Raw genomic sequence first — 72,089 nt, 5'->3', positions numbered from 1 at the left:
AATGGCTCATCTAAGGACAGCAAGGCCCTGGGACCACTCTCAGGGGGCAGTACTGAAGTTATAGATGGCCCCAGCAGCTTAAACTACATAGGACTTTACCATAATGGCAGACCTTGGCTCATAAATACTCCAGCACTGAACTAACAGCATGGACACCAGATATTTGTTATATTGTGTCTAGTGGAAGAGAAAAAAATGCACCATTGAAATTACATTGAATTCATATTTCTGTTTATAGCATTTAAACAAAACGTAGTGGATAGCTATTTTTTTAACAAATCAGCTTGGAATCCCCTATTAGATGGACCCAAAAGAACATTTTGTGATGTTATCTTTATTATGTAAATTAATGTTGTCTTTATTATGTAAATTAGGTGAATTTTTATTTCGTCACACAGAAACGACGCACGACAGGTCAGTGATTCATATATTCTACAGTTTGCATTGGCGAACCCATTCATTTCAGATGGAAAAATAATTTTTGTGTAATCCTCTCAGAGTGAAAAAAGTAAAAATGTGTACGTCATCCACGGTAAATTGTATCAATATGAAATTTGCATCATTTAGTTTGCGTCTGAGAGGGATATATGGTGAATCTATTGGTAACATGATTTCATGAATGGGGGAGAAAGTTACTATTGTTTAATCCTGAAATCTCCAAGATGACATCACATTAAATCGCATCAAATGGGGCGAAAACTATGTTTATAAGTTACTCCCATTAGACTACCCACTTCTTTAATATTTCCAATGACCACTGGTGGGTAGGCTTAATGTGATGTCACTTTTGGAACACAGTCCAATCACATACATTGACCAATTAGATTAGAGAATCTGTTCGCTGTGTCCAAGACCACCAGTCTGGCTTCAGAGCTGCCAGAGGCACGGAAACTGCTCTCTTGAGGTCTAGCACAGAGCACAGAAGAATTATTTTGGGAGTCAAATGGCAGGTTGGTGCCCCAATACCCAGAAAAATATTAAAGTCCTTCCTGGCTACACCATCAAGCAGAATACTTTTATTAATGCTGAGTTGCTCAAGACTAAAGGGAAATAATAATTATTTGCTACCCATTTCCCACTTTTAAGTGGCCCATTGAAAGTGAGAAATGTAAGTTTTTTCACAATTATGGAATAGAAACACTACTGAAGGGAATTTAGCCAACGTATATGTTGAACATACAATTTCCTTTCTAAAAGAAATTTAAAGGCAGGAAGGTCCAGTAGCTTGGGGAATTGAGTTTCCTTGAATGCTCCTAACATTCTCCCACGTCTATTGAGTAAGCGGCGAGGTATCTATTTTCAATAATGGGGAAGTAGAGAGTGTGGCCGGCAGCCTGCAAAATGGCTGCTTAGCCCTGGAGCTCCCGCTGCTAATGCCCTCTTCCCTCAACATATCCCAGCCTGAGACGTCTAACTCAAACAACAATAAGAATGTATGCAATCTGAACCTCGAGATACCTGCCCAGTGCCCCTCTTTGCAACAATAATTTCCCTGTTACAAGGTACAACGTGAGGCCGCATACATCGACTCTTGGAACAGGATTGCGGCCAGTGTTCCGTGGTGCTTATCAAGTGCATAGTCTAGTGACCTGCGACAGAGGAGTGCTCCCAAAGACCTACCGGCAAGTGATGGGAGACGGCTTGGCCAAGCAGTGAGATCTTCTGAAGAACGGGGATGTAACGCTCACCTGGCTCCCACGGAGGCGCTGGTCTGGTCTGGGTTGCTGTGGCCTCTTCAAGCGTGATGCGCAGAATTCGTACCACCGATTGAACAGGACCCCCAAATCTTGCTTGTCTGGCCCGTAGGAATATCCTTCTGCAGATGAGAAAGGGGATTAACTGTCTGCTGAATAATGTGCTTGCTCCCCCCTTTCCCCCTTCGTTCTTCTCTGACTTCCTCCAAAACCCCCGGTTTAAGTTCACCTTATGGTTTGGAAGGATGAACTCTCCATCCTGCTTCTGGTGCAGGGGCGCGCGTTCGTCCAGTTACTTCACTGGTTTTCAGAATGGCGCTGGCAAATCCACTTGACTTTACTGAACGATACGCCGTAAGTATGAAGATGCAAAAGTTCAAGTGTGAGCCTCCTTTTATGTTGTCTTTTTCTGTCCTTTATTTCAGGCGCAGAACAAAGGCGATGCGTTGAGGGGTTAAATTGCCGGGGTAAAATCAGGTGAGTAAGTGATGAGGGCGACCCCTCTAAATGTCTTTATAATTCCCCAGTAATGTCTTTTGTCCTTTCCCCATAGGGGCCGGGGTGCCGTACCTGCCAGAGATGTGGCGCCGACCCGAGATGTGGAATGGTTCACCAAGAATAGCCGGTAAGTAATATGGCTGAAAATTCGGCTTTCCTCTTGTGTTCCCTTGCTCACCTTTTGTCTCTTCTTCTCTCCCTTAGGTGCAGTGCAGAGATGTGGCGACCGGCACTGAGAGCCGCGATGGAGCCGGGCGGCGTCTCGGGAACAGGTGAGTGAAGTGCGGCACTGCAGCGGGCAACGCAGTGCTTTTAAATGGAAGTCTTCCTTCAGGAATGCTGGCGTGAAGATTCCGGATGCAGGTAAGAAGGTTGAAATAGTTCTTGGTTTTCACCTTTCTCTTCTCTTATTCCCTTACAGGTGTTCCAGGTTCGAGGCAGGCGTGGCTGGAGTCCAGGTGCAGGAGCAGACACTGTGAGTTCAGCTGCTGGGATGCAGAACAACGCGAAGCACGTGTGGCTGTCCGGGCGTGGCTTAAATAGCCTTGGAAGAAGTTCCAGGTGAGTATTCTTCCACAGCCCCACCCAAGTAACAAAATAGTTCCTTCAGAAAAATAGTCCCTCCTAAGCCTCATTTGGCTTGGTTCTTCATGCAGCATGGTCTGCATCAGGTGAGAGCACCAAACACTTCCCCTTATGAGCCTGGCGCCTATGGCGCCAGGACTGATGTCCAACATGAGCCTGGCGCCAACGGACAGAGTCCAAAGAGCCTCTATAATGGTCCACTGGGCTTTTACCCGGGGGCGTGATGCCTGCTCCCGGGGGTGCTGGGCCTGGCCTGGTGCTCCGGGGGTAGGCATCATGACAGCACTCCCCCCCAACGCCCCTCCCAAGGCCGTTTCCCCAGGAGGTTTCGGTTTGTTCGGGAAATTCCGATGGAACCTTTTTACTAGCCGAGGTGCATGTACGTGGTCGCTGGGTTTCCAAGATCTTTCCTGAGGCCCGTACCCCTTCCAATCAATTAGATAGAAAAGTTTTGATTTTGAGATCTTAGAGTCCAAAATGTTTTTCATCTCGAATTCAGGCTCCCCATCTATCTGGATTGGTTCTGGTGGCTTTATTAATCTGGTTCCTGGTTGCACTGGTTTCAAAAGCGACACATGAAAGACAGGATGAATCCGCATGTTAGCTGGTAGATCAAGCTTGACTGCCACTGGGTTAATTATAGCTTTGATCGAGTAAGGGCCTAAATACCTTGGATTAAAAGTCCGAGGTCCCTTGAGCGATAAGTGTTTGGTAGCCAACCATACTTGATCCCCTACTTTGTATGGAGGCGCCTCCTTGCGATGCAGATCCGCATTCTTTTTGTATTTCCCTTTCGCATGTTGTAAGTGTGCAGTAGCATCCTTGAAGACTTGAGTAATCATAGAATGCAAATGGTCCACTGCGGGCATTTCGAGGCTCAAAGGTGAGTCCAGGTCTGAAGTACGAGGGTGATGTCCATATAGGGTATAAAAGGGGCTCTGACCAGTTCCAGAGTGTATCGAGTTATTGTATGCATATTCAGCCACCCATAAAATATCCTTCCAATTACCCTCCGATTGGTGCAACATACATCGTAGATATTGTTCAAGGGTCTGGTTCGTTCTCTCCGTCTGACCATCGGTCTGTGGGTGGTGGCTGGTTGAGAGTCTTACGTCGATTTGTGCCAGTTGACAACACTTTTTCCAAAAATGAGAAATGAACTGGCTTCCCCGATCGGAGATTAGTATGGACGGGAATCCATGTAGACGGATGACATTTTCGAGGAATTCCTTGGCAAGAACAAAAGCTGAAGGTAATCCTTTCAACGGAATAAAATGGGCCATCTTGGAAAATAAATCCACCACAACCAGAATAGTATTGTATCCATTACAAGAGGGCAGGTCCGTGATAAAATCTAGTGACAAGGTGTGCCAAGGTGCTGGTGGAATGTCTAAGGGTTGAAGAAGACCGGCGGGTTTTGTTTTTGACCTTTGTTTTGGGCGCAAACTCCACAGGACATCACGAAAGATTTAATATCCTTTCACCAGGACGGCCACCAGAATTGTCGTTTAATTTTTTCCTCTGTTTTGGCAATGCCAGGATGTCCTTCCATCAGAGTATCGTGATGACGGGAAATAACCAGTTCTTGCAATTCCTTTTCTGGCAAAAATAAACGTCCTTGGAAGTAAGGTAAGCCACCGTTGATTGAAAAGGCAGACCCCCTTTTGATCCAATCCTGCAAGGCTGAAGAGTCCAGGAATAGTTTTACCCGTGCTTGAATGTCTTCAAGGGTTTGTAAAGTGGTTATCCCCAAGATTCTTTGTTTGGGAATTATCGGCACAGGTTCTGAGTTTGTGTCCATTTCTCCCATTCGAATTAAAGATAGCGCGTCCGCTTTGCCATTCTTACAGCCAGGACGGTAGGTGATTACAATAAAGCCCATCTGAGCTGTCGTGAAGACTGAGCCTTGGCAGTTTTTAAATATTGTAAATTTCGGTGATCAGTGATCACAGTGATGGTATGCCTGGCGCCAAGAAGATAATGCCGCCAAGCCTTAAAGGCGGACTTAATGGCTAATAATTCCTTATCGGTGATTGCATAATTTATCTCCGGCGGCGAGAACTTTCTGGACCAAAATGCTACGGGGTGCAGTTGGTTGGTTTCGGGGTCTCTCTGAGACAGGACAGCTCCCATGGCTAAGCTGAATGCATCGGTTTCGACTATATATGGGAGATCAGGACGCGGATGTTTCAAAATAGGTGCGGACGTAAATTTAGCTTTTAATTCCTGAAAGGCCTGTTCAGCTTCCTCGGTCCATTCAAAACGTTTATTCTTCCGTAGGAGAGCAATGATGGGTTGCACCGCCCGTGAAAATTCTGGGATAAACCTGCGATAAAAATTGGCAAAACCAAGCATGCTTTGGACACCTTTCACCGAACTAGGTGATGGCCATTTGAGGATGGCATCCACTTTCTGTGAGTCCATTCGGACCCCTTTAGGTGTCAGGATGAATCCAAGAAACTCAACATCGGTTGTATGGAAAACGCATTTTTCCAGCTTTGCAAACAGTTTGTGCTGGCGCAATTTCTCAAGGACGGCCCTGACATGTTTTCTGTGATCAGATTCCGAAGAGGAGTACACCAGAATGTCATCGATATACACGACAACACAGACATCGATGAGTTCCCGAAGGACATCGTTCATGAAGAATTGGAAGGCAGCAGGCACGTTGCACAACCCGAAAGGCATCACCTGTTATTCGAATAGTCCATATTTTGTACGGAAGGCCGTTTTCCATTCGTCGCCTTCTTTTACTCGTACCAGATGATAAGCCCCCCGGAGATCTAACTTGGTGGATATGCAAGCGTCCTTCACCTGGTCAAGGAGTTCCGGGATCAAAGGCAGAGGGTAACGATTTTTAACAGTTATCTGGTTCAATGCGCGGTAATCGATACAAGTTCTAAGGTCGCCTTCTTTTTTTGGCACGAAGAACAAAGCTGAGGATGCCGGAGACTTTGACGGGCGAATGAAACCATTGGCTAGGTATTGATCTAAATATTGTCTCAAATGCAGATTCTCCGGCTCAGTAAGGGCATAAATCCTGCTACAAGGGGGTTGTGCACCGGGCACCAGATCGATTTGGCAATCGTACGATCTGTGACGAGGTAACGTGTTGGCCTGTTCCTTTTGGAAGACGTCCTGAAAGTCTTGGTATTCCGGAGGTAGTTGCATGGAGACAGAGGTTACTGATGCTAGACTGACCTTCAGATTTTCTGGGTAGCAGGTTCGTGCACACTCTGGAAAGGTTATTCTCTTCGCTCGCCAATCAATTTGAGGATTATGTGTCTCTAACCAAGGGATTCCGAGTATAACCTGAAACTGTGGAGCCTTGATTACATCAAACACAACTGCCTCCCGATGGCCGTCCGGACCTACAAGTGTTACCTCAGCTGTGGAATGTGTTACCGGTCCCGAGGCAATTTCGGTTCCATCGACTGTGGTGATGACATCTTTGCTGGTTTTAGGACGCAGGGGGAGGTTAATCCTGGAGACCAATTCATGATCCACGTAGTTTCCTATAGCCCCACTATCGATGTATGCCTTTATTGCATGCAACCGCTTAGGCTGTTCCGGATCTACGAGGACCATTGGCACAGTGAAATGCGAGGTCTGAGAGTTCATTTTCAAGCTCGGCAAGCGGACCCCTACGCTTGTCGGGCGGGGTCGTTTCTCGATACAGAGGTTTCATGGATTTTTTCAGCAGCTCCTCCCACCTTCCTGGGCGGCCTTGCCGGGCAATCTCATAGAAAGTGTCCAGAGGATCCACAATAAAGACATAAGTGCATCTGCCGTCTTCTTTCAAGTTCATTTTGCGTTAAAGGTCCTTTAACTCCTCCGATTTGCATTGGCTCAGAGGCTTCAGCCCCCTTGAGGTTAGCGTGGGTCTTGACTAACACCCGGGTCTCAAATTTGGACCGATCTGCTTTTCTGTTTTGCAGTCTGTGATCCAATTGGACCACTAAGTCTATATATTCTGAGCACTCTTGGGGCGGATTTACAACTTGGGCCAGGACATCTTTAAGTTCTCCGCGTAGACCTCGATAAAATAACGTGATTCTTTTATCCTCTGGCCACCCAGTTTCCACAATTAGTCTATTAAAGGTTGCAATGTAAGAAAGGAGGTCTTGATTGCCCTGTCGCAGAGATAGAAGTTCGTCTCCTAGAGCCTGCCCCTGGGAGTGACGAGCAAATAACCTTTCCATGCTTGCTTGAAATCTTTGAAAATCACGAAGAATCGGGTCATCTTGAGTTACCAGTGGAACTGACCAATCGGCAGCATTGCCGCTGAGATATGACAATACAAAGGCTACCTTGGTCTGGTCATTAGGGAAGGCCCCAGGTCTGCACAGGAAATGCAAACGACACTGATTCATGAATACGGCAAATCGTTTGGGGTCCCCAGCAAAGCGTTCGGGTGGGGCCAGCGGCATGTTTCCAGGTAGATTAATCTGCACCAGGTTACTGGAAAGCACAGAAGCGGGGTTCCCTCCGGAACCGGGTAAAGGAGTTTGTCCAGCTTAACCTTGCAAAAGCTGTCTAGCCAGGTCATCAGCTCTTTCCTTTGTTACAATCACTTCCCTCCTGAGAGCATTAGTCTCTTGACGAGTGGCGTGTACTTCGGCCCGTAATTCCCCCAGTAGTTGGGCCAACTGGTCAGTCTCGGAAGTTTCCATAGCGCCTGGGTGGGAATTTGTAGGAAGGCTTTGCGTTCTGTAATGCTCACCTGGCTCCCACGGAGGCGCTGGTCTGGTCTGGGTTGCTGTGGCCTCTTCAAGCGTGATGCGCAGAATTCGGACCACCGATTGAACAGGACCCCCAAATCTTGCTTGTCTGGCCCATAGGAATATCCTTCTGCAGATGAGAAAGGGGATTAACTGTCTGCTGAATAATGTGCTTGCTCCCCCCTTTCTCCCTTCGTTCTTCTCTGACTTCCTCCAAAACCCCCGGTTTAAGCTCACCTTATGGTTTGGAAGGATGAACTCTCCATCCTGCTTCTGGTGCAGGGGCGCGCGTTCGTCCAGTTACTTCACTGGTTTTCAGAATGGCGCTGGCAAATCCACTTGACTTTACTGAGCGATACGCCGTAAGTATGAAGATGCAAAAGTTCAAGTGTGAGCCTCCTTTTATGTTGTCTTTTTCTGTCCTTTATTTCAGGTGCAGAACAAAGGCGATGCGTTGAGGGGTTAAATTGCCGGGGTAAAATCAGGTGAGTTAGTGATGAGGGCGACCCCTCTAAATGTCTTTATAATTCCCCAGTAATGTCTTTTGTCCTTTCCCCATAGGGGCCGGGGTGCGGTACCTGCCAGAGATATGGCGCTGACCCGAGATGTGGAATGGTTCACCAAGAATAGCCGGTAAGTAATATGGCTGAAAATTCGGCTTTCCTCTTGTGTTCCCTTGCTCACCTTTTGTCTCTTCTTCTCTCCCTTAGGTGCAGTGCAGAGATGTGGCGACCGGCACTGAGAGCCGCGATGGAGCCGGGCGGCGTCTCTGGAACAGGTGAGTGAAGCGCGGCGCTGCAGCGGGCAACGCGGTGCTTTTAAATGGAAGTCTTCCTTCAGGAATGCTGGCGTGAAGATTCCGGATGCAGGTAAGAAGGTTGAAATAGTTCTTGGTTTTCACCTTTCTCTTCTCTTATTCCCTTACAGGTGTTCCAGGTTTGAGGCAGGCGTGGCTGGAGTCCAGGTGCAGGAGCAGACACGGTGAGCGTTCAGCTGCTGGGATGCAGAACAACGCGAAGCACGTGTGGCTGTCCGGGCGTGGCTTAAATAACCTTGGAAGAAGTTCCAGGTGAGTATTCTTCCACAGCCCCACCCAAGTAACAAAATAGTTCCTTCAGAAAAATAGTCCCTCCTAAGCCTCATTTGGCTTGGTTCTTCATGCAGCATGGCCTGCATCAGGTGAGAGCACCAAACACTTCCCCTTATGAGCCTGGCGCCTATGGCGTCAGGGCTGATGTCCAACATGAGCCTAGCGCCAACGGCGCCAGGACAGAGTCCAAAGAGCCCCTATAAAGGGCCGCTGGGCTTTTACCCGGGGGCGTGATGCCTGCTCCCGGGGCTTCTGGACCTGGCCTGGTGCTCCGGGGGTAGGCATCATGACAGGGGATACCAGGTGGTGAAGGAGGTGCCACCAGATAGGAGAGGCGAGGCCGTGGGCCAGAACTACAGTTCAGCAGGCTTGTCATGCTGCAGATCTGAATCTGAGCAACCTCACACTTGTGTCACCCATGATGAAGAGCAGAACTGCATGGTGGAGGAAGCCTCAGGAGGAGGCCATCATGGGTGCCAGAAGGGAGACTAAATCCACCTAGACCGCTGCAGAAGAACTAATAAAACTGGTGGTCCTCTTGGAGGGACGCCTTCCAGGTATAAAGCAAACAGACCTCATACAACCAAAGAGAGGGGAGTAGAACAAGGCAGCAAAAAGCAAGTGCACGTTTTGTTTGAGGAAGGACATCTGAAGATGGAAACATAGGTGCAATAGATGTGAGGAAGGGACCAGTCTAAACCCTTGCATTCACCTGAACTCTGAGAGGCAGTTGCGGCCACGAGAGACAACTGCGGGTAAACCCATGTTGGGGAGGCCTACCACACTAAGTAGTGTCACACAAGAACCAACACACAGGGAGGGTATTTCCCCCTTGTAGGGCAGACTTGGTATGTAGAGTTCATAAACCACAAAACGCTATCATATTGGACAATAGAAGCATGGAGGAATTTAAGCAAACTACAGCTGTATCGACGCTGGACCACCTTCTACTGCAATTCTCTAAAGTCAGTGAAGCGATTTTGTGCATTGAGCACAGGTGAAGGATACACACACAGAGGTGCTTGCTGCGAAGTCGGACCTTTTCAGGTATTATGACAGGCTATTAGAGGTGGAGGAAAGAGTCAGCCAGGTGGACGAAACAGCGGATACAATGTTCTCCCTCCAGATACAGCTGGATAATTTGAAAGCAGCAAAGAACAACCTCAAAGACTGTAGTAGGAGATGAAATGTGTGCTTCTTTGGCTTCCCGAAGAAGGTGGAGGATGGAGACCCTATAGCTTTTCTTGAAAGATGAATTCCATCTACATTAAAGCTAGACTCTCATGGCTGCTGGAAATTCAGAGGGCTCACAGAATCAGAAGTGAAAGATGTCTTCAATGTTAAATCACTCCAGCCTCCCATAGCATGCTTTTTAAGATTTCAGCCCATGCAACAAATCATCAGCCAAGAAGAGAAATTTGATCTGGGAAGGCCACAACATCTATATAGCAGCCAACTTCTCTAGGGAGATGATGAAGCTAAGAATGAGATGTCCTGCTTTGAGGCCACAATTTAAAAAGCTAGAGATAAGGTATGGTTGTTAGACTCTGCTAAGATGCTGATCATGAAGGACCAGAAAACAAAGAAATTCACAGACCCCAAAGCACCTTGGGGATTCCTGCAACAACATGAAGAACAACCAATGGGCACCTCCCAACTCAGACAAGATAGTGCAGAGACAAGAGAGAGGACCCTGCACACCTTAAGAGGAGAATGGAGATGATCAAACCTGCCGGACAGATACCAAGACTGTTGGTGGAAGCTGATTACCGAAAAGACTGCTACAAAGGAGGAGACAGGCAAAGACAGGGTAAAATAAAAGTCTAGATCCCCAATAAAGTCACATGTCTGAGAAGGGTGGACAAGATATTGTGATGAAGAGGCTCTGAGAAGAAAATTCCTCACTACAAGGGTCAGAACGGTGCATGCTAATTAAGGATTTGGGTTGTTTGACCAAAGTGAAAAGATTTGCGGCTAAATTGACAAATCCCCACACCCTTCCCGTACTTACTTATCTTTTTGCTCCCCATCCCGGCAGTTTCTCCTGCACCCCTGCAGCGTCAGAACCGTCCCTCTAACGTGGGTCAGATCTGACGCTGCAGGGCCCCTTTTTCTTTTGTTTTTCCTTTTTAAATCTTTAAGCGGTCGGGTGCGGGTGACACCCCCGCAACCTCTGCTGACATTATAGTGAACAAGGGTGTGGGGGATACCAGCGCTTCCCCGATCCACTTATTCACTATGATGCCGTTCTAATGGGATATTTGATCTTACTGTCCATATTCGATCAAATCTTCGATTCAAATCTCCCATTTGAACAGTTTTATGCAGTCAAATTGGGTATTACCCTACTTAAGACACCACCCAAGACAAATGGAACTGCTGAAGAAGGATACTGCAAAGGTTATATACCAGACCCGGGGAAGGCACTATTGTGAGAATAGGGGAAACCAAATGGCTGATCTCTATTAATTGGTGGGGGTTGAGGGGGTTGGGAGACTGGGGGCTGGGAGCCAGCCGGGCAGGGGACACTCCAAGGCCCTCATTACAACCCCAGCGCTAAACCATGGCGCTATTAGCACCATGGTTGGTGCCGTGTTGTAACGAGTCCGCCATGGTGGAATGGGGAAATACCGCCCCATTCCAAGATTGGCGGGGCGGTATTTCCCCATTTCACCATGGCCCTTCCCCATTCCTATTTTCGCCCCATAGGGCTCAATGGGACTGGGGAAGGCGCTAAGAACGGTACCGCAAATTGCGGTACCGTAATTAGCACTGAGGTCCCTTTGTGGCACCCTACTTTAACGGCTGGTAAAACCAGCCGTTAAGGTCGGGTCCCGCAAAGGAACCTTGTAATCAGGCGTTAAGGGTTTAAAGGCGCTGACACCTTTTACGGCGCCGTTAAACCCTTAACGCCAGGGTCGTAATGACCCCCCAAGTCTCCCACAGAAAGTCACAGAGATGCAGGGGGGAATAGCTACCAGACTGGCTTACCATCCTTCCACATAAGGGGCCAAGTGATTATATGCATGGCAAGGAAGAGGTGGTGGAGGGAGAGGGCTGGTTTGGAGAGATGTTTGGATTGTTGTTTGCAATCATATACTGTTGTTTAAACTGATGGTATTTAGGACGCACAAGCTTGCCATAAGGGTGACCACACACTAGAGAGTGAAAGCTGGAGGAGCATTCTAGCATTCACAGAACAGAAGCCATGGGCAGACACACACAACTAGGCGCAACACAACCAGATAAACTATACTAACAGGGAGATAGATGGTGAATAAGGACCTCAAGATTATATCTCTACATTTCAATGGCATTACCAACTAGGTTAAGCATACAGTTTTTTTTACAATACTTAAATTCTCAAAAGACAAATATTGCACAGATACAAGAAACACACCTAAACAAATCTGAGGTAGATAAGCTTCGCAGGAGCTGGGTAGGTAGAGTGCACCACAATAGCCAAGTGGGAGGGAAGAGTGGTGGGATGCTCATTTGCAGTGAAGGACCCTGATTTCTACAGTTACCAAAATCTGGTCAGACGGTGAAGGAAGGTTTGTGGCGATTGCGGTTCACATAAGGGGTGAAACTTTGGTTGAAGACTCAATTTATCCCTCCACCGATGACATGCAAGCCTTTTTCTTGTTCTGACACAGCACCTTGTCTGAAATGAGCAGACAGCAGGTGGTGTTGGGAGGGTACTGGAACCTGGCAGTGGACCCTTTCATTAACAAGACGGACAGTGGGAGTAAAAGGGACAGATAACTACTAAAGAAAGTGCTGGTAGATCAGGGGTTAGATTACTTAACCCAACAGCTAAGGATTACACATTTACCTCCTGTGTTCATGGCACACAATCAAGAATTGATTACTTTATGTTACCTCGGCGATTACTATATAAAATCCCCCAGTGCAACATATTGCCGGGGGAAATATCTAATCATTGTGCAATATCCATAAGTAAAGATACTTTTTTAAAGAGCCAGAGCTCCAACAGATGGAGAACGAATACTGGTCTGATAAAAAAACCCAAGGACAAAGCAGTGCTCTCAGATATCATCACAGAGTACTTCACTGCACTGTACGTTCCCATAAATAGCAGGTGTTTATGTTTGGGGGTTTGTATTACGTGTGGGGAGTAGTGTGGCAATGGGTTTTCACGGATGTGGTGGCAGGCCAGCAGGGAGTATAGTTCCACTACTTCTTTTCATACACTTTGACCACTACATGCACCACCATCTTCACCCCCTCACTGTCTACAGCATGGAAATTGATGCGCGCCAACATCTGCTCAGCTATCATCGATGAAGCAGACATCGCCAGCCTCATCACTACACACAGCCCTGGCGCCATCTTCATCACCAAGACCTGGATGAGACCCGCCTCCACCCACTTCCTAGACATCCTTGTCCCCGACGGCTACAGCATCCAACACAACACCCGGCTGAACAAGAGTGCCAGAGGCCTTGCAGTCATCCACAAGACTTTAAGGCCTTGCACAAGACTTGATGTCAACAACATTGGCTCCTTGGAAGTCTTCTCCTGCCACTTCCTGCTATCCCCAATGGACACAGTCACCTCCCATCTCATCTACAGACCACCCAAGCCCAACAACAGCTTTTTCAGAGACTTCACTGACCTGGTCACCACCATGTCCCTCACGCACGCCAACATCTTCCTGGGTTACTTCAACATCCCAGGCAACAAAGCCACCAAACTAATGAAGGAAGCTCTCCTCAGCCTTCTTGACACCATCAGCCTCAAACTCCACTAAAGTTCTCCTCTCCCGCTTGACTAGTCTGACCACCTATCCGTGCCTTTCAACATCCTCAGCACCACCACAGTCAAGCGCTCCCAGCAGAAGCCCATTAGACAAACCTTCAGGTCCTTCAAGAACTTCCAGGTGGAAGCCCTCATGGAAGACCTCGCCAACCTCCACTGTACGACTCGCTACTGAAAGCACTCAACACCACCCTCTCTGCCTCCATCGACTGACACGCGCCTCTGTAAAAACACACATGCAAAGGGAAACCGTCAGCAGCCTGGTACATCCAAGAACTCAACCTCAGTAAAAGAGTCATCAGGGAACAAGAGAAAACCTGGTGCCACTCCAGGACCTCATCCGACCTTGCGCTCTTCAAGGAACTCTGAACAACCCGCTGACAACTAATCAACAGAGCCATGGCCTCCTACTATCAAAATACCATAGCAGAAGCTGACAGCAAAAGCAGGGCCCTCTTCAAAAGGGTCAAGCACTGCATCAAACTGTTACCTGACCCTGCCATACCAAACTCTATCAAAAAATCCACTATCATCAACATCTTCTTCATCAACAAAATCAGCAAGATTCGCCAGGACGTAGAAACCAACTCTGCATCCACAGACCCACCTCACGGCCCTACTCACGAAATCTCCACACCCTGGAAAAATTCAAGACACTCTCGACAGAGGACCTGGTAGAAACACTGGCGGCCCTCAAAGCCACATTGTATACAGACGACTGTTAAGACGGATTTCTGAACTCTGTCCTGGCGGCGGAGAAGTTCATAAGGCCAACCTAATTACTTGGAACTGGGTAATCTCTGGACAAGGCAGACCAATCAGGGTAGCGATCGCGGTGGTCAAGACTAGGTCTCAAGAGGAGTGAGGGTGACTGAAAGCCCGCAATGTGCACACAAAGCAAGAACACTTACAAACTACTCCAAACAGGTGTTATATTAAAAATATATACACATTTATTCCAAGGCCTTTGCAACAATGACCGTAGCGAGAAATCACAATAAAACTCTAGTAAACCAACACATACCAAACCAATACAATATATATACAAATACAAAACGAGTCTAAAGCTTTAGATGCACGAAATGTGTAGTCCACCTAGAAGGGGAGGAAAACAGGCAGTGCGAAATAATGATTAGACCCAGTCCGCCTTCAGAGGCACCTAACTAAAAGGAAGTCCAAGCCCTACGAAGAGTGGAGCCTTGTGCTCAAAAGTACCTGCACACGCTGGTGCCAACGGGCAAAAAGGGGAGTCTCTTCGAGGGAATCAGGCAGTTCAGTTCGGTGCACAAATGAAGAAGAACAGAGTTCTGCGACTCAAGCGCAGCCTCCACTGTGGGCAGAAGCAGAGCGCGAGTACGGAAAGGCGTGCAGTTTTGACAAAGCGGGGAAAAGTTATGGGCTCCTGCGGGAGGGCGACCAGTTCCTAGCTATGCTACTCACCGGTCCCCGATGCAAGCAGACCCAGGCTTCTCCGCGTCAGTTTCAGTGCTGGCAGGTTCAGGGGAGCAGGGGACGCCTCGTCGTCGTGTAGATTCTGCAGCAGCATAGTTGAGTTAAAGATGTCCCAAACGAAGTGAACCCGCACAGTTTGTTACCACAGCAGAGCAACGGAGCAGCCGTGTGTATCTCAGCCAAATGTACACTACTCACTTCAGACCTGGGAAGGCCAAGTGTACGAATCGTGTGAGAGTGACAAGGACTCGAAATACAAGACAACCTGGCGGCGGTTACAGAGCAAAACTCCTGGGTAGGCTGGTCAGTCTGCTGAATGGCCCAGAGACACTTCCGAAGGCTTACGTGCAGGAGATGGTGAAGATGCCGAGAATAGCTGTCCCCGCTATTCCAAGGGTCGAAGTACCAGTACAGGCCTTCTGGTTCGATCAGAGGTAGAAAGGGTTTCACAAAGCGACAGCAGTGCAGAGGAGCAGTCCTTCAGCGGGTCACCAGCGATTCCTCAGTTCAGCCTCATGGTTGCAGGATACTTGGCTCCTGTATTCCTTTGTTCGTGAGAACTCAGGAGATCGACATGGTAGTGGCGTTTCCAGCCCCCTCGTATCCACGGTTCCCTTCGCGCCAAAACGGAGGGGACCCAATGGGAGATCCACTCATCAAACACTCACACCATCCGTGGACCTATCACGGACCACGGTGGTCCCAGGCATTCATACCACACTAGTGTCTCTGGCACCCAGGATGTGTATGGGGACCAGACATCCCAGCCCACATCCTGGAGGCACAAACAAGGCCTGTAGAAGTCCGCGAAAGCATCTGTGTTTCGCGGGAAAGTACATGCCCAAATAAGGAAGGCCCCGGGTCGGCTCGACCTGGGGAAGGTGAAGGGGGCAAGACAGTCAGCGGACAGGACAAAGGAGCCTCGTGGTCTGGCCATTTTGGGAGCCAGGCCACCATTTTGGGCTAAGCGCTAGAAATGCGCTTAAAACGCCAAAAGGAGCTCAAAAACACAAGAAGCGATCGCTGCCACCATTCCCGTCCGTGATTCACTTGCACCAATCAGATCCAATCCAAACAGAGTATCTAGGGCCTGTAGAAGGCTAGAAACCCAAGAGAGCAGTAACTTAGCTTACAGTGCCCTCTTGTGTCATGTTGCACGAAAGCCGCAACATGATAAAGAAACTACGGAAAACAGCATTTCCCGGTAATGACTGTCTTAAGGGCATGTCAGTTTCCCCGTAAGAATGGAGCGAAAGCCCAGAGGAGTGCGGCAGAAGGCTGCACTTCTCTGGCAAAGTCTAGATCATGGTGAAAACAACAGCAAAAAGTTTAGGGGTTGCCACATGGAAGTAAAATGACCCACAATTAAGAAATATTTCCTAACACTCGCCCTTCCCAGACTATGGACAGGGGGAACTAATCCACCCCTGGATGAGTCTCTTGTTCAGGTCGGTTAAACATTTTGGACAACCCATCAGCATTGCTATGTTGGACACCTGGCCTATGCTCAATAGTGAAGTCGAAACCTTGTAGACTTATGGACCACCTAAGCAACTTTGGATTCTCTCCCTTCATGTTCATTAGCCACTTTAAGGGCTTATGGTCAGTTTGCACAGTGAAGTGGGTCCCATAGAGGTAGGGCCTCAGCTTCTGTAGGGCCCACACAACAGAGAAACATTCTTTCTCCACTGTGGACCATCTGAGCTCTCTGTCCCTAAACTGGCGACTAATAAAACCAATAGGGTGCTCCTTACCCTTCTCATCTACTTGCGATAGTACAGCTCCTATCCCAGTGTCAGAGACGTCCGTCTGCACAATAAAAGGTCTTTGATAATCAGGGGCCCTGAGGACGGAGGCCTGGCACAAGGAGTCTTTTAAGCCATTGAAGGCCTTCTCACACTCGTTGGTCCAAGTTACCTTCTTGGGTTTCTTCGGAGTGGTGAGGGCAGTCAGAGGGGCAGCTATGGTGCCACAGTCTTCCACGAAGTTGCTGTAATACCCCGTGAGTCCTAAGAAGGCTCTCACTGGGGTCTGTGTAGTGGGGGTAGGCCAGTATTGTACTGCTTGTACTTTACTGGGAAGAGGCTGTATCCTCCCTCCACCTACTTCATGTCCAAGGTAAACCACTGAGCCTTGTCCAATCTGGCATTTACTAGCCTTTATGGTCAAGTGTGCTTTCTGAAGAGCCTGGAGCACAATCCCGAGGTGTTTCACATGGTCTTCCCAGGTGGCACTGAAAACTGCTATATCGTCCAGATATGCAAGACAGAATTCGTCCAACCCATTCAACACATGATTCACAAGCCTCTGGAAAGTGGCAGGTGCATTTTTCAACCCGAACGGCATTACCCTGAATTGGTAAAGGCCATCTGGAGTAGAAAACGCTGTCTTCTCCTTGGCATGTTCTGCTAAAGCTATTTGCCAATAGCCAGCAGTGAGGTCAAACGTGCTGAGGTACTTGGAGGCACCCAAAGTATCCACCAGCTCATCTGTTCCAGGCTTCGGGTGTGCATCTGTCTTGGTGACAGCATTCAGAGCCCTGTAATCCATGCAGAACCTCAATTCAGAAGTGCCTGCCTTTGGAACCAAAACCACAGGGCTGGACCAAGGATTACTAGAGGGTTCAATCACCCCAAGGTCTAACATCTTGTTGACCTCGGTCTTAATATAAGACCATACTTTGTCTGACATCCTGCATCCCCTACTTTTGGTAGGTACACTGTCTCCTGTGTCTATGTTATGTTTGCACCAAGGTGTCAAACCAGGCGACTGTGAAAACAGGGGGGAAAACTGCCTAAGCAAACTTTTCACCTCAGCCTGCTGATCAGAAGTCAGGTGAGGGGCCACTCGGACACCCTCAAAGGAGCTATCTGAAGGACCGCTTTGGAACAGGTCAGGGAGAGGTTCAGACTCCTCTTCCTCAACATCTGAAGCCAGTAGCAGTGCTGCGATTTCGACTCTTGGGACGAAAGCCTTCAGCCTATTTACGTGAAACACTTTTGGGGCCTGTGCAGGCCTTCCAAGGTCCACTAAATAGTTAACCTCACCCAGGGGCTCCACCACTGTGTAAGGGCCTGACCATTTGTCCTGTAAAGCTCGAGGCCTTATGGGATTCATGATCAGGACTTGCTGACCAGGTGTAAAGTTGATGAGGGAAGCTTTCTGGTCGTACCAATGTTTCACCAGCGCTTGCCCTGCCTTCAATTTATCACTAGCCAAGCCCATCAGAAGTACCATCCGTTTTCTGAGCCCCAGCACATAATCTACTACGTTGGTAGTAACAGGGGGAGTGGGCATCTCCCATCCCTCTTTGACTATGGCTAAGGGTCCCCGTACAGGACGACCGAACAGAAGTTCGAAGGGGCTGAAGCCAACACCCTCCTGTGTTACCTCTCGGTAGGCAAACAGTAAGCATGGTAAAAGAAGATCCCATTTTCTTCTCTGAGGGTCTTCCAGAGCCCCAATCATGCTCTTTAACGTTCTGTTGAAACGTTCCACCAGACCATTGGTCTGGGGGTGGTATGCAGAAGAGAACTTGTGGGTGACCCCACATTCTTTCCACATAGCCTGCATATACTTCGACATAAAGTTGCTGCCACAATCCGACACAACTTCTTTAGGGAAGCCAACCCTAGTAAATATGCCAAGTAACGCTTTTGCAACTGACTTGGCAGTTACAGTTTTCAATGGGATGGCCTCAGGATATCTGGTTGCATGGTCGACCAGCATCAGGATAAACCTATTGCCTGAGGATGTTTGCGGGTCAAGGGGACCAACGATGTCGATCCCTACCCTTTTGAATGGTATTCCTACAACTGGGAGTGGTACCAATGGAGCTTGGATTGTCGAGCCAACCTTACCAGATAACTGTCAGGAGGCACAACTCCTGCAGTGACTTTCTACTTGCACCCCCGTCTTGGTCCAGTAGAAGTGCATGGATAACCTTTGCTTGGTCCTCTTAATACCAAGGTGACCAGCAAGGGGCACTTCATGCGCCAACTGCAGGAGGAAGGGTCTTACAGCAAGGGTAACCACCAACCTCCTATGGTCTCCTTCTGTAGACTCTGTGGGCTCACTATACAGGAGTCCACCTTCCCAATAAATCCGATGCGTCCCAGGAGGTTCACCCTCAAGCTGGGAGCAGGCCTGTCTCCTTAGGCCTTCCAGAGATGGGCACTCACGTTGGCCTTTGCTGAATTCTTCCCTATCAGGACCACCTTCTACTAACAAGTCTTTTAGTTCAGGATGGTCGTTGGGGTCAAATACTTCAGGCATCGCCACCTCCTCGTCAAGTCCGGGCTATTGACCAACTTCCTCCACCGCAGTGGTAGGCGAGCTCGGGGGAATATTCTCTTTCCCTCGTCTTGACTTGTTTACTCTTTTCGCCTTGGGTTTCCCCTTCGGCTGGGGCGGCGTATTGGTCTTGGCCAATGCTGCCCGTGCTAAAGACCGTGTGTAGGGTCTGTCGGCAGTGTCTCCTACGAGCCCTAAAGCTCTGAGATCATTGCCTAACAAGATCTTTCCTGGGACGTTTCTCTGAATGCTCACTGGAATCCTGACTGCTGTACCATTTAAAGTAAGATTTACAGGTATTACTGGGAACATGCGGAGGGGGCCATCAGCCAACTTAGTGGGCATCAGAGTAGCTCTGGCAACTTCCTCTGAGTCTACCATGGTAGAATCCACTACAGTTCGACTGCACCCACTATCTCTAAGAGCTGGAGTATCTACTCCATTGATCAGCACACTATCTTTAAAGTAGTGCTTGGTATTATCTGGAATCCTAGCATAAGCCTCTGCGACTTTAGGCTCCCAGTAACCCAGGGAAACTAAAACTACCTCAGCTTCTATCCCACTGGGGAAGGAGTCTGAGGAGAAGGATGCTCCTGTAATCTCTTCTTCCTCGTAGTAGGAGAAGGCCAGATTAGCGGAGTGGACCCCCAAAGGTTTAACCTTACACCGGGGATCCCCCTTCACGTGGTCAGTTGCTCCACAAGCAAAACAAGATCCATTGGGTCTGTTTACATAGGGAGGCTTATTGTAACCAGAGTTCTGTTTCGGAGGCTGACCTCCACTACCCTGTGAGTTCTCTTGTGTCTTACCCTTATTTTTCTTTTTGTGGCCCTTTTGAGAAGATTTATCAGATTCTCCACCCTCCTTATCTTTGGACTTTTTCCCTTCCTCCTGCTTACCAGGATGAGTGTTGTCCTTATGGGACACTCGATGTGACACCCATAAGTATGCTGCAATGGCCAGCTTCTTAGGATCTATCTCCTTCGAATCGGCCAAATGCTGCTTAAGCTCCGGGGAAGAAGATGCAAAAATGTGTTCCAGCATGACAAGATTTATCATGCCTTCAAAGGTAGAAACCTTATAACCTTCGACCCAGCCAGTCAAGTTTTTTAAGGATTCGGTTACATAAGATACCCAAGTACCACCTTCTTTTTTCTTGTACTCTCTGAATCGTTTTAAATATTGGGGCGGAGTCTTTCCAAACTTTAAAATGAGAGTTTGCTTTAACATTGTGAAATCAGCTCGCTCAGCCTTCGACATTTCCATAGTGGCACTACAGCCGGAATGGGGCAGTCTGCTGAGTAACCAGGCAATTGTCAACTTCTTGAACTTCACATGCATACTCAAACGTATTCAGCCAGTCCATAATGTCATTCCTTTCCTCATACACACTGAGCAGATCTTTCGGAAACCGTGGATGAGAGGAGGCCCCAGACCCATGTCAGGACCCTTGGACCCATTTGCAACCTGAAGCTTGGCCAGTTCCAACTGGTGATCCCTGTCTTTCTGTTTTTCTGCCTGTTCGATTTTTAGCTTGACCCTATTGAACTCAAGCTCTTCCTGTAGTTTGGCCATATTGAACTTCTGCCTAAACAGCAGCTCTTGCTTCTTGAATTCAAGCATGGCCTCCCCATCGACACTGGCAGAGGAAACATTAGATATTACATAAGCCCTGTCCTCGTGGTCGCGGTGGATCAGTGCAGCGGCAGAACCGTCGGTTCTACCAGTGAGAGCAGCCCCACCTCCTTCCGCACTGTCCTCAGAAGTTATAGCGTCAAGCTGCGCTTCTTGCCACGCCACGATTCTTCGGATCATATCCAATTTGGTGCCTTGAGAGGAAACACCTCTCTCCGCACACATCTTTTTCAATGTTTCGGATTTGGAAGCATTTAAAGTTAACAAGTTATTTGTTTCCATACTGTTAGATAGGACAATGGCCTTTTTAAAGTTATACTATAACAATTCACTACGTGTCCTGGTAGGAATAACTTGAAATGCCCTAGTTCGTGCGCAACACTGGATACCTTCAGTCGTATCCCACCGCTGTACACCAATTTGTTAAGACAGATTTCTGAACTCTGTCCTGGCGGCGCAGAAGTTCAGAAGGCCAACCTAATTACTTGGAACATGGTAACCTCTGGACAAGCCAGACCAATCAGGGTAGCGATCGCGGCGGTCAAGTCTAGGGGCCTCATTACACGGAAGACGGTAATGGTTAACGGCAACCGTTAATGGTAACGGTGACCGTTAACCATTACCGCCTTACTACGAGGTCCCTTAGCGGGTTGGTGCTTTAACGCCTGCTTTTTGCAGGCGTTAAAAACCAACCCGCTAAGGGACCTTGATGCTAATTACGGCACCGCAAAATTGCGGTGCCGTAATTAGCTCCTTCCCCATTCCCATTATGCCCGATGGGGCAAAAATGGGAATGGGGAAGGGCAAAGGTGGAAGGGGGAATTACCGCCCCGCCAACCTTGGAATAGGGCGGTAATTCCCCTTTCCACCAAGGCGGTGCCGGTAATTTACCAGCATGGTCCAGGGTGCTAATAGCACCCTGGATTACCGCCTTCCGTGTAATGAGGCCCTAGGTCTCAAGAGGGGTGAGGGTGACTGAAAGCCCGCAATGAGCGCACAAAGCAAGAACACTTACAAACTACTCCAAACAGGTGTTATATTAAAAATATATACACATTTATTCCAAGGCCTTTGCAACAATGACCGTAGCGAGAAATCACAATAAAACTCTAGTAAACCAACACATACCAAACCAATACAATATATATATACAAATACAAAATGAGTCTAAAGCGTTAGATGCACGAAATGTGTAGTCCACCTAGAAGGGGAGGAAAACAGGCAGTGCGAAATAATGATTAGACCCAGTCCGCCTTCAGAGGCACCTAACTAAAAGGAAGTCCAAGCCCTACGAAGAGTGGAGCCGTGTGCTCAAAAGTACCTGCACACGCTGGTGCCAAGGGGCAAAAAGGGGAGTCTCTTCGAGGGAATCAGGCAGTTCAGTTCGGTGCACAAATGAAGAAGAACAGAGTTCTGCGACTCAAGCGCAGCCTCCACTGTGGGCAGAAGCAGAGCGCGAGTACGGAAAGGCGTGCTGTTTTGACACAGTGGGGAAACGCTATGGGCTCCTGCAGGAGGGCGACCAGTTCCTAGCTATGCTACGCACCGGTCCCCGATGCAAGCAGACCCAGGCTTCTCCGCGTCAGTTTCAGTGCTGGCAGGTTCAGGGGAGCAGGGGACGTCTCGTCGTCGTGTAGATTCTGCAGCAGCAGAGTTGAGTTAAAGATGTCCCAAACAAAGTGAACCCGCACAGTTTGTTACCACAGCAGGGCAACGGAGCAGCCGTGTGTATCTCAGCCAAATGTACACTACTCACTTCAGACCTGGGAATGCCAAGTGTATGAATCGTGTGAGAGTGACAAGGACTCGAAATACAAGACAACCTGGCGGCGGTTACAGAGCAAGACTCCTGGGTAGGCTGGTCAGTCTGCTGTATGGCCCAGAGACACTTCCGAAGGCTTACGTGCAGGAGATGGTGAAGATGCCGAGAATAGCTGTCCCCGCTATTCCAAGGGTCGAAGTACCAGTACAGGCCTTCTGGTTCGATCAGAGGTAGAAAGGGTTTCACAAAGCGACAGCAGTGCAGAGGAGCAGTCCTTCAGCGTGTCACCAGCGATTCCTCGGTTCAGCCTCGTGGTTGCAGGATACTTGGCTCCTGTATTCCTTTGTTCGTGAGAACTCAGGAGATATACATGGTAGTGGCGTTTCCAGCCCCCTCTTATCCACGGTTCCCTTCGCGCCAAAACGGAGGGGACCCAATGGGAGATCCGCTCATCAAACACTCACACCATACGTGGACCTATCACGGACCACGGTGGTCCCAGGCATTCATACCACACTAGACTCTCTGGCACCCAGGATGTGTATTGGGACCAGACCTCCCAGCCCACATCCTGGAGGCACACACAAGGCCTGTAGAAGCCCGCGAAAGCATCTGTGTTTCGCGGGAAAGTACATGCCCAAATAAGGAAGGCCCCGGGTCGGCTCGACCTGGGGAAGGTGAAGGGGGCAAGACGGTCAGCGGACAGGACAAAGGAGCCTCGTGGTCTGGCTATTTTGGGAGCCAGGCCACTATTTTGGGCTAAGTGCGAGAAACGCGCTTAAAACGCCAAAAGAAGCTCAAAAACAGAAGAAACGATCGCTGCCACCATTCCCGTCCGTGATTCACTTGCACCGATCAGTTACAATCCAAACAGAGTATCTAGGGCCTGTAGAAGGCTAGAGACCCAAGAGAGCAGTAACTTAGCTTACTGTGCCCTCTTGTGTCATGTTGCACGAAAGCCGCAACATGATAAAGAAACTACGGAAAACAGCGTTTCCCGGTACTGACTGTCTTAAGGGCATGTCAGTTTCCCCGTAAGAATGGAGCGAAAGCCCAGAGGAGTGCGGCAGACAGCTGCACTTCTCTGGCAAAGTCTAGATCATGGTGAAAACAACAGCAAAATGTTTAGGGGTTGCCACATGGAAGGAAAATTACCCACAATTAAGAAATCTTTCCTAACAACAACATCCTCCCAGCCTCCATCCTCAAGACCCTCCTCGCAGAAACTCTCCTTCCCTACCTGCAGATCATCAACAGCTCACTAGCTCAAGGCACTTCCCATCAACCAAAAGACAGAACAAATCCTTTTTCTGCTAAAGAAACCCACTCTGGATCCTGACAATCTTGGTAACTATTGCCCCATCACCTATCTTCCCTTCCTCTGTAAGATCCTCAAGAAAGTGGTAGCCGCACAAGTGCAGCAACACATCGCCACAAACATTCTCCTCCAAACCTACCAATCCGGGTTCAAACCCAGATGCAGCACAGAGACAGCAACCATAGAGTTGGTCGATGATGCCCTCAACATCCTTGACGATGGCCACCCCTGCCTCCAGGCTCTGCTCGAACTGTCTCACACTTTAGCACAGTAGACCAACAGTCACTTACGGACATCCTACATCGCGCATGGGAATCAACAACCTTGTCCTATGCTGGTTCAAGTCCTACCTCACCAGGCACCAGCAGTTTGTTCAGATGGACTCCTACAGATCGCCAATGCTACCTGTCACCTGTGGTGTCCCTCAGGGTTTTATCCTCTCCCCAATGATCCCAAATCTATACATGGAGCCACTGGGAGCCACACAAAACTACCACATCCACCAATACACAGATGACACACAGCTATACCTCAGGATCGACTCCATCAAGGACATCCATAGGCTCAAAACCTGCCTCTCGCTGATTCAGTCTTGGATGTCCAGTGCATACTTGAAGCTCAACCCCTCCAAGACCGAATTCCTACACCTAAGCCGCACCAAAAACACAAACTCCCAGACATACAGACTTGGCTATCAACCATGAATTCCGAGGGCTTCACATCCGAGCTCACCTCCTGTGCCAAGTCCCTCGGGTTCCACATCGACAAACACCTCTCCTTCAAGACACAGATAGCTAAGAAAACTCAGACAGCTTGGTATCAGCTCTACCACCTGCAGAAAGTCAAGCGCTTCCTCCCTTCGGACAGCTTTAGATCTACCATTCAAGCACTGTCCTATCCAACCTGGATGGGGCAAGGCACTCCTCAAAGGTCTCCCGTCGCCCTCCCTTGTTCACTTGAGAAGTGACCTACATGTGACTGCACGCCCCATCAAGGGTATACGCAAATATGACTCTCACTGACCTTCACTGGGTCCCACTGCACGCACAAATCACCTTCAAGTCTTGCTGCATCATCTATAAAGCAGTAACACTCAAGACAGACAGCTACCTTGTGGAGAAACTCAGCATCTCCAGTAGACAGCGCACCACCAGAACCAGGACATGTGCAGACTTGAAATCTGCCACTGCAAAAAGGAAAGGACCAGAAAACAAGCCATCTCTGCCTATGCCCGTGCCCCAAGAATATGGAGCCTCCTCCCTATAAGCATCAGACTCGTCCCCACGCTCCTACAATTCAGAAAAGAACTCAAGACCCACCTCTTCAAGGAGTCTCTTTTCCTCAACAACTAGGCCATCGCGTCACCCCTCGTGCCACCAGACTCGCTTTGACGCCGCCCACCCCTCTCCTCCCTGCCCTCCCGTACAGCTGTACCCCTCCTCTGTGCCCCTCTGTGTCCTATCCCCGTTGTATATCTGTTGTGTTGTTACTTCTGAAAAGCGCTTCGTTATGTTATGCATCTGTACTGTTTTATACCTCTGTAAATTACTCCATTAAGTATCTGTATTGTTGTATACCTCTGTAAAGTGCTTTGTTGCTTCTCAAAGCTAGGTCTGCGCTCAATAAATACCATAATAATAATAATAATAATAATAATAATAATAATAATAATAATAATAATAGCCATGCGTGGCTTTGATGATCTCACGGAACCCCCATTGAGACAGTAATGATTCCAATAAGCATGGTTCCATACCTTCGGAGCAGATTTTCATCAGACAGAAATTATAAATATAATTTTGGGTTTATGGTCATTTCATCTAAAACCATTGCATCTAATGCCATTCCATCAAAATGTTTCCATCTAAAAAATGTCCATCTAATGCATTTTGTTTTTCTTTTTTTTCGAGGAACCCCCCAATCCCCAAACCTCTGTTTTTTACCCTTTCAAATACACCTGAACAAAAATTAACCCTTTACCCCCCAAAAACATGTATTAGATGAAAAATCTTTAGATGGAAACAATTCAATGGAATGGTATTAGAGGGAATGGGTTTAGATGAACTGACTAGATACCATAATTTTGATGGCCGATGGCATGGACTGTTTGGTTTTTATCCGTTATAGAGATTCTACAGTGGGTCTGTGCAATAGCAAGTAGACTTCAGAGCAAGGGTCCCAGTAGACTCTGCATGCACTGACCTGGAAACAAGTCCTTGGTTGTTTTATTCAGAAGACAGTAAGGGTTCAAAAGGTGCCTTTGCTAAATGATCCTATGAAAAAGCATCTATGTAGTTTCAGTCAGACTCAAAACAGGACCCCAGGAGTTCTGGTATAGAATGGGGACTGCCCTCCAAATCTCCAACAACGTCTACCAATCAAAACCGTTTAGTAGTAAAGAATGTATGCAGATATACTGCAATTCTCATTGGGGTGCTAGTAGTAAAAGAAGGGTTGGCTACCCAAACCTGAGATAAGACCTACCAAAATGATGTCCGGGCTTGGACTGCCCGGAGCACTACCAGCACTCACTCAATTCATGTGAACCTAAGGTTCTACAACTCTCAAGTAATTTTCTGAACAAAGATTCTTTTAAACAAACAAACGTTTATGTAGAGAACGTCTTCTTATTTCAGTATAAAGTAAACACATCACATATTATGTATGTCCTTATTTGACATAGAATCATTCAAAAGCATGATTAACCAAATGTTCTGTCTTTTCTATCCAAATATACAGAAAGTAAACATTTGAATCTGTGCCCTTGTCATATAACACACAGGGTATACACAAATACAACCTTTTGTCTTTGATAACACTCCAAGTTTTGCGCCACATTAATCTGTCAAAATCTAAGTAAAAATATTTACAAACAGCAATTAGGGTTTCAAGCTGTTACAGAACGTCCTACACGTTTCGGCACCTTGCGCCCCTTCATCGGGGAAATACCCTCATATACCTAAAACAATCATAGAAAACTTCCAGTTAGTGTCCTATATAAACATCCATCATTATAGCCTTACTTATAAGACATCACCAAGGATAACTAAAACTCAGGTATATCTCCCTCAAAGACCTCTGCTTTTTTCTACCTGATTTGTGGGATGTATTCCCCTCATAGTTTCTCTCTGTGTCCTGAATATCAGAAGATAACTGTTTGATTTCTTGGCGATGATGTGAATTCTAACTGGTGATTGAAGTAAGGTCCTTGAGGTAGTTATACCTGAGTTTTAACTTTCCTTGCTTGGTGATGTCTTATAAGTGTGATATTTGTTGGGAGTGTGAAAGCGAGTTTAGTTTAAGGCAGAGAGAGAGAGAGAGAGAGAGAGAGAGAGAGAGAGAGTGTGTGTGTGTGTGTGTGTGTGTGTGTGTGTGTGTGTGTGTGTGTGTGTGTGTGTGTGTGTGTGTGTGTGTGTGTGTGTGTGTGTGTGTGTGTGTGTGTGTGTGTGTGTGTGTGTGTGTGTGTGTGTGTGTGTGTGTGTGTGTGTGTGTGTGTGTGTGTGTGTGTGTGTGTGTGTGTGTGTGTGTGTGTGTGTGTGTGTGTGTGTGTGTGTGTGTGTGTGTGTGTGCGCGCACGTAATCCATAACTAAGATCAGAGCCACTACTTCACCTGAGCAAAGTTCTCCAAATGACAAGTTCTGAAATTAGAGGTAAGAGATTTTCCACAAAACGGCAATGTTGTTGTGCAAAGCTGCAAGAATTCCCCCCCGAATTCATTTAGCCAAAGCACGCCAAATTGTCTTTATTCCAAAAAATGAATGCATCAGATGTATCCCAAAAGGCTTGTGAGCAAAACTCACATGCCAGAATGTCCCCACAGTGGTATTTACGTATGAACATAAGTATCTGTGTGATTTATAAAGCGCAAACCAAGCTGGGAGGCAACGGAGCGCAGTACACAGGGGAAACCCCCAGAGAATTACAGGGCAGGTGAGTGGTTAGCTGAGGTTTATGGGATGGATAGGGGCAGCTCAGGAAAGGGAGGCATGGTGGCAGAGAAGTAGGGATGAGTGAAGCTATCAGCATGTGGCAAGTCACGTTAGTTTTCAAACAAATTCACATATGTAAACTGGAAGACCTTCGATCATTTCTCCTTATCCGTGATTATCCATTGGAAACATTGGCTTTTGGTGGTGGTGATGCTCTGCTGGTGGGAACAGCATATTTTGGAGTGTGGGTATTTGGCCAGTGGCTTTTCCTGGGGCTTCTACAGCGGCATATCTCTGAGGTGGACTGCAGAAGGCCACCTCACTTCTTCTCCCACCTTAAGCTCAGACTGTAGACAATGGATGGAGATGTGATTGAAGGTTCAATGCAGTGTTAAGTGTCAATGCGTCTCCTGTGTTTCCTAACAGGTAGTGCCAAAACGCACGATTAAAAGAGAGTGACCTATGTTTTGGAAGTTACACTCATAGAACGATTTGCTATTTACTTGGTTTTAATGAGGGCTCATGCTTTTGTGATGGCAGTTCCTGTGATGCAATTGGGCCCAAGAACCTTGAAATGCCCGTTCATGCGTCGTCACCCGGGGTCAAAGAGAGCATGATGCTGTCACTTCTATCTACTCCTCTGACCAGAGGTCAGATCGTGGTTTACAATGGCTGACTCAGTCAGTCACCCCTTGTTAGATCTAACTTCCAGGCACTATGTGGCTTGTCAAGTCCTTTAAGAAATCTGCTTTAGACCATCACATGCACAAACACTGCACAATCATGGCAGTTTCACTCCCCTGCAATCAAAAACTCCAAAATGACTCTTAGAGGGAAGGGGTGGGATCAGGCTAAGACCAAAAAATGACATTTAATCACACCAAAAATGCATTCTTTATTGGGGATGTTGTTACCATATTGTTTTTTTCCCCCAATGTATCGTGTTGATCTGCGCATGCTCGCGGAGCTCGCGAGGGTGGATGGGCGGCATGATTGACTCAACATTTACCATTGTTTCCTGTATATCTCTTCCGAGTTTTCGCAAGGGACACATTTCTGTACCTATATGGAAGATGAAAATGTTCTTCAGTCACGAGGTTTGCTGCTAGAGCTGAGCTTTCAGGTGGCCTCACCCTGAGACATGATGGTTGGTAATCACGCTCTGAGGGAGTCTAGTTAGGGGCGAACGCCGCATGGAGGGGATTATCGGATTCGCTGGCGGCTTAATTCTTCACACGCAATCAGTCCTGTCACTCGCAATGCCTACCGTTGGTCAGCATCCAACCCCAGCATTTGACTTTCCACCCAACATGGAAAATTACCTCCAGCGAAGAAAGCGTTTGAAATACCCAGAACGGACATGTCTAGTTTTCAGAGAATTGCTCCAGAGCCTTAGGCTCGTTGATTAAGTTTTGCAGGAGCAGAAAACGCACATAGGGCCCGATTCCCAGAGATTTTCAGTCGAGCAAATCAGGAGAGTCCCAGAGCATCTGAGATTTGCTTCTGCTCCCTCAGGCCTGATTCACAAAGCCTAACATTGGAGTAAATCCGCAGCTGTCGCAGGGACATCATTTCACCAAAATGCCAGGGGTAGCGGAAGTGACATCACACGACCTTGACCTCTAACGACATCACAGGAAGTGATGTCATTCGACCCCACCCCGAAGTGACATCATGGGAAGCAATGAACACAACCTTTTACCTATGGCATCACATAGCATTGTTTGTAAGTACACTACGAAATATATGTTTACAATATCACTGTGATATACATTTCATACAAGAATGGACCACCATATGTATCATTAATATCACTGTGTATAGGCCCATATTACCAAATTACTGTGAATGCAAGCAGACATCCAAGGCCAAATGATAATGTGTTATTATATAGCACTTAATCTTAAGCGCTTTATATAGAACAGATATACATACAATGTCACCCAGCCTTCGTTCGTACTCATTTATCGACCTAAGATGGATGAAAGGCTGAGTTGGCCTTGTTGGGATTCAAATCTTCAACCTGCAACTCTCACACACACACACACACACACACACACACACACATTGCAGCAGTGAGCGCTCAACCCACGCAGCTATCTTACCGGCTATAGTAAAATGAGTAATTACATGTCTGAATGTTCTCAAAGTCAGAAGCAAATTACACTCTGTAGTGGGTACCATTAAACTGGTAACTGAGATTTAACAGCAGACCAGTTCATCTGCAGGTCTGGTGCAGAGTTGGCTGCATGTCAAGCCTGCGTGGATCTACTTTTCAGGCTTCAGAGTTTGGCAAAATAGGGAAAGCAGCACACTCACACGGCATCCCATACTCTGGGCACTCAGTACCTCATACATGCAAACACACATCCTGATCATCATGCCAGGGAGATAGGAAAGAGACACATTACAACAAAGCATTAATTGTGGCTCTCTTCTGCTGTGTTTTTTTACCTGCCTTGAGGCCAGCGAGATTTATTAGTTCGGTGAGAGAGCGAGAGAGACAGATAGAGAAAGAGAGAGCGAGAAAAAGAGGCGGGAGAGAGAGATGGAGAGGAGAGACAGAGAGAGTGCGAGAGGATGTTGAGAAAGTAATACAGCTCAGAGGAATGTTCTGAGGGCTTTAACTGCGCAATGAGAATGCCTGGTTTACATCGTCATCCGTCATTGCAAGGTACAGTTGCTATACTCATGCTAACCCATGCTCCAGTCCAGAAGTCACAGGAGGTTGGCAGAGGTCGCAACTGTGACCACAGAGGTCGCCCTTGAGACCTCTGGTGACGCACAAATGATGTCCCTGAGCTTTCGGGAGCATCCCTGAGATGGACGTGATGAAATCCTTCTGAATCGAATTTGCGCATGAACATCTCAAAGATGCTTCAGGCCGCTACAGATTTGCTCCAGTTTTAGGCTTGCTGAATAAGGCATAAATTACCGGGAGCAAATCTGAGATTCTCAGGGCATCTCTTGATTTGTTCCAGTGCAAATCTTTCTAATTCGGGCCCTAAGGGTTGCAGTGTTAGTGACCCAACGGATGCAAATGAGATGAAGATGATACTGAAAAAAACAACTGAACCACAGGAATGAGTCATTGGAAAGGACCCTGTGTCAGATTGACCAACCTCCAGGTGCAGGAAGGGTCGCCATACAATGTACTCATGTGTTTCGCAGAGATTATGGGCCTCATCACGAGTTTGGCGGTAACCCTTAAATGCAGCGGTAGCGCTATTACCACTGAATTTAAGGGTCTGCCAGTTCATGACCATGGCGGATTTCCCCCCAGCAGTAAGATGGGGGGAAATCTGCAGCAAATTTGCCGATTTTCGGCGTGTTTACCGCCGACGGTAATAGCGTGAATTTTCCCCATTGGGCCCAATGGGGAATGAGGAATTCCCAAATGGGCCCAATGGGGAATGGGCAATAACCGTTCCGCCAAACCTGTGATCCGGCACTAATAGCGCCAGGGGTTTGGCGGTAGGGCTATTAGCGCCGCCGCTAATAGCGTCAGCGTTACCGCCCAACTCGTGATGAGGCCCTATATGTGAAGGCACCTATGAAACAGCGTTCAATCCTTAGCGATCTGGGGCAGGGTGTACCCACATGACAATACAAGGTCAAAAGATATGCTGGGGGGCACGTAAGGGTGTGGTGCAGCTCCTTTCAACGCCTCCAACACAGTGTGAACCACCAATGGTGGACTTGAAGGTGCAGATGTGGTAGCCTTACTCAGGGAAAGAGGCACATAGCAGTAATGGGCAGACATTCTGGGTGGAAGAAATGCCACGGTCACTTCTGAGAACTGAATAACGCCACACTGAGGCACCCTATGCGAAAGGCATCGGGAATTGTTTTTTGGCATTTGGTTCCCTACTCAGACAGGAAAAGGAACTTCTTAAGAGAAAAAGTAATAATGATGCAAAAGGCAAGCAGAAGTAAGGACCTGGCTGTTGTCATAGGCAACAAAAATGAAGAAGAAAATAATGAGAAAAGGATGGGAAGGAAGGTAACCAGGAGGAACACGGACATTTAACCAGAACAAGAAGTGGAGGAAGGAGAGCGGCATCAATGGCACATGTCATGGAAGGTTTAGGATGCAGTGCGGCCCGATCCCACTGCAAGGGAGGAGAGGCATGGCAAGGCTAAGCCGCACATCCCTCTGGAGCACACAGTTATACAAGAGAGCATGGACCATGATGCTGACCATGGTTCTGACATCCAGGACACAGGCAGAAGAACACGCCCATCAGAATGAAAATTCTTATGGTCGGCGGTGCTGATTTAACACAGAGGGCTCCCCAGCTGGCAAAAGAGCACTAGAAGGCTTAACGCTGTGTTCAAGAGATCCTGGTCAAGGTCACTGTAACGTTGGCCCTGCTAGATCCCGGGAACACCATAGAATCCTCAATACCCCCTGTACCCTGCTAGATTACTAAAGTGGTAAAACTCAGCCCACCGGGCCGGGGTAGGGGAAAGTCTAGAGGGAATGCTAACGATGATCATAGTAATGATGTTCGACCATCCTTAGTCTGGACATGAGATGGTGATAGCGTTGTTCCACGAATTGTGATGTCTGTGAAGAGAGAGGCTGTTAAGTTTGCCAGAAATTGCAGTTCGGCTCACCTGTGAGTTCTTCTGAGACTATTTGGTAGCAGATTTGTCTTGTCAAGCCTTAAATTTGGAGCGAGTGTCATGTTGGTATGGGCGAGACTCCACGAATACCACCCTGCCTCAAAGGTATCAACGAGGCCAGGAAACCTCGGGAGTGAGTGCCGTAAACACAGGAAAAAAACCTTCCCAAACGAAGTAAAAACCAGTGCGAGCTGGAACTGATATGAAGTAGGGATGCATCTGCAGCGAGGTTCCAGGTAAATCAAAGTTCAAGGTAGGTGCATGGGGCCGCCAAATAAAGGGCCCGAGACAGCAAATTCCCAATGAATGGCACAAGGGAACACAAGCAAATTGTAAGTGCAGTTAAAGCGAGCACAGAAGAGGCACGCTGACCAGAGTCAGGAGGACAGGAAACACTGAGAAGGCCCACAGAGGGGGACAGGGAACAGGAGAAAACGAGGAAGACACTCAGAAAGAAGCGCTGAGCAAGGCAAAAGGATTACCGAGCGTTTAGACCCAAGGTCTCAGTGCCAGCATAACTGTTTTGTAAATGCATACAGAGAGCTGCAATCGGTATGCGGATTCCTCCTGAACAACTAGAGCGTGTCTTCCGTTTCCACAAGGAACAATAGAACCCCATGTTGGAAGGAAAAAGGCACCCGTTAATCAAGGTAACATTCGTCAGGAAGACTAGAACGACCATGGTCTATAATTAGAGAGGCAGTCAGCTCTTGGAATGTTTTTCGCCCTCTTATACAACCTCCTAATGGTGTGCGGAGGGTACCCTCTGGCAATTAGATTGTCCTTTAGTGTTTTACTATGGACTTGGAAGTCCTGTTTTTCAGAGCAGTTCCACCTGATCCTAAGGAACTGCCCTCGTATAAGAGGGTGAAAAACATCCCAAGAGCTGATTGCCTCTCTAAGCAAAACCGAACTAAACTAGACAAAATCACATGTGTGACAACGTTCACCCCTGTCAGTAATGCCTTGAGAAGATCCATTTTAAACAACTGGAAAATGATAAACACAGAGTCTTTTTCCATTCCACCTCCCCGGTTTGCTTTTAAACGGCTACAAAATCTTGGTGATAGACTAGTACATACATATCCCAGACAGCCCACCAAAGCACCTACACAACCGACACTATGGGGTTTGCCCCCAGTTGTAGGCCACTTTAAATGTGGAAAATGCTTGATGTGCAATTACACCGAAAATGCTAAAAGTATGAAGCTAAAAACCGGCATTTGGACGTTCAAATCATTCTCAAATTGCGCAACCAAATGGGCTATCTATTGCATCATCTGCCCATTCAAACTTATGTACATTGGCAAAACAAAACGCACTGTCAGGACTAGAATAGGGGAACATCGCTCCTGCATCAAGAATAACATTAAAGATAAACCACTAGTAGACCATTACAGTAAGATGAAACATTCACACAACGACATGAAATGGTTTGTCTTACAAACCCTTGATGCACACCCCCGAGGAGGAGACAGGGACCTTAACCTGCGGAAATTAGAGCAAAAATGGATTTACAAACAGGATTCTGTGAAGTGTGGACTAAATCTGTATATTGAATGGAACTTGTTTGTACATAAATAGGCTCCGGAGTGACACACATGGGCTGTAGCACTTTCTCCCGTTGGGCTTCCCATAATCAGTCAGCTCCCATATATGGGGCCACTTCCATCTTTCAGCTCACGCAGGTCTACACTGTATAGTACCTGCCCTCTCTTATTCATTCCCATTGCCATATGGGTACTAGCCATTGATATCCATTCAGACATGCCAACTACTACACTGGGCTTTTTGACACATGCAAGCGTGTGACGGCTTCTATAGGTCATTTTATGACTGTATTTTTCATCCAGTGAAGTTTGCCGAAAATAAAAATGTCAGAGACATGTCTCTTTCTGAGTGGTGCACTTTTTTGTGCCGAGTCTTGCTAGGACCACCGCGCTTATATATGGTTGGCTTCCCTTTTTTTGGACACTCCAAGATGGCTGACTCCGTTTATCAGTTGATGGAGTTCCATACTGTCCAATACGGGTCCTCACTGATCCGTTCCCGATGTCAAAGGGTTAGTAGCCACTGACACGCAACACGAAGCACGGGCAGTCTCTTAGGCTTTGACACACGTGTTTGCCCCTCCTTGGTGCGACTAGACTATCCACTCAGTAACATTGACCACTAAGGCACAAATACGAAATTGCATTTCGTTTACTGTGTCGTGTTCGAATCCGTTTAACATTACTGCACCAATAGAAGTATGGCCTGATGTATACATTCTAAGATGGCCAACCTTTTCTGCAGCTCATTCAATGTATCACGCGAGTATGTAAGGACTTGATAGACATCACATGATCCACTGGATCCACTCGAACTTGGCGATGCCGCTACAACAGAAGGACAGAGAGCTCTAAATTTGCAAGTAAGCCGATCCTTACCCAAATTACAGAATAGTTTAATACAGGAAGCGTAACAAGGACGCTTCACTGAACAGTGCTTTGTTCACTTTCCCGTGTCCTTTAGAATGCCGCTAATATTTGTGCCAGAGTCGGGACGAACTTCACCAACAGTGTGGTTACGCCCATTCCGAATAAACTACCGCTGCCTTCTCCAATGTGACTATCTATAGAAGGTAGGAGGACATATACATGTACTTCTGTATAATACCACATGGGATAGCACCCAGGTACCTGATGACGCATTTTCTTGCGTCTCTCTGTTTATTTTGTGTCTCTCACACAGCCAACTATGGCCATTATTGGCATTTCTTTGCCCTTCCAGACTTACATGGAGTGCTAATCCACAGCGCCTGACCCACATAGAACACCCTCTTGAAGTTCTACTGTAAGGCACTATGCTAATTATTAATGTTTTTGTTAAAATGGGGCAAGTGTATAAGTATAACTAACATCTGCTGTCCTATGGTATTGCATTAAATGTGAAATCATACAAATATGTAAAAAGAATAAACACTAAATAGCCTAATGACATATATGTTAAACAATTTAAAGAGATTTATACATGATTGAATTTTGAATATATCCAGGTTGCACACTAGTCACGATATGCAAGGGCTGGTTTTCATTTTGAACTGTTGTGGCATTTGTCACTTGTGCCATTTACAATATAGCTAGTTTTTAACATATATGTTTGTTTGTCTGTAGAGTTACATCCTTAGACATCCTATACTTACTATGAAGAATACGACACCTGGGTCAAAGCTGTCATTTTTCCGTGTCCTGACGAAAGCCTTATCTGGTCCTACATTCATCTAATGGACAACAGTCACCCTTAAACTCTTGAAGACTGTCTTTTATGGCTGGAAACAGAATCATCCTGTCGACACACTCCCCACACGGGTTCATGTTCACACATTGTCCCGACTGGGGCCTTTGCAGAAGTACTACCATCCTTTGTCTATGATATTAAGTCACTCTTGTCATTACTAACACCACCTTTGAAAATATAATAGGGTTGATGTATAACTTGAATCAAGCAAATAGGTTCACGTGATTGTTTACACATGATTCCTTGCTTTACTGGACTGTGATTCCTTTCTGTTTTGTCGTATGTTTTTTTTTAACAATTGAACTGATCATGTTCCATTCTTTTAACATGTATTAGGAAAATTAAATATAAAAAATTGTTTTCTCTGATTGACTAGCTTATGTGCACTTCTTGTGATATTTGTTTTGACACAAGAATGTGATTCACCTTTTGCCTCCACCTAGTTCACATATACCAGTTCAGTAGTGTGACACCAGCAGGTAGTTTGTTTTGGGAATCCTCCTTTGTTCGTAAAATAGTCCCATGCAGGCCTCACGTTGGCTTGGATTTATTTGCAGCATGGTCTGCATGAGGTAAGTAATGTCTATGAGCCTGGCGCCTATGGCGCCAGGACTGATTTTTATTATGAGCCTGGTGCCTACGGCGCCAGGACTGAACCCAGACAGCCCCTAGCTGGGGCCGCAGGGGTTTTTGTAAATGTCTGGATGCCTGCTCCCGGGGCTGATGGGCTTGATCCGGATGCCCGGGGGTAGGCATCATGACAGCACTCCCCCAAGGCCCCTCCTAAAGTTGTTCTTCCCCTTGGCCCTGGTTTGTCTGGGAAGTTCCGATGGAATTTCTTCACCAACCGAGGTGCATGAACGTGGTCACTAGGCTCCCATGACCTTTCCTGTGGTCCGTAACCTTTCCAGTCGATTAAATAAAAAAGTCTTGATTTAACCAACTTAGAGTCCAGGATATTCTTTACCTCAAATTCACGTTCTCCATCTATTAGGATGGGGTCAGGCGGTTTGGCAAGTCTTGTCCCAGGTTGAACTGGTTTCAGAAGTGAAACATGAAAGACAGGATGGATCCGCATATTAGAGGGTAATTCCAGCTTGACGGCTACCGGGTTGATAATGGCCTTAATAGTGTAAGGTCCCAAATACCTAGGATTAAAAGTCTGAGTTCTTTTTAGAGGTATGTGTTTTGTAGCCAGCCAAACTTGATCCCCAATCTGATATCGTGGAGCATCGCTTCTATGTTGATCAGCATTTTTCTTATATTTCTCTTTCGCTTGTTTCAAATGTTCTGTTGCCTCCTTAAAGGCTTGTGTAATAGTAGAGTGTAAATGGCTAACTGCAGGCATTTCTAAGTGCTGAGGCGAATCGAGTTCTGAGGTTCGAGGGTGATGTCCGTATATGGTATAGAAGGGGCTTTGTCCGGTTCCAGAATGTACTGAGTTATTGTATGCATATTCGGAAATCCATAAAATATCCTTCCAATTGCTTTTGGTCTGGTGCAGTATGCAACGTAGGTACTGTTCAAGGGTTTGGTTGGTCCTCTCCGTATGACCATCGGTCTGGGGATGGTGACTGGTTGATAACCTCACGTCGATTTGGGCCAATTGACAACATTTCTTCCAAAATTGTGAAATGAATTGACTGCCTCGGTCAGAGACCAATACGGAAGGAAATCCGTGTATTCTAACAATGTTTTCGAGGAACTCCTTGGCCAAAATTGAAGCGGAAGGTAATCCTTTTAAAGGAATAAAGTGGGCCATCTTGGAAAAAAGATCCACAATAACTAGGATGGTGTTAAATCCATTACATGGAGGTAGATCTGTAATAAAGTCTGAAGGCAAGGTGTGCCATGGTGTAGGTGGAATATCCAAAGGTTGTAAAAGGCCAGCAGGTTTTTTCTTCTGGCTTTTATTTTGGGCGCAAATGCCACAAGACATCACAAATGACTTTACGTCTTTTCGCCAAGTGGGCCACCAGAACTGTCTCTTAATTTTCGCTTCAGTTTTTGCGATACCTGGGTGCCCTTCCATCAGGGTGTCATGGTAATTGGAGATGACTAGTTCTTGTATTTCCTTGTGTGGTAGAAATAGTCATCCTTGATAGTAAGGTAGGTCTTTGACGACTGAGTAGTTCGGGCCTTTCTTTACCCAGTCCTGCAGGATTGCTGGATCGAAGAGTTGTTGGATTTTTGAATGAATATCTTCTAGTGTCTGTAGAGTAGTTATGCCAAGAATTCTTTGCTTGTGAATTATTGGCACCGGTTCCGGGTTTGCATATGCTTCTCCCATCCCTATTCGGGATAAGGCATCTGCTTTGCCATTTTTGCGGCCTGGTCTATAAGTGATCATGAAATCGAATTCGGCAAAGAACAATGCCCATCGAAGTTGTCGCGATGATTGGGCTTTAGCTGTTTTTAAATACTGCAGGTTCCGGTGATCAGTGATTACGGTAATGGTATGCCTGGCACCAAGAAGGTAGTGCCGCCAAGCCTTAAAGGCGGATTTGATAGCTAACAGCTCTTTATCGGTAATCGCATAGTTTAACTCAGGTGCTGAGAACTTTCTGGACCAAAACGCTACTGGGTGAAGTTGACCGGTTTCAGGATCCTTCTGGGACAGGACAGCTCCCATGGCTAAACTGGATGCATCAGTTTCTACTATGTATGGAAGCTCAGGGTGTGGATGCTTTAAGACAGGTGCTGATGTGAATTTCGCTTTCAGCTCTTGGAAGGCCTTTTCAGCCTCTTCAGTCCACAAGAAGCGTTTGCTTTTTCGCAAAAGTGCTGTGATGGGGTGTACAACATGGGAGAAGTCCGGAATGAATCTGCGGTAGAAATTAGCAAATCCGAGCATGCTTTGTACCCCTTTGACTGAACTGGGTGATGGCCACTTAAGAATTGCATCCACCTTTCGAGAGTCCATTCGGACTCCCTTTGAAGTCAGGATAAACCCAAGAAATTCAACTTCCGTAGCATGAAAAACACATTTTTCCAATTTTGCATATAACTTGTGCTGGCGTAGTTTCTCAAGGACTGCACGCACGTGCTTAACATGGTCTGATTCTGAGGAGGAGTACACTAGAATATCATTTATGTATACGACGACACAGACGTCAATGAGTTCACGAAGGACATTGTTTATAAAATACTGGAAGGCTTCTGGTGCATTGCACAACCCGAAGGGCATCACCTGATATTAGAATAATCCGTACTTGGGCCGAAAGGCAGTCTTCCATTTGCCGCCTTTCTTGACACGTACCAGATGATATGCCCCTCGGAGATCTAACTTAGTGTAGATACAAGCATCCTTTACTTGGTCTAGTAATTCGGGGATCAGAGGCAATGGGTATCGGTTTTTTACCGTAATCTGATTTAATGCGCGGTAATCTATGCATGTTCTAAGGTCACCTTCCTTTTTTGGCACGAAGAAGCTGAGGATACAGGAGACTTGGAAGGACGAATAAAGCCATTAGCAAGGTATTGGTCCAAGTATTGCCGTAGGTGAAGATTTTCAGGTTCCGTGAGGGCGTAGATTCTACTGCATGGGGGTTGTGCACCGGGTAGGAGGTCGATTTGACAATCGTATGATCTGAGAGGAGGTAATGTATTGGCCTGTTCTTTTTGAAAAACATCCTGAAATTCTTGGTATTCCTGAGGTAACTGCACAATTGGGTTAACGACTGTAGCCAGGCCTTTGTTCAAAGTTTTCTCCGGGTAACAGGTGTGTGCACAATCCGGGAAGGTTATTCTCTTCTCTCGCCATTCTATACAAGGATTATGTGTCTCCAACCATGGCATCCCCAGTATTATCTGGAACTGTGGGGCTTTGATTAGATCAAACACAATAGTCTCTCGATGCCCATCTTGACTCAACAGTGTCATCTCTGTAGTGGAATGAGTTACAGGCCCCGAGACAATCTCAGTTCCATCAACTGTGGTGATGACATCCGAAGTGGTCTTTTTGCAAAGAGGTAGATTCATCCTTGACACCAATTCGTGATCCATATAGTTTCCTACGGCCCGCTATCTATGTATGCCCTTACTGTGTGCATACGTGAGGGCTGCCTGGGATCAAGTAGGACCATTGGGATGATCAGATGCGAGGTCTGAGTGTCCTTCTTTAAGCTCGGCAAGCGGACCTCTATGCTTGTCGGGCATGGTCGTTTCCCAAATCAGGCTCTATGTGGCTTTTATCAGCAACTCCTACCACCTTCTTGGGTGGTTTTGTAGGGCCATTCCGTAGTAAATGTCCTGAGGTTCCACAGTACAGACACAACTGCATCTGTCGTCTTCTTTCTTTTTCCTTTTGAGTTAAGGGTCCTTTAACCCCCCCCCGATCTGCATAGGTTCAGATGCATCTGTTCCTTTGGGGGCAACGTTGGGTTTAACCAATACCCGATTCTCGAACTTAGCTTGATCAGTCTTTCGGTTCTGAAGTCGGTGGTCTAGCTGGACCACTAAGTCTATAAATTCTGTGCAATCCTGAGGTGGGTTCACAACTTGAGCCAAGACGTCTTTGAGTTCTCCCCGAAGTCCACGATGAAACAATGTAATTCGTTTTTCCTCCGGCCACCCGGTTTCCACCACCAACCTATTGAAGGTTGCAATATAGGTTAGCAGATCCTGGTTACACTGTCGTAAGGATAAAAGTTTGTTGTCCAGGCCTTGACCCTGTGAGTGTCTGGCGAATAGTTTTTCCATGCTCCTTTGAAAACCCTGAAAATCCCGGAGAAGAGGATCATCCTGGTTGACTAACGGAATGGACCAATCCGCTGCGCTGCCACTAAGATATGACAATACAAAGGCTACTTTGGCTTGGTCATTTGGAAAGGCTCCCGGTCTACATAAAAAGTGCAAGCGGCATTGGTTCATAAACACGGCAAACCTTTTGGGGTCCCCAGCAAATCGTTCGGGTGGAGCTAACGGAATATTTCCTGGTAAAACCACTTGCACAGGATTGCTTGATGAAACGGGGTTTGGGTTTCCCCCATATCCAGGTAGGGGCATTTGCCCAGCTTGGTTTTGCAGTAGTTGCCTAGCCAGATCATCAGTGCGCTCCTTTGAGACAATCAGTTCTCTCATGAGGGCATTAGTCTCTTGGCGAGCAGCATGTACTTGCGCCCTAAGTTCCCCCAATAATTGGGCCAGTTGGTCGGTTTCTGAGGTTTCCATAACACCCGGGTGGGTATTTTTAGAAAGGCTTCGTGTTCTGTTACGCTCACCTGGACCCCACAGGGGTGTCGATCGGACCCGGACAGCTGCGGTCTCCGTCAACGTGATGCGTAGTGCAGAGATGACTGTCTGGACTGGCCCGCCTAGTCTTGTCTGCTGGACCCGAAGAAGTATTTTCCTTATGTTTGTAAAAGATGAGCTCTCCATCCTGCGTGTCTTGCAGGGGCGCCTAGATACCAGTTACTTCACTGGTTTGAAGGCGTTGGGAGAGTTCCGATAAGCATTGACTCTGAAGTCCCAGGCGGGATTGGTAAGTATCAAGTTCAAAGAGTTCAATGTGCCCGATGTTCACTCTTGTCCCCTTCCTTCCTTAAGTTGCAACTGAGTTCGCGAGAAGAAGGTCTCGTAGCTGCTGCTGGCGTTCAGGTAAGAGTCTGTGTTACCCAACGCTGTCCGGTAACTATTACATGCGTTAACGTGTTGTTTTTCTCCCTCTTTACAGATGCGGCATATGAAAATATGGAGATACCGCCGGTGGTAAATCAGGTAAGTCTATGGTGGTAAGAGGTATTTGTTGATTCCCTTGGCTCACCTTGCTATTCTTGTGCCCCTAGGTGCCGGAGTACAGCGAAGAAATGATGGAGACAGTGCCGGATCGAAAGATGCTGTGAGAACTGGTGAGTATGGTGCCGTGCTGGAGCTGGCGAAGCAACGCGTGCAGGACTGATGTACTTCCAGGTCGGGAGATGAAATGGATCCGGAATCAGTTAAGGAATTTGAAATAAATTCGTTTTCTAACCTTGTCCTTTTCTTCCTCTTTATTCTAGGAGCTCCGGATTCGAGGCGGGCATGGCAGAAGACTGGATGCTGGCTGCAGGCACGGTGAGAGTCACGCTGCTGGATGCAGAATATCACGAAGCATGTGCTGCTGTTCGGGCATGGTTTAAATAGCCTCGAAGTAGTCCCAGGAAAGAAGTTCCCCAGGACCACACCCGAGTAAAAAATAGTCCCTGTAGTAAAATAGTCCCATTCAGGCCTCACGTTGGCTTGGATTTATTTGCAGCATGGTCTGCATGAGGTAAGTAATGTCTATGAGCCTGGCGCCTATGGCGCCAGGACTGATTTTTATTATGAGCCTGGTGCCTACGGCGCCAGGACTGAACCCAGACAGCCCATAGCTGGGGCTGCTAGGGTTTTTGTAAATGCCTGGATGCCTGCTCCCGGGGCTGAAGGGCTTGATCCGGATGCCCGGGGGTAGGCATCATGACAGCAGGTGAGTATCCTTTCCAGTCAATAAGAAACTGAAGGCAACCTCGTCTGTATCTCGAGTCACAGATGTTGGCTACCTCATATTCCGGACCTGTATCAGTGTTCACTGGTAGGGGGGTGAGTCTTAGAAGTCCGAGGAAAACGGTCCGGAATAGATAACTTGATCTGGGAAACATGAAAAACTGGGTGAATTCGGGATCAGGAACGAGGCAGCTCTAACCGAACCGCTGATGATCCTACCAGGAACAGGATCTTGAACGGGCCAAAAAACCGAGGAGACAGTTTAGAAGGAACCTGTCACGACCCGGCCAGGTTGGAAATTGCCTTGGCGATTATCCGAGCGCTATTCGGCAAGTAAAAGTCCCTGAGACTACAACTCCCACAACGCCTGCTATCATAGCCGCGTGAAGTACGCGTGACGTTGCGATGATTTCATTTGTTGGGAACGATATATAACTCCCATCTACCCGGAGATCGAGTGCTCCTAAACTGTTGCTAGTTGCGAGCTCCCGGACCCGTTTCTTGAATCGACTAACCAGCGCCTGAATCAACTTATTGCCTTCGCCTTGTCCGTACCTGCTTCCCGACGCCAACCTCCCTCGATTGTTCCCCTTGGATATTCTGAACCCGGCTTACTCATTCTCGACCTCCTAATTCTAAATCCTTAAACTTTGGTGACCCGATACCTCGAACATCTCCGTAAGGAAATTAGCGTGAAGTGAACGCTCTCTTCCCAATTCAATTTTCCTTTTACTTCTGTTGCTTCGAACTATATTTTGGGACGCTTTGCTGTTTACCTTTTGGATTGCTTTGAACCTTTATTTGGGATGCTTTGCTGTTTACCTTTTGGATTGCTTTGAACCTTTATTTGGGACGCTCTGCTGTTTATACTTTGGATTGCCTTGAACCTACTTGGGACGCTCTGCGGTCTTCGCCCTGGTGACCCTAAGATACTGGCAAACTTCCACTCCTCCCTTCCCTACAATTCGATACTAGTAGGTTACTGGTATATTATTTCTACGGTGCAGGTAAGAGTGGGGATTGGGGGTGGTGTTGGCTGTTTGTTATCCAACACTACTTGGCTGCATTTTTCTGAACAACTGTTTTCTTTGTTTTGTTCTTTGTCCCTCTAGCTCTGACGATTCTGCTCCTGCCTTTTCGCTCAAGCCCCCAACCTGTCAGGTTAACTTATCCCTGAAGGCTGAGCTCTTGAGAGGGAAGTCTTGGGCGCATCTCCATAAAAGCCCAGGATTACTTGAGCAAAAGGAAATACTGCATACAACCAGAAAACAACCTCTGGGTTGTGACAGATTTAGGAGCCTAAACATAACGCCTATTGGTTATGGAAGCCGCATCTGACCCGATGACAGCTCTCATGCAGGCTTTTTCCGCCTTGCGTACCGATATGGCATCTGCCCTGCGACCTTACATCAACGCATGGATGTATTACAGAGCTTTGTGCAGCCATTACCCCATGATGAGGAATTCGGGGATGGTGCTGCAGCGGCACCTCCTCCTGTATTTCCCCCAACTCCAGCTCCGGTGGTTCTTCCTGGGCCATTTCCTTTGGCCCCACCCGAACGCTTTTTGGGGGATCCCAAGGCGTATCGGACTTTCGTGAATCAATGTCGCCTTCACTTTCTTTGTCGCCCTTTGGCGTTTCCAGATGCTACCACTAAGGCGGCCTTCGTTCTCTCCCATTTAGGCGGCACTGCCGCAGCATGGGCTAATCCTATGTTGGAAGCTAATGATCCGGCTCTTTATGACTTTGATCGGCTAATTCAATCCATGAACAGCGTTTTTGATATGCGATACAAAGCACAAACCACGGATTTAGAATTTTTAGCTATAAATCAAGGCAAGACGGATCTGTTGACCTACCTGGCCCGTTTCAATCAGTTGGCGGCTGAAACCACTTGGCCAGAACAAAAGAAAGCGGCTGTTTTCTACAAAGGTTTGTCGGAGGACCTAAAGGACGCCTTGTCAGTGGTGCCCGCCCTTCCACCTGGTTTTCCTGAGTTACTCGACCTGGTTCTCCAAGTTGATGCTCGGATTCGGCAAAGACGGGGCGAACGTCGGTACCATGATATTCGTACCTCTTCCCGGTCAGATAGCACTACTACGATTCCTCAAGGCGAGGTTGAACCCATGCAAATTGGGGCCATCAGGGGTCCATTGTCTAAGGCTGAACGAGAGAAACGGGCACTGAATAACCTATGTTTCTATTGTGGCCAGTCAGGACATTATATACGGCTATGTCCTAAAAGACCAACTAAACCGGCGGGAAACGCCAGGACTCGTCCATAAACCGGGCCTTTAGGATGAGTCAAACGTACCCGGGCTCGGATGCATGTTTTCCGTCTCCACATGTATATCTCACTATGTGCTTCAAGGCCCCTGGTGTCAATTCTTTTTCCAACCCGGTAATGATAGACTCAGGGGCTAGCGGGAATTATATGGATTCCAACCTGGCTAAACATTATGGGCTACCTATAATTTCCAAAATACGACCTGAAGACATACATGCTGTTGACGGTTCCCGTTTGGTATCCGGACAAGTCACGGAACAAACCACTGCACTACAAATGTCCACATTACAGGGTCATTCGGAATACATCACCTTTGACCTCATTACGGCCCCCCAGTTTGGTATGATTCTGGGTCTATCCTGGTTGCAAACCCATAACCCTGTAATCAATTGGGTTAAACAAACCGTGCTGTTCTCTTCCTCTTTTTGCAGCCAGAAATGTCTAGGGACTCAAGAGGCAGCAGTCTTCTCCCCTTGCCTGGCCCTGGTGGCAAGTGTACCTTCCATCAGTGCTTTATCCTCTATCCCAGTCCCTGTACTTCCAGAGGAATACCGAGAGCACTCGGATGTCTTCGACAAAGGCTTATCAGAAAAACTGCCTCCACACCGAGACTATGACTGCCCCATTGACCTTATACCTGGGGCGGTCATCCCACATGGTCGTATCTACTCCCTTGCTCGAAAGGAAGAAGAACACTTGCGACATTACATAGACAAAGCATTACGCTTGGGACACATACGTCCATCCCGTTCACCAGCGGCCTCCCCGATATTCTTCGTACAAAAAAAAGAAGGAGATTTACGTCCATGTGTCGATTATCGTTCCCTTAATAACGTCACAATCAAGAACCAATATCCTCTACCGCTCATTACGGAGCTTCTTGATAAAATGACCTCCTCTACCATCTTCACCAAGTTGGACTTACGGGGAGCATACAATTTGGTGAGGATGCGTGAGGGGGATGAATGGAAAACGGCATTCAAAACTAAATTCGGGCTTTACGAATACTGTGTAATGCCCTTCGGGCTTTGCAACGCCCCAGCGACGTTCCAACACTTTGTCAACGACATTTTCAGGGACCTGTTGGACTGTTACGTCGTAATATATTTGGACGACATCCTGATATATTCAGATACCTTGTCCCAACACATACACCATGTACGCTCTGTTCTCCTCCGTCTGAGAGAACACTCCCTCTTTGCAAAACTGGAGAAGTGTGTGTTTCATGCATCGTCTGTGGAGTTTTTGGGTTTCCAAATATCACAAAAGGGAGTGATTATGTGCACCTCCAAGGTCCGGGCAGTACTGGATTGGCCTGTCCCGACTTCAGTAAAAGCCCTTCAATCATTCTTGGGCTTTTCCAACTTTTACAGACGTTTCATCGCCTCCTTTTCTGAAATAGTTGCGCCACTAACTCGGTTGACCAGCCCGAACGTCCATTTCATTTGGGATGAACAGGCGCACTCTGCATTTCAGAAATTGAAGGAAGCCTTTACCACAGCTCCAGTCCTGCAGCACCCTGATCCGACCCTTCCTTTTATCGTGGAAGCCGATGCCTCTGCAATTGCTGTGGGGGCTATCCTGTCGCAAATTTGTCCAGCCACCCACCGACTACATCCTGTGGCTTTCCATTCTCGGAAACTTACGCCAGCCGAACGTAATTATACGATCATGGAAAGAGAACTACTGGCGATTAAGGTAGCGTTTAATGAGTGGAGACATCATCTCTTAGGTGCTAAACATCCCATCACTGTATATACGGATCATCGGAATCTCCAGGCATTATCCCATATAAAATCCACCAATGCTAGGCAAATACGGTGGCATTTATTTTTTACCATGTTTAATTTCGCAGTGACATATCGCCCCGGTCCACTACATGGAAAGGCGGATGCATTGTCGCGTATCGGTACAGATATGGTAACTACGAAACAGTCAACCCCTGTATTATCCTCAGGGACTGTGGTGTGTATTTGTTCGGTTTCTCCGTCCATCTTAGATGGATTAAGGACGTGGGCTAAGGATCATGCTCCTATTCTTAAGGAACTGGGCGCTGAACTCATCACCGGTCTTCCATATGTTAATGGTTTGCTATACTTACCTGATAACCGTATTCGACGAAAAGCTCTTGAATGGTCCCATGATCTCCCGTTGGCAGCTCACCCTGGTCGGGCTAAAACTTATGATCTTCTCCACCGATGGTGCTGGTGGCCTGGTATGAAGAACGACACCGAACAATATGTCTCCAAGTGTGCAGTATGTACACAGTGCAAGAGGCAACCGGGCAAGCCCGTCGGTCTTCTAATGAGTATGCCGTTACCCCCATATCCATGGCATACGGTTACCCTTGATTTCGTGGTGGAGCTCCCTTGTATCGGGGGTATGTCCACCATTCTTGTGGTTGTCGATGTCTTTACCAAAATGGCACGATTTATACCGTGCTCGGGTATACCTACTGCCTCTATGTTAGCGACTCTGTTTTTTGACCATGTGGTACGATTTTTTGGGCTTCCTACGGTTCTAATTTCTGATCGGGGGTCTCAATTCACCTCACGCTTCTGGCGCTCCCTTACTTCATCTTTGGGTATCGATGCCCGCTTGTCTTCGGCCTACCATCCTCAAACGGATGGTCAGACTGAACGTACCAATGGTACTATGGAACAGTTTCTTCGCTGTCTGTGTCTGCAGCATCAGTCCAACTGGTTCTCGCTACTAGGTGCGGCAGAATTTGCCTATAACAATTCTATGCATTCCTCAATTGGTTGCTCTCCGTTTTATGCTTTATATGGTCTGCACCCAAGGACTCTCCCACCTGTCTTGCCCTCCTTAAAGCAGTTTCCCGCCGCTAATGCTGTAAAAGACTCCTTGCTTGCCATCCGTAAATCGGTGTTGTCCCATCTGCAAACGGCGCAACGTCGTACCAAAATGCAAGCTGGCAAACGGCGCACACCCGCCCCTTCGTATTCTTGTGGGGAACGTGTATGGCTCTCTACAAAACATCTGGCCATTAAAGGAAAAAGGAAACTATTGCCCTGTTCCCTAGGTCCTTATAGGATTCTACGGTGTCTTAACCCTGTCACCGTTTGCCTAGGGATTCCATCTCATTGGCGGGTACACCCGGTATTCCATGTTTCCTTGCTTCGCCCTTTTGTACCTGGCACGAGATTACCTACTGCCCCCACCCCAGTTAACGTCCATGGTGAAGACGAGTATGAGGTGCGTGCAATCTTGGACACTCGCCTATGTCGTGGGATTCGCTCCTACCTGATCGACTGGAAAGGGTATGGTCCAGAGGACAGGTCCTGGGAACCGGCCTCTAATCTAAACGCTCCCCGTTTACTACGTGCCTTTTGGTCACACCGCTTGCGTAGTCTCAGGAGAAAGCGTTCTTTGTCGGGGGGTACTGTCACGACCCGGCCAGGTTGGAAATTGCCTTGGCGATTATCCGAGCGCTATTCGGCAAGTAAAAGTCCCTGAGACTACAACTCCCACAACGCCTGCTATCATAGCCGCGTGAAGTACGCGTGACGTTGCGATGATTTCATTTGTTGGGAACGATATATAACTCCCATCTACCCGGAGATCGAGTGCTCCTAAACTGTTGCTAGTTGCGAGCTCCCGGACCCGTTTCTTGAATCGACTAACCAGCGCCTGAATCAACTTATTGCCTTCGCCTTGTCCGTACCTGCTTCCCGACGCCAACCTCCCTCGATTGTTCAGCTTGGATATTCTGAACCCGGCTTACTCATTCTCGACCTCCTAATTCTAAATCCTTAAACTTTGGTGACCCGATACCTCGAACATCTCCGTAAGGAAATTAGCGTGAAGTGAACGCTCACTTCCCAATTCAATTTTCCTTTTACTTCTGTTGCTTCGAACTATATTTTGGGACGCTTTGCTGTTTACCTTTTGGATTGCTTTGAACCTTTATTTGGGATGCTTTGCTGTTTACCTTTTGGATTGCTTTGAACCTTTATTTGGGACGCTCTGCTGTTTATACTTTGGATTGCCTTGAACCTACTTGGGACGCTCTGCGGTCTTCGCCCTGGTGACCCTAAGATACTGGCAAACTTCCACTCCTCCCTTCCCTACAATTCGATACTAGTAGGTTACTGGTATATTATTTCTACAGTGCAGGTAAGAGTGGGGATTGGGGGTGGTGTTGGCTGTTTGTTATCCAACACTACTTGGCTGCATTTTTCTGAACAACTGTTTTCTTTGTTTTGTTCTTTGTCCCTCTAGCTCTGACGATTCTGCTCCGGCCTTTTCGCTCAAGCCCCCAACCTGTCAGGTTTACTTATCCCTGAAGGCTGAGCTCTTGGGAGGGAAGTCTTGGGCGCATCTCCATAAAAGCCCAGGATTACTTGAGCAAAAGGAAATACTGCTTACAACCAGAAAACAACCTCTGGGTTGTGACAGAACCAAATGTTTGGGGAGAAAACAGGAAGCAAGCCAAACCATTTCTCCCTTCTGAAGTGAAGGTATCTTTCTGCGATGGCAATCTGCATATCGTTTGGCTCGATCCTGGGCTGCCTTCAAAGATTGACGGGCCAACCGATGACCTTCCTGGATGTCACAAACAATGCGGTCAACTCCCGGACAATGCGATGATGGAGGAGAGATGGAGAGTAACAAGGATGGATGATACCCATAGGAGCAGTAGAAAGGGGTAGAGTTCAAGGCGGAATGATACGCATTGTTGTATGCAAATTCCACCAATGGAAGTAATCCCAACCAGTCATCTTGGGCTGTGGACACGAAGCACCGAAGGTACCCTTCCAACATTTGGTTTAAACATTCTGTCTGATCATTGGTCTGTGGGTGATATCTGGAACTGAGGGATCTCTTTATTCCCAATTCATGACACAAATATCTCCAGAATTTAGAGGTATATTGGGGACCTCGATCAGAAACAATCGTGTCCGGAAGACCATGTCGGGAGAAGATTTCTGCTAAAAACACCTTTGCCATCTGTTCTGCACCGGGAATCTTGGTAAGAGGAGTGAAGTGAGCCAATTTAGTTAGATAGTCAATAGTTACCATAATAGTGGCATGTTGAGACAATATTAGTAGATCAACAATAAAATCAGTAGAAATATACTTCCATGGTTGATCTGGGATAGGCATACGGGATAATAAGCCATAGGGTGGAACACGAGGAGTCTTGGACTGTTGACACACTACACAGGCTGAAACATAATCGCGGACATCAGTTCTTACTGTAGACCACCAGAAATGTCGAGAGACCAGTTCCAAGGTCTTTCGAAACCCTCGATGTCCGGCAGCTCTGAAGTCGGGGCACATTTGGAGCACCTCCTTTTGTAAGGAGACGGAGGGAACCAAGACTTGAGCCTTGTGAAAGTAACAACCTTGAGTCAACTTAAGCGTGTGTAGTCCCGCTAGTTCTTCACAAGTCTGTCTATTCTGTGACGTAGTATGTTTCAGATCTTGAAGAAAATCAGTTATCATCGCTACAAATTTGGCTTTAGTGAATAAGGGTTCTGGGGTGAATTTGTAAGGGGAGAAGTCTTTGCGTGAAAGAGCATCTGCACAGAGGTTTCAATTCCCTGGGAGGTAAGTAAACTCTATCCGAAATGGCAAAATAAAATGTGCCCATCTCGCTTGTCTGCTATTAGTTGTATAGGCTTGTTGCAGAACCTTGAGATTCTGGTGATCCGTGCGTACCTCGACCAGATATCTTGTTCCCAATAACAAATGTCTCCACTCTTCGAATGCTCTTTTAATAACCAGTAACTCCTTTTCAAGGACAGAATAATTATTTTCCAAAGAACTAAATGTCTTAGATAGATAAGCTACTGGTTTCTTGTCTCCTTGATCATTCTTTTGGAGTAAAACCGGCCCCAGCGCTTGGTGGGAAGCGTCTGTCTCCACCACAAAAGGTCGATTTTGATCTGGGGTTGCCAATATCTCTGCTGAAGTAAAAAGGCGTTTTAGCCTTTCAAAGGCTTTCTGTGCCTCTTCATCCCAATCGAAGGAGACCCCCTTTTTTAGCAACCTAGTGATAGGCTGAACAGTTTCAGAAAAACTGGGAATTAATTTGCGATAGAAATTCGTGAAACCCAGAAATCTCTGGATTTCTTTTATGGACGTTGGTGTAGGCCAATCCAACACTGATGATAACTTTCTAGGATCCATAGAAATCCCTTGAGGGGACAGGACAAATCCTAAATATGTAACTTGTCTTTGATGAAATTCACACTTTTCCGCCTTGCAATATAGTTGGTTTTCTTGAAGGCGAGCTAACACCAAATTGACATGACGGATATGTTCTTCTTTGTCCTTGGAGAAAATCAAAATATCATCGAGATAAATTATGACAAAGTGAAGAAGAATATCAGAAAATAGGTGGTCCATGAATCTTTTAAAGATTGCCGGTGCGTTGACCAGGCCGAAGGGCATAACATGATATTGGTAGTGTCCAAAAGGAGTACGAAAAGTCGTTTTCCATTCATCTCCGGGAGTAATTCTGATGAGATGATAGGCTCCCCGGAGGTCCAGCTTAGTATAGAATGAGGCACCTTGAACTGCCTCCAAGATGTCTGGAATCAGCGGCATGGGATACTTGTCTGGAATGGTGATCCTGTTCAGACCGAGGTAATCTATACACAGTCATAATTCTTCTGAATCTTTTTTCGGAATGAAGAATAATGAAGCTCCAGCAGGTGAATTGGATTCAGAAATTAACCCGTTTTGGATGTTTTGATGAAGGTACTCCTTCAAAGCGGCCTTTTCTTTGTGGGATAGTACATACATGCGACCAAATGGTATTGGTTGGTCGGGCAGTAAATTTATATGGCAGTCGTCTCTCCGATGCGATGGAAGAGTCGGAACTCTGGGAGTAGAGAAGACTTATAGGTATTGTTGATGGCAATCAGGAATCCGTCTGATGTGACTAATGGATGGAATTTTCTGACTTCTTTCTATCTCCGACGGGATATGTACTCCTACCGAAGAGTGGGACAGACAATGAGAGACACAGTACTCAGAACCTAAAAAGAGAGTACCGGCTGACCAGTTGATGAAAGGATTATGTAATCTTAACCATGGGAGACCCAAGATAACCAGAAAATGGGCCGTTCTGATGAGATCGAATTCCATAGTTTCTTGGTGAGTAATCACCGAACAGTTTAAAGGTATGGTTTGTTCCCGGATGGGGCCGGAAATCCAAGGAGTCCCATCAACACCTTGAATCGGAGTGACTTGTGGTTTGGTTACTCTAGGAACCCCTTTCTTGGTTGCCCATTCATCGTCCAAAAAATTCCCAGCCGCTCCGCAATCAATAAGTGCAGGGACGTGTTTTAGGATAGTATTCGGGAGGGTGATTGTCAAAGATATCACTACCATAGGTTGATCAACAAACCCAATGTCGGAGAGAGATTCATTTCTAGTAGGGGAACTCTGTCTAAATACTCCTACCGTGGTTCCCCCTATGGTAGGGATTTGGCGTTTCCCAGAACCTGGGATTGGTTTCTACGAGGTGGTACTAGGGGGCAGTCTCTTAGAATGTGTACTGAGGAACTGCAATACATACACAGTCCTAAAGTCTTTCTCCTCTCCCTTTCTGTGCTGGATAAGGGACACTTCATAGTCCCGATTTGCATGGGCTCTTCAGTAGAGACTGGCTTTATGTTTCCGGGAAGAAACTCAGAATGGGCTTGGGGGCTCTTACCCTTCTTCCTCTCATAATGGCGTTCTTGTAACCGATAGTCTATCTGCATAGTAATAGAAATCATCTCGGCCAAATTTGCTGGTCTAGGAATATTCGAGACCTCGTCCTTGAGCTCTTCTGACAGCCCACCCCGAAATAAAGTGATAAGACCATCATCTGGCCATCCGGTCTCTGAGAACTATTGTTTAAAGAGCGTGATATATGAAATGAGGTCCTTTGATCCCTGTTTCAAATCGAGTAACCTTTCTTGTATGGAGACCAAATTTCTTTTCGACCAAACATGGTCCTCAAACTATTAGTAAAGGCGGGGTAGGAATCATGGATGGCATTTCCTGAGGTAACCAAAGGGGTAGCCCATGCTAATGCTGGACCAGATAAATGGGAAATCACAAATCCCACCTTATTTTTCTCGGTGGGAAAGAATCTGGGTTTAAATGTGAACTGAATAGTACAGCTGTCTAGAAATTCTTTCAATTTGAGTGGGTTTCCGTCAAACTTTTCAGTGTGAAATGTTGACACTGGAGTTTCAGAAAAAGCACGACATATCTGCTGTTTTAATTGTGACTTATCTTGTTTTAGGGTCTGCATTTCTAACGACATGGACTGCATTGCAGCCATGAGTTGTTGCATCTGTTGCTCCATAGCTGATCACCGTCTGCCCTGGCAAGCCGATACCTTAGGCGTCGCTATCTGTCAACTGATATTGAATTATCGATGTAAATATCACTTACTTGGGCAGACTGCGGTCCGCAACGGAAGCAAATGGCAGAAAATGGAAAATACCCTGTGGGAATCTTGCTCCCTCTCTCCCTGTGAAGGATACCAGTGAGGAGGAAGGCAAGACCCCCCAGGGAAACCCTCCTGGGGGAAAAAACCCTGGGTGGCTGGAACTCTTCGGACTGGACGGTAGAAGTCTGGACGGGTCCCTCTAGACAAGCTGGAATGCGAAGAGGATCGAAGACGTTACCAAGGAAACAAGACAGGACAGGTAAGTGCCAGCAAGAAAGACTGCGAGGAAAGGAGAGCACTGAGTATAGGAGATGTGACGTACAAGGAATTTAGAATGGGGTCCTTAATGTAGTCCGGATATTCTCAGAGATGTCCAGAAGTCCAAGGAGTCTGTTCCGGTTTGTTAGAGCTGTCGTGCTAAAGCGAACAGGAATGGAGAGTGAAGTGTGAGTCACGGTGTGAGAGAGAGAGCTGGAGGGGAAGTATGGTTTTGTTGCAATCACTGACACGGGTGGAACTACCGTCATGAAACTAATGGTGTATGTGGAATACGGCCAGAGTAAATGCCTGTGGGTATGAGATGCAGAGAGAAGGCAGAAGTTAGAAATAAGAAGGTAAGAGAGTCTGAAGTATCAGAATGTGGATATCCTAGATGCGAATCTTACGGAGCGTCGGTAAAGGCAGTAGCGACGCGTAAACTAGCAACACTTCCTTCCTTATCAGGAGTCACGTGAACAGGTACGGGTGCGTCAGATGTACGTGAAACAACTAGACCATTGTCTTCTACCTGAAGAACCGTCGCTTTGGGAGCCTGCATGAATACATTATGAGCCGTTCTTCCTATTCTCCTGCTCTGCCACCATGACCAACGTTGGTAATGTGTAACACATGAATATTGGAAGCAGGCTCCCAGGAACGCTCACTGGTAGGATAACCCTTCCCCTCCACCAAATATTGCAGACATCCTCTGCGATATCGTGAATCGCATAATCTTGTGACCTCGATTTCCAGTTGTTGATTTGCTGATACCACAGGCAGGGGAATGCGTGAAGTCATAGAAGCACATAGATAGGGTTCCATCAGGGAAATGTGGAATACCGGATGAATCCTCTTACAGGTCTGAGGTAGGCATAGGTGGAAGGCTACATGATTTATTTTCTTGACTATAGAAAAAGGTCCAAAATACTGAGGGGACAGCTTAGTGGGATGGAAGCGTCTACGAAGATACTTGAAAGAGAGCCATACCAAGTCTCCAACAGTATATTGGGGTCTGCCCTTCTGTTTTTTGTCAGCATAGAATTTGGTAGTTTCTCTGGCTTTATATAGATGTTCATTGGCTTGTTTATGAATGGAGATGAAGTCGGTGACCCAGGTATCCACAGAGGGAACATTGCTGGTTTCATGTAGGACAGAAGGAAAAGGAAAAACAGTAGGATGGTAACCATATGTGCAATAAAAGTGACTGGTCTTCATGGATGAGTGAGTGGTGTTGTATGCAAAATCAACGACGAATAATAGGGAGACCCAATCATCATTCACTTGAGTGGAGAAACAACAAATAAATTGTTCAAGAGTCTGATTCACTCTCTCAGTAATACCATTGCTTTGGGGATGGAATCCGGAAGATAAAGCTCTTTTCATCCCAAGTAAATGACAAAGCTGTGACCAGAACCTAGAGATATACTGACTACCTCGGTCTGAGATGATGGTGGAAGGCAGTCCATGTTAACAGAATATCTCTGTTAGGAAGACATATGCCATTTGAGCTGCTGTAGAAAGTTTGGCTAATTGGATAAAATGAGCCATTCTTTAAAAAGAGTAAATCATGAGTATAATGGTTGTAAAGCCCATTGGAGGAGGAAGATTCACTAAGAAGTCTGTGGCTTTTTTGCCAGTGTCTTGTAGGTAACAACAGCTGATGCAGTAAACCAACTGGTTTGTCTTCTGAAGATTTGTTCTGGGCACAGCCCACACAAGAATGAATGTGATCCTTAATAGATTGAATCATGGCTGACCACCATATCTGTCTTTATAGAGTTTGTAGGGTTGCAGAAATGCCCTGATAACCAGCAGGAAAAGAATCATGGCACAATTGAAGAGGGGTTTCCCAGGTGAAATTGGAAGGTAAATATAAACTGTTTTCTCTGAAGAGGTATCAATCTTTCTTGTGTAACCCCCACAGATTGGATTGAGGAAACATCTGCCATTCTTGAGAAACCAGTGTGTCTTGACAAACTCGTTCCTAAAACTGGTCAACATGGCAAAGAAATACCTTCTCCCAGAATATCGTGGGGTAAGATATGGCCAATGATTCCGGAAGGTCAGGTCGCCTGGATAGGACATCTCAATGATATTTTGTTTTCTCTGTATATACGTAAGGTTGAAATTGAATTGAGCAAAAAAATAAGCCCAGCAAGCTTGGAGGCTGTTACGACATTCAATGGGCCGGAGCACTTGAAGATTACGATGGTCCGTTCTAATTTGAACAGGATGAAAGGCTCCAAACAAAAGATGATGCCATTCAAGAAAGGACTGTTCAAATAGCTGCTTCAGATGCACCTGTTTCTACTATGAAGAGTGTTGATGTATCTGGTTGGAAAAGAACAGGAGCTTCACCAAACATTCTCTTGAAGAGGACAAAAGCACTCTTCTGCTCAGAAGACCAAACATACAGTGTATTCTTTTTTAGAAGATAGATGATGGGTTGTACACTTGCAGGTAATTTCAGGATACATTTCCTATAAAAGTTAGCTAGTCCCAGGAAAGATTGCATTTGATTCCCTGAAACCAGTTGTAGCCAGGAGGTAATTTATTTTATTGTATTTGTTATTTATATAGCGCCCTTTCCCCATTTGTATGGCCTCAATGCGCTTTGTGATTGGAACGCACTCAGTGACCACAGTCCATGTGTATGAGGTTCTAAGAGTTTAAATTAGAGGATACTTGTGTACATTTTTGCCAGGTTAGGACTTAGGTGGGCTGGCTAGGTTCCAGTAAGGTGCCCGGAGGTCAGGCACGAGGGTGGGTGCTATTGGTGGTGTCGGATAGAGTGCTATTGCTGAAGATTCGATGTGTGTCCAGCTAGACTGAATTTTCGTTTCATTGGTTGTCGTTGTGTACTAATGGCAGAGGAGTTGAGGTACGTCAGGGGTTTCAGCGTGGACGGCTATGTGTGCTGCTAGACCGGAATGGCATAGCCATACCTGAATTCAGCGGTGCATGGATGGGTGGCCATGTGTGAGCCCTGTGTCCAAAGACGTGGTGTAAGGTATACATACTGCATGGTTGGGTGGAATTCGACTGCAGTGTTCTTTTTGTTGGTCCACTGTGGTTGGCTGGTCTCGCGATTCGTGGTCTCCCTCTAACGAAAGTCTTAGCAGTGGAAGATGGGCCAAGCGGGAGGAGGGGTTGGGTATGAGAGGAGGATGATGGGGGATGATGGGAGGACGATAGTTTGTTACGGAATGCCTCTGCAGAAGCTGCTAGCATCCGTGAGGTTTTAGTGGGTAGGAGTGTTGTATTCCTCGAGAGGATGAACGTTTATTACGGGGTGCCTCTGCAAACACTGCCGGCATCCCTGGGATATTAATGAGTAGGAGTGTTGTTATTTATGGGGTGGACGAAAGTTTGTCACGTTCTGCCATTGTGAACGCTGCTGACGTCCATGCAGTATTGGTGGATGGGAATGTTGTGGTGAATGGGACAGCGATAGAGTTTACAGAGGGGGAGGTTTTCAAGAGGAGGGATGGAAAAGCCATGTTTCGAGGGCATTTCTGAATGTGAGGAGATTGTCAAAATTGTGAATGTTTAGGGGTAGTCAGTTCCAAATGATCGGCACTTGGACTGGGAATGAGGATCTGCCCACTCTGGAGGAGTTGGAAAGTGGGACCACTGGAAGACATGCTGTGCGAGATCTGAGAATCTGGGTCTAAAAATGGTTGTGTGGAAGGTTGCCCAGAGCAATGCCAGTGGTTCAGATTCATTCAAAACCCATCACTTTTGTGGTTATACTTTGTCTCACAATGTGAGAGAGGGTATGCCCAGATATGGGTCACCAGCTCACTGCGCCATAGGGAAACAAGCTGCACCTCGCTGAGGAGGCCCAACAAGGCCGAAACATGTCTGGGGTTGCTTGTGTTTCCGTGCAGAGGGGACCTGGCCTAGCAGTTCGGGCTGAGCTGCTACCATTGGTGGCAGTACCTGACTAATTTGCATGTGCCTGGACCCCCTTTTGCAATGGCGCAGACCGGGTAAACAATGGTGGTGTGTAAGGTTGCCCAGAGAAATGCCAGTGGTTCAGATTCTTTCAAAACCATCCACCCATCACTTTTGTCGTTACAGTTTGTCTCACTATGTGAGAGAGGGTATACCAAGACGTGGGTCCCTTGCTCACTGTGCCATAGGAAACAAGCTGCACCGGGGACTGGGAGCAAAGATCGGAGGGGCCGGGGTATCGCTCAATACTCCCATCAGGACTGGCGAGGAGAACCGATCGATCCACCCCTGATGGAGGAAAAGATACTGAACTTTGCCATTTTGGAATCCGAAGAAGATGAGGCTAACATCCCAGTCTTGCGAGTTCCATTGATGGAAAACCAATGCCATCGCAAGAGGGGGGCTTTTGGGATGATTTAACCCACTCATCCAAGCCCTGCAACAGTACTGTGCATTGCTGCAGCAGAAACATCAGAATGACCACTGGAAAGCATGCTCCTCGCTCAAAACCATCAAAAAAAATGTGCAGTGAAAACCAGAAAAATAGGCTGCCACCCACATTTGCCTATATTAGTGTGCACAGGAGGTCACTGCCTAAAACCACCATTGGGCTACACACACAGTAGCCTGAAACCACTTGGAAATAGCAATACTGATTGCCAAAAGCAACCGAGAACTGTTTGGGAATTCATTTTCTTGATTGTCAAAAGGTGCTAAAATCATGGCTTACAAATCACCAAAAAGATCCAACCTTCTTGTTGGGTGTTCCACATGACTCTACTGCAAGAATCCACATAAACACAATGTCAGCAAGAATCATATGCTATCAAGCTAAATCTCCTTTTAAAGATACTGATGTAAAGACAGCTGTCAAAAATGGATGTAGTACCGTTGCTCGCCTCCGACAGGTGCTGGCAATTTAAAATTCTGACAAGAGAGCTGTGTTGCAGAAGCTAAATATGCCAAAGAAGAGAATGACATCAAATGCCATATAAAGTGCCACACAGTGATTTCATTCTGAAAAAGACTTGATTTAAAAATATATTGCTCATTTTAAGTTTATAAATGTATGTTTTTCTGTACAAGGAACTCTGTGCAATTGATCAGAAAGGAACCTGATGCAGGTAAGACTTCAAAAGACTTGCTTCCCTGAGAACCCTTCACACCTGGGGCCTTCTCACCAACAGGAGAGGAGGTCACATGGACATGTTAATCGAAGGGAGGAGATTTCCCCTGCTGGCAGGAAAAAGAGACAAGGGATTCTTTCAGCTGAATAGAATATGCTGATTTGGGTGTAACTGGTCAAACAACTCCTCTGGGAGAGACAGGCCATGTGACATATGACTCACCAAGCTTCTGGGGGGCGGACCAGACTGGGAGGTGGATTTAACATCGCACCAAATATATGTTTAAGGAAAATGGTTCTAAAATATTGTACCAAGCTGACCAAAATGTCAAACTTTGAGATGGTTAATATGAAAAATTCACTCACAGTTCAAGACTAAGCTGGACGCTGTACGATGTTCTGAGACCAAACCCCGGGATTTATTAATATTGTAGATACGGTGTTTATGCTAGAAACATGAAAACTTACAGTAATATGCTCAGAGAGGGTGTGCATGTCTGTGTAAAATTTGGTGCAGAACCAATATTAGGAAATTCACCAAAAACTAAAATAAGTCGTCATTTCTGAACCCAAGCTCGTAGGAACATGGGGCTTGAACAGAGACCTGCCTTAATTCATCTGTGAGGTGTACATGTATTCTCAACAACTTGTGTATCTGGGAAATATGTTTTTATGAAAAAATTATTTTCTAAGTAAAAATAAAGGGGTGTTTCTTCACTAGATTGTAAAATACAGCGTCACTCTGACTCATTCTGACATGCTAATCCTTTCTCCAGTCAGATCACAGGGAATTCTCTAACCTATCAACTCCTTAGGGGGTTGGGCATGTAGAATCAGCCTTCCCACCCACTTTGAAAACACATAAAAAGAGACTGCTTAGGACAGGCGAGGGAGGACACACTCACTTTTCCACTTCATCTGATTCCTGCGAAGCACTCTGCCGGACCAGATAATATCCAGACAGAGACTCCAGATAGATCCAGAGACCAGACTCCAGAACCAAGCTCCAGAATCCAGAATCCATAACTTTGAAGCAAATGCCTAATTCACAAGCTGAATCCTTCTCAGCAGGCCTCAGAACTTTAGCAACCAGATTCTCACATTCAACAGCCGGGCTGAGCTATTCTATTCTAGCCAGGAACCCTGTGCTAGGACCGAGGTCCAGGCCCAGAAAGCAGTGCTGTATCCAGAACCCGTCAGACCCCGACCAGAGGCCGTGCTGTGAGCAGAACCAGTGCCTGAGACCATCCGGTGGCGAGTGAAGTCCAAACCTGCCCAGATCGGTGACGAGGCCCATTTCCATTCCATTCCAAAACTAGGAGTGAGTATCTAGTCTAGAACTGTACCAAACCAATCTCTTAGTTTAAGGTAATCTTATCCCATCCATTTCAACCTGTCCAGAACTGCATTTAGAATTTTGTGCCCATCCTGTGATTCCAAATCTGTAAAGGGCCTTCTGTCATTTCTGAAATCTTGACTTTATTTCTGAAAATCTACCTTCACAAAAACATCTGTATCTTTTGAACCGCATGTCCTAGAAGCGAAATTTAACTGTCATTATAGTTGTTCCGTAATCGCGATTTACGCACGTGGAAAAAGTGCCGCGAATTGCAATTTAGCTCAATTCCATTTTCTGTCAAAATAGCTGCTCCTGGTTCTCAATTGCTGAATTTCATTTTCAACCTGGTAATCGCTCATGAATCATTGCTAGTGTTGACCTGAACCAATCCGAAGTAACTATCACTTATTCTGAATATCCCTTAGTGAATTGAAATCATTTTAGCATATTTTTCCATCCATTGCAATCACATTCCAAAGCGTTTTGACCTATGTTTTAAAATCATTCCTGTGTCTCTCTAAGCTTGCTGGGGGGAACTGGAATTGAACTGCACTCTTGATTGTATTCTTGAAACCTGTGTACCCTGCTTCCCATCTCTTCATACTGCATAGTGGGGGGAGTGAGTAGTCACAGGGGAAAAAGTGATTAGAATATCTTCTGATTTAATTCATATCAAGTTTATTTCTGTGCTGCATTCTTTCCCATCTTGCATATCCTTGAACCATAAAAGTATTCTCTGCTACCTTATCCTTCCTCTTCCGACTCCTTTCAGATTAAAGAGATTGTGCTATTGTAATATTACCCATTGTTGATTACTGTCCATATTCATAAGTGTGCTATTCAAATATTATTTTATTCATAAAAGTGTGATATATATATATATATTGTTTAATTCTTCAAATAAACCTTTTTAATTTGTAAAACAAACCTACTTCTTGGCTCAGTGAGGTCAGGGAAATTCAAAGAGAGGGGCGTTATATAAGGGTTCATCATCCAGATTTAAGAACTTTTGACATAAAAATATATAAATAAGCGCTTCCATTGGGCACCCCATCCTAAGCATTGACTTAGTTGGATTGCTGGATTGAAGTCACTTACAGATTGGGGGCTCATCCGGGATTTCTGGATTAGAACTACCACTTGTGCAGCTTAATACAGGGTGCTAACTAATAGGATACATAAATCCTGTTGGGCTACCACGCTGTGTTACGCTGTAAAAGCACCCCTCAAAAAGGAACGCTCTCAGGAAACGGTCTGTTTTGCAAAATAAAATAATAAACTTCTGTAAGTCACGAAGCAAATCAATTTCCAGAATGGCGACATTGGTAGATATCAAGATAGCTAGAGAACACTTCTTACATAAGCCATTTTTGAGAGGTGAGTGGACTGAGTAGGACCAGAATGTATGGTTGCAGGCAATCACACAACAGGTCATTGCAACTGGGTTAGATATCTGGAGAGATCAGGGTCCCTTACATGTGGCCCTGAGTGAACTATATATGGCCCCTAAGGCCAAAGATGAGCACAGCAAGATTGTCAGGATAGCGGCATATTTATATTTATATATGGGAACCATACAGGACAGATGAGCTGAAGGCCAAGATCTGGCAAGTAGGCAACTGTTGGCATTAGAGAAGGACCAATCTGATCTGGACTCTTCTGAGCAGAGGCTGCAGAGGAGCCAGGGGTCAGAAAATGATAGTAGGCAGCATATAATTAAAATAAAAGAGAATATGGGTATCCTGCAACAGGAAAGGGCAGACCAGGATACCAGAATTCTGGCCTTGCAGAAGGAGTATCAAGAAGGTTTGGACTCCCTACTGCAGAGCCAGAAAAAGCTGGAGTAACAACTGGACTTCAACAGGGCATGTGCAGAGCAGATAATCACCATGCAAAGCCACCTAGACAGGGAGAAGGCAGAGAGCAACAAATTATTTCGGAAGACCTGGACACCCAGGCAGAAATTGAGGAAGAGTGCCAGAAAGCTGGTGCCCTTCAAAGGCAGAGGGACGACCTGGCATCACAGAGGCAGGCTCTTACTCAGGAAAGGGACACCTTAGGACAGGAAGACTGCCACTTAAAAAGGAAAATGGAAGAAAATCACCTGGCCCTCCAGGGACTGGGTGACCTCCAAAAAGAGCATCAGAGCGTGTTAGAGCACACCAGGAGGGTGGAAGATGCTCTGGCAAGAAAGGAGCAGGCCATTAGGGATGGTACCCAGGAGGTAACCGTCCTGCAGCAAAGACTGACCCAGTACTCCAGGACCAACCAGGAAGCACAGAGGGAAAATTAGGCTCTCTGTCAGCACAATGATAGGCTCCAGCAACAGATACCCATGCAGGAGAGACTGATAGAGTCTAGTAAGGCCTTGATTGAGGAACTGAAAGCACAGGCTCTGGCAGGGCAACGGGGAGCAGGGGCTGATAGAGATGAGGTTTGCTGGGAAAGAGAAACACCTGAGCATAACCTCAGGAGCCCTAGTACCAGAGGCCTCCATCTCTCCGAGTCCATGGACTCTGCCACTCCCATGTCCCTTGGCGCACATGAGCCCAGGGCCACGGGGATGGGGGATTACTATCCAGCCAGAAGAATGGGGCTCATAGGCCATTACCTCCCAGGAATGGATGGGTGGGCATCCGGGTATGGGCACCCAAGTACAGTGCAATTCGGTGGGGAACCCCGGGAGAGTATGCCCACTAAGGGCATCCTGAAAACCTCTGCCCAGTTAGGTCTGTGGGGGGGGGTACCCATCAAATCCGGGCAGCAAGGAGGAATCTGAAGACTCCTCTGAGCATCCTACGACACAAGAGACTAGGTCCCCACATTCTGCCAGCCATTCCCAGGCTCGCAGAATCTCGGGAAAACCTGGAAGATCAGACGGGCACCTCTGGGAGCAGTGCTTCTGAGTCAAAGAATGAATGGACCAGGGTTACCCGAACCAAGAAGGCCAAGAAGGCAAAAAGGACCTTGCTTAAGGACCCCTTAAAACAGATGAAAGCAATAAGGAGCGTCATCACGCCTTATCATAAGAACGCCAAGTATTCTAACACTTGGGGCTCTTTGAGCAAATGATAGAGACTTTCCATTTGAAAGACAGCAGTAGCTGCATGCAGTACGTAAAATGGACATTCTCCCCAGAATACTCCAGTTTCTTTGCGGGGCTGGAGGACCAAAATCAGTCAAGATGGTCCACCTATAGGGCGGCCATCTTGAAACACTTTTCTGTTCACCAAAATCCCCAAGAGGCTCGCAAGGCAGCCTACAATTTGCAATGTGGGGAGGAACAGGCCCCACAACAATTTGTGCAGGAGTTGAAGCGTGCCTTTGCACAGACTACCAAAAGGGTGCGCACGGACAGTAAAGAATTTGTAAATACGTTTTTCCATGCCTTACCGAAATACATCATGACCCAGCTAGTGAGAGATTTTCATGAGAAAAGATCACTAGACTGGGATATTGAACAGGCCACCCGAATCTATGAGGTGCAGAAGACCATGGAAAATAAAAATAATGCTCAGAAAAACCCCAAACCGACTAGCACCCCTGCTGCTGCCAAGGTGGCGAGGAAAAGGTTGCCCCCATTTTGGATTTGGAGATGGGGGGGGCCTAAAAACTTGCCTGCACAGAATAATTCCAAGCCCAGAAGGCCCTCGGGCCAGTCACAGACAGGGAGTCAAGGAGGTAGTCCCACAAATGGGGTCCCTCACTCCCCTGACTATGTAAGTCCCCGCTACAAGGGAAAACGACCCATCCTGGGTTATGTGTGGACTCCTCCAGCCCAAGGGAGTGATCCAGCCAAGCACCTAACCCAGGGAACTTCCCTCCTAACTTTCCCCAGGAGGGCAGAAATTCACCAAATCCTGGGCATAACTTTTTCCCCAGGTACCCACAGAACTTCCAACCCCAAAATCATCCATCCTTCTTTCCCCACTTCCCTGAGCCCAGACCACCTAATCCGGGAGAGGGGAGGCCAAGGGTGGAGGGGTACCCAAATCTTCCCAACCCGGGGTGCTACCAGAGAAGGGATAGCTACCCTTCCCGGGATCAGCCCAGGGGAGAAAACAGAACCCCGTATCCGCCTGAGCGGGTTTCCCAGTTAGAGCGCCAGGTCCAAAATATGGCACAGGATCTGGGTCGCATGGTGAGGGCACAGCAGAACCTTCAGATGAGCAGACCGGCACAGAATGCCCCAAACTCTGGATCTGGTGCTAAAGAACAATGACGGGGAAGCACCCCTACAACCCAACGGTTCCCAGGGAGGATCCACAAGGGGAAGGGGGGTATAAAGCCTTGGAGGAAGCTTCCTTCCCCACTTGTAAACAGCCCCTGGAAACCCAGGAACCGGAAACAAAATTCCTACCCCTGAAAGTCTGCCACCCAAGGAGCAGAGGGGGGGTAGGAGAAACAAAGGACCCAAACAGACCAATTTTGTGGAGGAGATACAGATCTTCCAATTTGATGGAGAGGGATCATCAGAGGATCCTGGAAAAAGGATCTTCTCCTTCAGAGATGGGGGAACTCCTCCCAAAGAAAAATGGGTCCCAAGGGATTCAAATCCAGACTGGGTAGATGTGGGGACTGAGCTAACGCCACCCATCATCCTACCCCAGAATCAACAACATGAAAATCCCCTGGTTCAAACCCATCCTGGTGACTGCCTCCAAAAAGGGGGGGGTGGCCCAGAACCGGAACCAGGGGAACTCAAAACTTCTCCTATCTCCAATTGCCAACTTTTTCTTTCAGATTCCGAAGACTCTCCACAGAATTTTGCTCAAATCTCTTCTCTCTCCATGTCCAAAACCAGAAAATTAGCCCACCAGTTTTCCAAACAATTTGCATTATCTGTGCCCCTTTGCGGAGAAGGAGGGAAGATACTATGCCCCGGGTCAAGTACAGGGGCAGGGGACAATTTTGGCACTCGTGGACACTGGATCTCAAGCTACCCTCCTGTCCAGAAAGGCTTTTGATGAACTAAATTCAGGAAGGGGGGAGAAATACCAAATTCCTCTCACCTCTCTTCCTGGACAACTTCAGAACTTTGACGGGAAGGAGATTCCCGTCGAAGGGACTGCGGATTTGGACATTAAAATTGGGCAACACAAGGTGGAACACCCGGTCATAGTAGTGACTCCATAGGGCACCCCTTGTTTACTAGGGAATGACTTCCTGAGAAGGTTGTCACCCCTAATAGATTGTGTAAACAAGGTCCTCTGGACCCAGATTTGCCGACCAATAAAATTAAAACAGAGTGTCACCCATGTTAGTTTAAACGGCACATGCCACATGGTTGAACAAAAATCTGACCAAGTCGAATTTCACTTCCAGAACAACCAAATTCCAGACGTGACAGTAATAGCAGTAGGACAACAGACTGGTGATGGGGGGTCCTCTCTATTTCTGAAAATCATCCTTCCTTCCAGTTTGAGGTGGTATCCCACACTGGAAGGAAACACTCTGAAATTCTTTACAGTCCACAATCAGACATTCCCACTCCTATAGTCCAGAAAAATGTGAAATCAGCTCAGAGCCTGGCTGAAATTCAGCAAATTGGAGAGCAGTTGGTCATCCCTGTTCAGTTAAATGAAGAGAAGGACTCTGTTCTCGCCCGAGTGTGTGTGAACTACGGTAAGAGCTTCATCAGCTAAGCCATGTTCCGCTGACTCCCAAAAGATCCAGCCATTCCCACATTCAAACTGATAGACAAATGGGAAATGGATTTGGAAGCACCCAATTCCAAACATCTCCTGCTAAGCAGGTTTATGCTCAAAATCTCCATTGGCAACAAGAGCATAGTCCATAATTGTTGGGTCGTGCGAGATGTCACTGCCCCCTTTTACTTAGGCAGTGACATTCTCAATCGCTTTGCCATTAGTTTGGACCTAATAAACTTCAAAGCTTGGTCCCGATTAGCAGATAATCCAATGGGCTTTGATGACCAAGAAAAAGCATTTCGGTCAGCTCAATTGCTACCTTATGCAGTTGAAATTCAGATTGGAGAGGAAGTCACCATCCCAGAAAAGACCCGACAATTCTCCCTGGAAGTGAAAGTTAAAAGAGGACAAAAATTGAAAAACCCTGATGCTTATATTCATCTAAATGCTTCTCTCCAACAGCAACGGTTGGGTGTAAACCCAACACCATTAGTCAATATAGAACATGACACCATTCCAATAGAGGTGGATAACAGCGACTTAAAGAGTATCACTCTAGCCGCAGGCGCCATTATTGGAATGACGGTTGATGACCGACATTTTTCCATTGATTTGGGGAATTAACTGTTAGGACCAATCCCCAAGGACTGTTTTGACAGTGACAGTGATGACAATATAACACCAGACAGGATCTTTACCCGGCATGGGGGGAACTTCCTGGTGTACACTTCCTGCCCTTATGGTAAGGAAGATGTGACTTGTGACTTCAGGAGGGATGAGGTGATTTTCCAGGTCTCGAGGGCTGCCTTTCCCACCTGAAGCCACCAGTCCAAATCAGCACTCTGACCAGGGACTTCTCCACCCAGCTGGAGGAGGCCGCTGAAATAGCAAAACCAGAAATCTTTCCAGGCTTCAGGCAGATGGTTGAAGAGAGAGTCAACTTAGCTGATGCCTGTGTGACTCTGGAGCAGAAGCAAAATCTGAGACAAGTTTTCTTGGATTTTCAAGATCTCTTTGCGGTGGACTCATATGACTGTGGTCGCACCAACATCCACACAACAACAATTCCCACTGACCCTGGCATGACTCCAGTGTTTGTGAAGCAATATCGCTTGCCTATCGAATTGATGGAGTCCCTTACTGAAATAATTAAGAAATTTGAGTCCCGCGGGATAATCTGTCCAGTCCACAGCACCTTCAATAATCCAGTGCTGGGGATATTGAAGCCAAACAGCCAGTGGAGACTCTGCACCGACCTTAGGGAGCTCAACAAACGGGTCCATACTTCCCGATGCCTCTTCCCTACATTGACCAAGGGCTGGCCCAGATCCAAGGGTCACAGGTATTCACTGCAATAGACCTGACCAATGGATACTGGACTATGTCTGTCACTAGGGAGGACCAATACAAGCTGGCTTTTACCTTTGGGGGCGAGCAGTACACATGGACCCGGACTCCCTTCGGATACCTCAACTCCGGTAATGAGTTCAACATTTTCCTACATAAGGCCATGCCCGACCTGGGTGCAAGGGGCAACCTGGTTTACGTAGATGATGTCCTCATCAAGAGCTCAACTGTTGAGGAACACATAGCAGAGATCCGTTATGTACTGACACAGTTGAGGGCCGCCGGAGCAAAACCTTCCTTCCAGAAAGCACAGTTGTGTAGAACCCGCGTTAATTTCTTGGGGCATGAGATTACTCCTCAGGGTCTCTGTCCCCAGGAAAAGAAAGTGGAAGCACTCCAGAAACTGAAGGACCCCACAACTCTGCGGGAACTCAGGAGCCTCCTTGGACTGACTAATTACAGCAGAAAGTTCATTGAGGGCTACGCAGAGATCACCAGACCCATGATCCATCTCTTGAAGGGGGGGTCAAGTGGGAATGGGGTCCAGAACAAATCTGAGGCAGTAAGACAACTCAAAAGAAGCCTCTCACAAACGCCTTGTCTAGCTTACCCTGTCAGAAACAAGGAGTTTTTCTTGGAGAGAGGGTTCTCTAATACACGCTTGACTGCAGTATTATACCAAAAGCATGACAAGGTCAATAAAGTAATCTCCTATGCGAGTAAAACTTTATCCTCTGTGGAGGAAAAATTCAATGATTGTGAGAAGGCACTCCTGGCAACGGTGTGGGCATTGAAAAATTACCGCCCGTTTATCCAAGGGGAGCACATCATAGTGGAGACTCCACACCAGCCTCTGCAATATCTCCAAAGAGACAGAATCTGGGCCGGAAATGTGAGTAATTCCCGAATTACCTCCTGGATTCTGTCAATGCAAGGCTTTCCTGTGGAAGTCAGATATGGCCAAAACAAGAAGAGTCCCCTTGTGCAAGGCCTGGCTGACTTGCATGATTTTGCCAGAGAAAACTGTCTCGAGGACGAAAGTCTAAAAATCAAGGACAACATGGAGGCATACCTTAACACCCCACACAAAGTTTTTGAAGAAGACAAGTGTGAGGGAATGCCCACTGTCTATGTGGATGGATGCTCTTACCATGTTGACAACAACGGGGCAAAAGAACTTGTGGCCGGCGTAGGGAATGCATGGGTGAATGAGTGCCCAGAACCCTCCGCTGGGTACAAGATTGGTCCCCAAAGTAGTCAAGTGGCAGAGTTGATGGCTGTGCATCAAGCCATCCTCACTGCTGTCCAACATCAACCCCACGAACTGGTCATAATCACAGATTCGGATTATGTACGGAACGGGTTCGTGGAGCACCTGGTTAATTGGAAAACCAGAGGCATGCTATTTGCTAATAACAAGCCCTTGAAACATGGGAAGTTAATTCAAAATATTGACGATCTCGTCACCTCGAATGGGATGACCATTTACTGGAAAAAGATCAAGGGTCATTCCAAAGTAGTGGGACCAGACAAAACTGGAAATGACTTAGCTGATCAGCTGGCCAAAACTGGGGCCATCCAAGGGGATCTAATAGAGATCGAGTCCCTGTTGGGGGAAATCCAGGTCACTGCTATCACTAGGTCCCAGACAAATGCTCACAATGATCTTTCAACTGCACAATGGAGTAAGGAGACCCCAGATGCTGATTTGATTACGGCTCAAAAAGGGGATCCGATAATTGGTAAGTTTTACCAACACATTGCGGACCCTGAGAACTTTCCCCTGACGGATACCGATTACATAGGCAAAGAGGACCTCAGAGTGTTGATGAAATGTCAAAAATGTTCCGAATCCAAGACGGTTTGTTGGTAAGGAAATCCCAAGCTGGTCATGATCAATGGGTGGTTCCTACCTCATTCCGAAGCCTGTTGTTAAGTCACACCCATGATACGGCCACAGCCGGTCATAGGGGGTTTCATACAGCACTTGAAATCTTAAGAGAGGTTGCATACTGGCCACACATGGGGCAGGACCTCGACCAATACTTGAAGGGGTGTCTTTTGTGTGCACAATTTCAGCCAACATCCCTCACACACCGTGTGCCTCTCCAAAAGAGGTGGATGACACTGCAAGTCGACTTTATAGGGCCTGTGATTCGCTCCACAGGGGGAATAAGTACATGTTGACTGTGACATGCTTATTTACTAAATGGGTGGAATGTCTCCCGGTCCCAAACTGCAAGGCAGAAACAGCAGCTGCCCTGATGATCAACCACATCTTTTCGCGTTTTGGACTACCTCAAAGGATTGAGTCAGACAGAGGTAGCCATTTCACCAGCGAAGTAATGACAAAGATGTGGGAGATACTGGGGGTTAAAAGGAAGGTATATATTGCTTACCAGCTAGCCTCTAGTGGAGCAGTAAAACGTTACAACAAAACCATTGTGAGCATCTTAAAAAAGTTTGTGGCAGATTCTGGGCCAAGTTGGGATATCCGATTACCTCTTGTCCTAATGGCCATCAGATCTACCCCTTCAGCTGCAACTAAAATGTAACCATTTGAGTTGATGACTGGACACAGGATGGTGCTTCCCCAGCATCTGCTTAACAGGACCCAAGAGCAGACATTGATCAATGCCTCCACAACTGATCAGTATGTTGAAAATTTAAGAAAACACCTTCAACATGTTTTTGCCTATGCTCAGCGAAATCTAGAAAGATCAGCCGATAGCATGAAGACCCACTATGACTTGAAGACTACTAGGAAAGAATACAATGTAGGAGACCGGGTCTATCTATACAATTTCCAAAGGAACAGGCCAAACAGTGGAAATTTCTGCCTACCTGGTAGGGACCTTTTGAATTTGTAGACAAGATCTCACCAGTCGCCTACAAGATCTGCATTCCCAAAGGCAGTTTGGTGGAGGGGGAAGATAAGTGGGTCCATATTAATCAGCTAAAGTGTTGCCATCCCAGGCACACTCTGCAGCAACTGGAGGAGTCCTCTGGAACCCCAGAGGGGGCCGTTCCAGATCAATAAAACTTCAACCCTAAAATATTCCACATATAGGCTATAAAATATAATAATAAGAATGCAAATGTCTCCTGATTTATGAAATGTATATGCCCGCCCCACTACATTAATAGTGGTGGAAAAATGTCTACGAATATGTTTCTGCCGCTTTGCTTTGTCATCCTAGGAGAGATAAACCATGGAGACTGACCATGGAGGACGACCCGGGGACCGGGAGCAAAGATCCGAGGGGCCGGGGTATCTCTCAATACTCCCATCAGGACTGGCGAGGAGAACCGATCGATCCACCCCTGACGGAGGAAAAGATACTGAACTTTGCCATTTTGGAATCCGAAGAAGATGAGGCTAACATCCCAGTCTTGTGAGTTCCATTGATGGAAAATCGACGCCATCGCAAGAGGGGGGCTTTTGGGATGTTTTAACCCACTCATTCGAGCCCTGCAACAGTACTGTGCATTGCTGGTAGCAGAAACATCAGAATGACCACTGGAAAGCATGCTGCTCGCTCAAAACCATCCAAAAAAATGCGCAGTGAATACCGGAAAAATAGGCTGCCACCCATGTTTGCCTATATTAGTGTGCACAGGAGGTCACTGTCTAAAACCACCATTGGGCTACACACACAGTAGCCTGAAACCACTAGGAAATAGCAATACTGATTGACAAAAGCAACCCAGAGCTGTTTGGGGATTCATTTTCTTGATTGTCAAAATGTGCTAAAATCATGGTTTACAAATCACCAAAAAGATCCAACCTTCTTGTTGGGTGTCCCACATGACTCTACTGCAAGAATCCACATAAACACAATGTCAGCAAGAATCATATGCTATCAAGCTAAATCCCCTTTTAAAGATACTGATGTAAAGACAGCTGTCAAAAATGGGTGTAGTACCGTTGCTCGCCTCCGACAGGTGCTGGCGATTTTAAATTCTGACAGGAGAGCTGTGATGCAGAAGCTAAATATGCCAAAGAAGAGAACGCCATCAAAATGCCATATAAAGTGCCACACAGTGATTTCATTCTGAAAAAGACTTGATTTAAAGATAGATGGCTCATTTTAAGTTTATAAATGTATGTTTTTTCTCCACAAGGAAACTGTGCAATTGATCAGAAAGGAACCTGATGCAGTTAAGACTTCAAAAGACTTGCTTCCCTGAGAACCCTTCACACCTGGGGCCTTCTCACCAACAGGAGAGTAGGTCGCATGGACATGTTAATCGGAGGGAGGAGATTTTACCTGCTGGCAGGAAAAAGAGACAATGGATTCTTTCAGCTGAATAGAATATGCTGGTTTGGGTGTAACTGGTCAAACAACTGCTCTGGGAGAGACAGGCCATGTGACATCTGACTCACCAAGCTTCTGGGGGGCGGACCAGACTGGGAGGTGGATTTAACATCGCACCAAATATATGTTTAATATATGTTTAAGGAAAATGGTTCTAAAATATTGTACCAAGCTGACCAAAATATCAAACTTTGAGACGGTTAATATGAAAAATTCACTCACAGTTCAAGACTAAGCTGGACGCCGTACGATGTTCTGAGACCAAACCTCGGGATTTATTAATATTGTAGATATGGTATTTATACTAGAAACATGAAAACTTACAGTAATATGCTCAGAGAGGGTGTGTATGTCTGTGTAAAATTTGGTGCAGAACCAATATTGGGAAATTCACCAAAAACGAAAATAAGTTGTCATTTCTGAACCCAAGCTCATAGGAACATGGGGCTTGAACATAGACCTGCCTTAATTCATCTGTGAGGTGTACATGTATTCTCAACAACTTGTGTATCTGGGAAATATGTTTTTTATGAAAAATTGATTTTCTAAGTAAAAGAAAAGGGAAGTTTCTTCACTAGATTGTAAAACACAGCATCACTCGGACTCATTCTAACACGCTAATCCTTTCTCCAGTCAGGTCACAGGGAATTCTCTAACCTATCAAATCCTTAGGGGGTTGGGCATGTAGAATCAGCCTTCCCACCCACTTTGAAAACACATAAAAAGACACTGCTTAGGACAGGCGAGGACACACTCACTTTTTGACTTCAACTGATTCCTGTGAAGCACTCTGCCGGACTAGATCCAGATAATATACAGACAGAGACTCCAGGTAGATGTTACGCTCCAACAGCTTGGTTCTCGCCAGCCTCCCTCGGCAGTTACACCGGCTTACACCGTCCGGGGAAAGACATCGCTGTGGCAGCGTTATCGGTTTCCATGGAGACTGTATGGACGTCGGTATCAGTATCGACCGCGTCAGCTGACACGTGCATTACGCACTACGCGTACACTGATGCCCTACCCTTTGCCTGTTTAATCCGGTTCCGCTCGGGGCTCGGTGCTGCTAATTGTAGTCTACACGTACTCTTACATGTTTAGCCCTCGAGCTAATTCCTTCTTCAAACCTTCCAGCTTAGAATTCCTGGTTTTCGACCTTGCCTTCCACTTTGGACTGTTCACGGATTGCCCAGCTGATTTTGGTTCTGCACACTGTTACGACTCGGAACGTTTCCTGGATTGCCGACGGCTGTTA

This window comes from Ambystoma mexicanum, chromosome 2p (assembly GCF_040938575.1).
Source record: "Ambystoma mexicanum isolate Mex_15411 chromosome 2p, UKY_AmexF1_1, whole genome shotgun sequence".
Lineage (NCBI taxonomy): Eukaryota > Metazoa > Chordata > Amphibia > Caudata > Ambystomatidae > Ambystoma > Ambystoma mexicanum.
Note: the sequence above shows the minus strand (reverse complement) of the source record.